Raw genomic sequence first — 72,089 nt, 5'->3', positions numbered from 1 at the left:
TCACAGAGTTAAGTAGCATAGATAAGTAAATAATAGGTAAACAGCAGCAAAAACAAAAACACAGGAACAGGCGAATGTTCAGAGTTTATGAGTCCATTCAGTATTTTAACAACAGTAGGGTAGAAACTGTTTTGAGACTGGCTGGTTTAATGAACCAAACGTGCTTTTTAAAAAATCAATGGCAGAATGGCCATCATCAGACTTTTAATTCCAGATGTTTTATTGAATTCAAATTCTACCACCTTTGATTGTGACATGGGAACCCAGGCTCCCGCTGTAATAGTTGGGTCTCTGGATTAACAGCATGATGACAATACCACGATGTTCCCTCCACATTGTGTATGGCAGATTATGAATATTTATTTTATGTTTTTGAAAACATTTTGATTTTTGGACTCAGACCTAAGCTCACCACTACCTTCTCAAGGGTGATTCAACATGAGGAATAAAAATCTGGCCCAGTCAACAATGTTGTGAATGAATAGAAGAATCTTAAATCTTAAAGCTTGGTTATGAAAGTCATTCGTTCCTGTCCATCATCTCCAAGGCACAAATCAGGAGTGTGATGGAATACTCCACACTTACCTGGATGGGGGCAGCTCCAACAGTACTCTAGAAGCTTGACACCATCCAGGACAAAGCAACCCACTTGATTGGCACCACATCCTCAAGCATCCACACCCTCCACCACCGACGCTCAATAACAGGCGAGTGTTTATCATCTACAAAATTTTACCAAAGATCCTCAGTCATCACCTTCCAAACCCCCAGCCATTTCCGTCTCGAAGGACAAGGCCAGCAGATACAGGACAACCTCAATTATCCAAACAACACGGGTAGGGAGTATTTTGTTTGGATAAGCAAATGTTTGGATAATCGAGTGTTTAGATAACACAGTTCACCCAAGCATCAGGATCTTGAGACCTTGTTTGGATAATCCAAAATTCGGATAATCGAGGTTAGGATAACTGAGGTTGTACTGTACATGGGAACACCACCCCCTGAAAGTTCTCCTCCAAGCCACTCACCATCCTGACTTGGAAATATGTCTCTGTTCCTTCAGTGTCACTGGGTCAAAATCCCTCCCTAAGGGCATTGTGGGTCTACCTACAGCACATGGACTGCAGTGGTTCTAGAAGACTATTGGTCCAGCCCTCAACAGCCAAGTCCCATGACTGAAAGATGATAGGATCCTGTAATGGGTGCGTGTGAGGGGAGTTGGATGCAGTACAAAAGCTGAATGCGTTTCTCTGGAGGGAGGCTGGAGGTAACATTGGCCCACAACCTGGAACAGGTCAGTAACAAAAGAGTCACTGCCTCCGGCAATTCCAATCTAAAGGAGTGCATCAAAAGAAAATCAACTCAAGTCTGAATTCTCTGGAGAATTTTCAATCACTTTTGATTTCTTTTGAGCTGAGACATTTACCTGACTTGTTTGATCCACTTTCTGATTGTGTCCTGAAACCCTTAACAGTGATTTGGAAAAGATTAGGAGGGTAAAGAAACATCTCCTGAGTGCAGAGTTGTAGAAATACAGTCTCATGTGAAAATACCGTGTAAATAATTATGCAGCGTGATTGTGTGAAAAGTAAGATGGATGCTAATTCCTAGCTTGCTTTACTTTTTCACCTATTTATAGATCCAATTGATTTTTAGCTCATTCATGGCACACTGCCTAAATCCTGTCACAGCTGTGGCTTCCGAGGTAACGACCCCACCTCTTGGCTTGGTGGTTAATGGTTCAAGTCACAGTCTGGGACCTTGAACATGGTCCGAGGCTAATACTCCCAATAAATCATTGAGGGTGTGTAATGCTGTCTTTCAGAGGGAGAGCTATAGCTGATACCCTGTCTGATCTTTTGAGTTGATGGACAAGGAATTTTGTGTCTCACGAACAAGACTTCACTTCTCGAATGACGATAGTTAGAACCTTGTGACATTGATTAGATTAGATTCCCTACAGCGTGGAATCAGGCCATTTTGCCCAACCAGTCCACACTGACCCTCCAAACAGTAACCCACCCAGACCCATTTCCCTCTGACTAATGCACCTAACACTATGGGCAGTTTAGCATGGCCAATTCACCTAACCTGCACGTCTTTGGACTGTGGGACGAAACCCACGCAGACGCAGGGAGAATGTGCAAATACCACACAATCACCCGAAGCAGGAATCGAACCCGGGTCCCTGGTGCTGTGAGGCAGCAGTGCTAACCACTGAGCCACCGTAATGCCCCATGACGCTTTGTTATTATCCTGATATAGGATGCAGGCTTTGTGGGTAAAGTCAGCATTTGTTTCCTAATCCTAGTTGCCCTTGAACTGAGTGACTTGCTCAGTATTTCAGAGGGTAGTCCCACATTGCTGTGGGTATGGAGTCACATGTAGACCAGACTGGGTAAGGGCCGTGGGTTTCCTTCCCTCAAGGACATTAGAGAACCAGGTGGATCATAAGAATCACGGGGGCTCAGTGGTTAGTGCTGCTGCCTCACAGCATCAGCAACCGAGGTTTCGACGTCACCTTCTGGCAATTGTCCGTGTGGAGGTTCTCCCCATTTCCTCCCACAGTCCAAAGACGTGTAGGTTCAGGTGGATGTTAAATTGCCTCATAGTGTCCAGGGATGAGCAGTGTAGCTGGATTAGCCATGGGAAATACAGGGGTGCAGGAATGGGTAGGGGGTGGATCTGGGTGGGAGTCAATGGGCCGAATGGCCTGCTTCCACACAGTAGGCATTCTATGATTCTCATAAAATGTATTGGATCAAAAGTAGGCCATTCAGCCCATCCAGTCTGCTTCACCATTCAATGAGGTCATGGTTGATCCGATAATCCTCAATACTGGATTAGTGGTGCTGGAAGGACTGCTGTGCTCTTCCAGCACCACTAATCCAGAATCTGGTTTCCAGCATCTGCAGTCATTGTTTTTACCCTGATAATCCTCAACTCTACCTTCCTGCCTTTTCCCCATTACCCACGATTCCCCTTCCTGATTAGAAACCTGTCTGCCCCAGCCTTAAACATACCTACTGCCCCAGCCTGGACAGTCCTCACTCCCCTCTGTGAGGACATTTCTCCTTAACTCAAATGGGCCTACCCCACATCCTGAGACTATGACCCCTGGTTCTGACCTCCCCAGCCATTGGTAACTTCCTTCCTATATTTATCTTACCTGGTCCTGTTAGAATTTTATAGGTTTCTCTGAGATTCTCCCTCATTCCTCTAAACACCGTAAGACCATAAGACATAGGAGCTGAAATGAGGCCATTCAGCCCATCAAGTTTGCTCTGCCATTGGTTCTTAATGTTATTCTCCCGCTTTCTCCCCGCAACTCTTGATCCCTTTGACAATCAAGAACCTACCTATCTCAGTCTTAAATACACTCCATGACCTGGCCTCCACAGCCTTCTGTGGCAATGAATTCCACAGGTTCCCCACTCTCTGGCTGAAGAAGTTTCACCTTATCCCTCTTCTTCAAGATCTTCCCTTTAATCTAAGGCTATTGGGTCCCTATTCTCTCCCAACTCCAGTGAATACAGTCCGAACTGATCCAACCTCTCTTCATAGGTCAGTCCTGCTGTGACTCAGACCTTCAAACTTACTCCACCATTCAATAAGATGAGGCTTGATCTGATGACTCTACGTTGTTGCCTACCCCTGACAGCATGTTAGTGTATAAGGGCAAGGAGGGCATGTTGAACTTGCACTAGACACTCGGCTGATGTAATGTGTATGCAAAGGAACCTCGATTATTCAGCATTCGATTATCCGAACATTGGATTATCTGGCAAGAATCGCAAGGTCCTGATGCTCAGCTAAACAATGTTATCCGGCATTCGATTATCCGGAATCCGATTAACCAAACAAAATACTCCCTGCCCGTGTCCTTCGGATAGTTGTAGGTGCCACATTTTGGGGACCTGTGAATGCATTGGAGAGAACACAGCAGCAGTTTACAAGAATGTTTCCAGGGATTAGAAACTTCAAGGGGATTGATCGAAGAAACTGGGACTGTCCTCTTTAGCGGGGAGAGGGCTAACAGGAGATTTAATAGCAATTTTCAAAATCATGAGGGAGCTGGAAGAGTAGATAGGAGAAACTGATCCTGGTTGTAAAGGGAGTAAGGGCGAAAGGGTGTAGATTTAAAATGAGGTGTCAATGAAGCAAGGGTGATGTGAGAAAATAAATTCCTCACCAGTGAGTAGTTAGGGTGTGGAATGCACTGCCTGGGAATGTGGGGGAGGCAGGTTCAACTGAGGCATTGAAGAGGGGCATTGGATGGGTATTTAGGTGAGCAGGGAGATGAGGGGACAAAGCAGGAGATTGGCACAAGGAAATGATGTTCATTTTAAGGATGAATGACCCCTCCTGCACTGTAACAATTCTATGATCTTGTGAATATTTCACCCCTTGCTTATCACAAATCTTTCACAAAATTATTCAGAAAAGCTCTGATTCCGCAGGACTCTATAAGAAAGATATGTTCCTCATTTTAAGGAGTAACAGTAAAAAGGACTATTACTTGAACGGCAAAAAGTTGCTGCATGCTGCTGTGCAGGGGGACCTGGGAGTCCTTGTGCATGAATCACAGACAAGTAATTAAGAATGCAAATGGAATTTTGTCCTTCATTGCGGAAGGGATTGAATTTAAAAGCAGGGAGGTTATGCTGCAGCTGTACAGGGTGCTGGTGAGACCACACCTGGAGTACTGTGTGCAATTTTGGTCTCCTTACTTGCGAAAGGATATACTGGCACTGGAGGGGGTGCAGAGAAGGTTCACCAGGTTGATTCCAGAGTTGAGGGGGTTGGTTTATGGGGAGAGACTGAGGATTATATTCATTGGGATTTAGAAGAATGAGAGGGCATTTTATAGAAACATATAAAATTATGAAGGGAATAGATAAAAAAGACATTGAGAGGATGTTTCCACTGGCAGGTGAGACTAGAAGGAGGGAGCATAGCCTCAAGACTAGAGGGAGCAGGCTTAGGGCTGAATTGAGAAGGAACTTCTTCACCCAGAGGGTTGTGAATCTGTGGAATTTCCCCACCCAGTGAAGAAGCTGAGGCTACTTCAGGAAATGTTTTTAAAGGTAAGGTAGATTTTTTTGAATAATGAAGGAATGAAAGAATATGGTCAGAGCACAGGTAAGTGGAGCTGCGTCCACAACAAGATCAGCCATGATTTTATTGAGTGGCAGAGCAGGTTTGAGGGGCTGGATCATAGAGTCATAGAGATGTACAGTACGGAAACAGACCCTTCGGTCCAACCTGTCCATGCCGACCGATATTCCCAACCCAATCTAGTCCCACCTGCCAGCACCCGGCCCATATCCCTCCAAACCCTTCCTATTCATACACCCATCCAAATGCCAAATGCAATTGTACCAGCCTCCACCACTTCCTCTGGCAGCTCATTCCATACACACACCACCCTCTGTGTGAAAAGTTGCCCCTTAGGTCCCTTTTATATCTTTCCCCTCTCACCCGAAACCTATACCCTCTAGTTCTGGACTCCCCGACCCCAGGGAAAAAACTTTGTCTATTTACCCTATCCATGCCCCTCATAATTTTGTAAACCTCTATAAGGTCACCCCTCAGCCTCCAACGCTCCAGGGAAAACAGCCCCAGCCTGTTCAGCCTTTCCCTATAGCTCAGATCCTCTAACCCTGGCAACATCCTTGTAAATCTTTTCTGAACCCTTTCAAGTTTTACAACATCTTTCCAATAGGAAGGAGACCAGGATTGCACACAATATTCCAACAGTGGCCTAACCAATGTCCTGTACAGCCACAACATGACCTCCCAACTCCTGTACTCAATACTCTGACCAATAAAGGAAAGCATACCAAACACCTTCTTCACTATCCTATCTACCTGCGACTCCACTTTCAAGGAGCTATGAACCTGCACTCCAAGGTCTCTTTGTTCAGCAACACTCCCTAGGACTTTACCATTAAGTGTATAAGTCCTGCTAAGATTTGCTTTCCCAAAATGCAGCACCTCACATTTATCTGAATTAAACTCCATCTGCCATTCCTCAGCCCACTGGCCCATCTGGTCAAGATCCTGTTGTAATCTGAGGTAATCTTCTTCGCTGTCCACTACATCTCCAATTTTGGCATCATCTGTAAGCTTACCAACTATACCTCCTGTGCTCACATCCAAATCATTTATGTAAATGACAAAAAGTAGAGGGCCCAGCACCGATCCTTGTGGCACTCCACTGGTCACAGGCCTCCAGTCTGAAAAACAACCCTCCACCACCACCCTCTGTCTTCTACCTTTGAGCCAGTTCTGTATCCAAATGGCTAGTTCTCCCTGCATTCCATGAGATCTAACCTTGCTAATCAGTCTCCCGTGGGGAACCTTGTTGAATTCCTTACTGAAGTCTTTATCGATCTGCCCTCGTCAATCCTCTTTGTTATTTCTTCAAAAAACTCAATCGAGTTTGTGAGACATGATTTCCCACATGCAAAGGCCATGTTGACTATCCCGAATCAGTCCTTGCCTTTTCAAATACATGTACATCCTGTCCCTCAGGATTCCCTCCAACAACTTTCCCACCACCAAAATCAAGCTCATCTGTCTAGTTCATCTGTCTATAGCTCCCTGGCTTGTGCTTACCACCCTTCTTAAACAGCGGCATCACGTTAGCCAACCTCCAGTCTTCTGGCACCTCACCTGTGACTATCGATGATACAAATAGCTCAAAAATGGAGCAGATGTTACAGCCACAGAATTTTCCCATCCTCCATCTTGGATTACCCTGATAGAAATGGCCGACTCCTGCTCCTAGTTCTTATGTTCTTATTGGAGATGCATTGTACACATTACACCCCTCTGGAGCACATCTGTCCAACCTTCACCAACCCTCCCCAGCCCTCTCCCATTGAGTTGACATCCAGGCACTCTCTCCTTCCTTCATTATGTGGTGGGTCTACCGACGCATCATGTGTGTTCAAGAAGGCAGCTCACCCCCATCTTCTCCAGGGCAACTAGGAAGGGGCAATGGCTACTGGTCCATGCAGCAACACACCTTTCATTGATGAATTTTAAAGCAAACTTCATAGGCAGCTCAATATTGAGGTTAGAGACTCTACAAAATGCAAAAGTTGATTGTTTGGCACACAGATGGTGTCCTACACCATCTCCACGTTGCATTTTATTTTCTGACTCACACTCGAATGAAATTGGCAAAGACGAAATTGTCACGCTTGTGCCTCATGGGAGTCTTTGCAATGTTATGTTAACATAATATGAGCAAACTGCAGTTTATCTCTCCCCTACTCACCCTGGAGATGAACACTGCTTGTTAAATCATTGCCACGTGATGCGAGAAAGCATCTCGAAAATGCACAGTCGTCAATGTTAGCATAATTAATCATCCCGGGGCTTATCAAAATCCAACACCTGCATGCATACAGGATGGGGGAGTCCTGCTTCCTGTGTTTCGCCACCTGTTTGCTGATACTGACATTCACTTCAGATGTAAATGAAAACTAATGCATCTTGTGAACAGCTCCTCACAGAAACCTGTCAATGTGATGTTGTTGATGGGGACAGAATAAGGATTACTTAGCGATGCAAATGAAAGACCATCACTTTACAACAATATCCTCTGTGACTGTTTACACCCCCTTCTCAAACTCCATGTCATCCAAAGTGTTGCTAGCTCTGTCCTTAGTGGCATCAGGATTTGTTCAACTCTCCACCCCAGCCTTGCTCTCCTGTATTGGCTCCCGACATCCTGACACCGTGATTTTCGCATTTTCACTTTGTTCTGATGTCTCCACATTGCCTCACCAGCTCCTATCGTGGTAATCGCTCCAGCTCTACAACTGTCCCTATGTCTGTAACCCCCTCCAGACCCTACACCCCTCCCTATCTCTGTCTCCCCCTCAAGCCCCTACCCCTCTCCCTGTTTCTGTAACCCTCTCCAGCCCCTACACCCCCTCCCTATCTCTGTAACCCCCTCCAGCCCCTACACACCTCCCTATCTCTGTAACCCCCTCCAGCTCCTACACCCCCTCCCTATCACTGTAAACCCCTCCAGCTCCTACACCCCCTCCCTATCTCTGTAACCCCCTCCAGCCCCTACACCCCTTCCCTATCTCTGTTACCCCCTCCAAACCCTACACACCTCCCTATCTCTGTCTCCCCCTCCAGCCCCTACACCCCCTCCCTATCTCTGTAACCTCCTCCAGCCCCTACACCCCCTCCCTATCTCTGTAACCCCGTCCAGCCCCTACACCTCTCCCTATCTCTGTAACCCCCTTCAGCTCCTACATCCCCTCCCTATCTCTGTAACCCCGTCCAGCCCCTACACCTCTCCCTATCTCTGTAACCCCCTTCAGCCCCTACATCCCCTCCCTATCTCTGTAACCCCGTCCAGCCCCTACACCTCTCCCTATCTCTGTAACCCCCTCAAGCCCCTACATCCCCTCCCTATCTCTGTAACCCCATCCAGCCCCTACACCTCTCCCTATCTCTGTAACCCCCTCAAGCCCCGACACCCCCTCCCTATCTCTGTAACCCCCTCCAGCCCCTACACACCCTCCCTATCTCTGTAACCCCCTCTAGCCCCTACACACCTCCCTATCTCTGTCTCCCCCTCAAGCCCCTACCCCTCTCCCTGTTTTTGTAACCCTCTCCAGCCCCTACATCCTGCCCTGTCTCTGTAATCCCCTCCAGCCCCTACACCCCCTCCCTTTCTCTATCCCTCCTCCAGCCCCTACATCCCCTCCCTATCTCTGTAACCCCCTCCAGACCCTACACCCCTCCCTATCTCTGTCTCCCCCTCAAGCCCCTACCCCTCTCCCTGTTTCTATAACCCTCTCCAGCCCCTACACCCCCTCCCTATCTCTGTAACCCCCTCTAGCCCCTACACACCTCCCTATCTCTGTAACCCCCTCCAGCTCCTACACCCCCTCCCTATCACTGTAACCCCCTCCAGCCCCTACATCCCCTCCCTATCTCTGTAACCCCCTCCAGCCCATACGCCCCCTCCCTATCTCTGTGAACCCCTCCAGCCCCTACATGCCCTCCCTATCTCTGTAAACCCCTCCAGACCATATACACCCTCGCTATCTCTGTAACCCCCTTCAGCCCCTACACCCCCTTCCTAACTCTGTAACCCACTCCAGCCCCTACACCCCCTCCCTATCTCTGAAACCCCCTCCAGCCCCTACACCCCTCCCTATGTCTGTCCCCACCTCCAGTCCCCAAACTCGTCCCTATCTCTGTCTCCTCCTCCAGTCCCTACACCCCTCCCTATTTCTGTCCCCATCTCCAGCCCCTGCACCCCTCCCTCTCTCTGTCCCCTCCTCTGGCTCTACAACCTCGAGCGTACAATTTACAATCATGACTCCGTTAGTGAGAGGTCTAAAGCTGGGATAGCAAAAACAACAGATGACACCTGCACAACTGGTACGATGGCATGAGGATGTTGAAGGTGGATGGAGATGGGTTGAGTGAGTGGACAGAAATTTGGCAGACAGAGTGGAACATAGAAAATAAATGAGAAGTTGTTCAATTGCCCAGAAGACTATAGAAGCAGAGTGTTATTTAAATGGAGAATGAATGCAGAGTTCTGCGGTGGAGAGGGATCACAGCATTTTAATGTATTAGCTACAGAGGATGAGTGTACAGCTACATCCAATCCGTAGGTTAGTGGAATGCTATTCTTTATTATGAGAGGAGTTGCACAGTAAAATTGAATATTTATGAGTATTTCCCCCCCCTGCTGATCACAAATGTTTCCACTTCTGCCTTTAAAATTTTCAAAAAAAACTCTGCTTCCACAGGACTCTGTGAGAAAGAAATGTTCCTGAAATCCTCGTCCTCTAACCAAAAAATAAAGTTGTGTGCATCGGTCGGTAAGGTGACAAGTATTTTCTTTCATGTTTCATTTTTTTTCAGCGGTTTATTTGGGAATTTGGAATAGTGGGAATGGAGGTTAGGGCAGTTGAACGATCCTCCTGCAGAATGTGGGAGGTAAGGGTCATCTCTAGTGTCCCTGCTGACTTCATTTGTGGGCAGTGCACTCAACTCCAGCTCCTCAAGAACAGTGTTAGGGAACTGGAGCTGCAGCTGGATGAACTTCAGATCATTCGGAAGGCAGAGGGGTTTATTGAGGGAGGAGGTTACTCCACACCCAAGTGAAGATGGGTTACCATCAGGGTTCGGAAAGGGAACCGGCAGGCAGCACAGGGATCTCCTTGGTGGTTTCCCTCAGCAACAAGTATACCATTTTGGATACTGTTAGGGAGTGAACGACTCACCAGTGGTAACCAATGGGGAACAGGTCTCTGGCGCAGAGTCTGTCCCTGTTGCTCAGAGGGGAAGGGGGAAAGAGGAGCAGAACTTTAGTCTTTGGGGACTCCATAGTTAGATGGTTTTGTGGCAACGAGAGAGACTCGCGATTGGTGTGTTGCCTCCCAGGTGCCAGGGTTTGTGATGTCTCAGATAGTGTTATCGGGATCCTTGAGGGGGAGCAGCCCCAAGTCGTGGTCCACATAGGCACCGACGACACAGGTAGGAAGAAAGGTGGGGATCTAAGGCAGAAATTCAGGGAGCTAGGATGGAAGCTTAGAGCTAGAAGAAACAGTTATCATCGAGGGTTTGTTGCCCGTGCCATGTGCTAGGAACAGGGAAAGAGTGGAGTGAACACGTTGCTGCAGGGATGGTGCAGGACAGGGGGTTTGGATTCTTGGATAATTGGAGCTCTTTCTGGGGAAGGCAGGATCTCTACAAACAGGATGGTCTTCACCTGAACCAGAGGGGTACCAATATTCTGGGCAGGGGGGTTTGCGAATGCTCTTCGGCAAGGGGCGTTGGGGGGTTAAACTAATGCAGCAGGGGGGTAACCTGAATTGTAGTTCCAGTTTACAGGAGGTTGAGGGTAGTGAGGTCAGGGATAGGTTTACAAGGTCGCGAGAGGTCACCAGCATCCAGGATATGGATTTGAAGTGTGTGTACTTCAACGCCAGGAGCATCCAGAATAAGGTGGGTGAACTCGCAGCACGGGTTGGTACCTGGGATTTTGATTTTGTGGCCATTTCAGAGACATGGCTAGAGGGGGGAATAGGAATCGTTGTTGCAGATTCTGGGATTTAGATGTTTCGGTAAGAGCAGAGAAGGTGGTAAGAGGCAAAGGTGGCAATGCACCAAGGATAACATTACAGCAGCGAGGTAACATTTGAGGACTCATTCACTGAGGTAGTTTGGGCTAAGGTTAGAAACAGGAAAGGAGTGGAGGGAGAGTAACAGGGTAGTTGTTATGGGGGACTTCGACTTTCCAAATATTGACTGGGAATGCTATATTCAAGTAGTTTAGATGGGTTGATTTTTGTTCAATGTGTGCAGGAGGGTTTTCTGACACAGTATGTAGACAGGCCAACAAGGGGAATGCCATATTGGATTTGGTGCTGGGGAATGAACCCAGCCAGGCATTGGATTTGGAGGTAGGTGAGCACTTTGGCGATAGTGACCGTAATTCACTTATGTTTACAATAGCAATGGGCAGGGATAGGTACATACCGCAGGGAAAGAGGTATAACTGGGGGAAAGGCAACTATGATGCAATAAGGCAAGATTTAAGATGCATAGAATGGGGAAGGAAACTGCAGGGGATAGACACAGTTGAAATGTGGAGCTTATTCAAGGAACAGCTACCGCGGGTCCTTGATAAATATATACCTATCAGGCAGGGAGGTAGTTGTCGAGGGAAGGTTTACGAAAGAAGTTGAAGCTAAGAAGAGCCAGGAGGGGACATGAGAAGTTGTTGGCTGATAGGATCAAGGAAAACCCTAAGGCCTTCTATAGGTATATCAGGAGAAAAAGAATGGCTGGAGTAAGATTAGGGCCAATCAAAGATAGTAGTGGGAAGTTGTGTGTGGAATGTGACGACAGAGGGGAAGCGTATAATTAATACTTTTCATCAATATTCACATTGGAAAAGGGCAATGTTAGTGAGAATACGGAGATACAGGCTACAAGATTAGATGGGATTGAGGTCGATAAAGAGGAGGTTTTAGCAATTTTGGAAGATCTGAAAATAGATAAGACCCCTGGGCCAGATGGGATTTATCCTCAGATTCTCTGGGAAGCCAGGGAGGAGATTGTAGAGGCTTTGGCTTCGATCTTTATGTCATCATTGTCGACAGGAGAAGTGCCAGAAGACTGGAGGATAACAAATGTTGTTCCTTTGTTTGAGAAGGGGAGTCAGGACAACCCTGGTAATTATAGGGCAGTGAGCCTTAGTTCGGTTGTGGTTAAAGTGCTGGAAAAGGTTATAAGAGATAGGATTTATAATCAACTAAAGAGGAATCATTTGATTAGAGATCGTCAACACTGTTTTGTGAAGGGTAGGTCGTGCCTCACTAACCTTATTGAGTTCTTCAAGAAGGTGACCAAACAGGTGAGTGGAGGTAAAACAGTTGATGTGGTGAACATGGACTTCAATAAGGGGTTTGATAAGGTTCCACACGGTAGGTTATTGCATAAAATATGGAGTTAGCAAATTGGATCAGAAATTGGCGAGCTAAAAGAAGGTGGGTGGTTGATGGGAAATGTTCATCCTAGAGCTCAGTTACCAGTGGTGTGCCACAAGGATCTGTTTTGGGGCCACTGCTGTTTGTCATTTTTATAAATGATCTGGATGTGGACGTAGAAGGATGGGTCAGTAAACTTGCGGATGACATTAAGGTAGGCAGAGTTGTGGATAGTACCAAAGGATGTTGTGGGTTACAGAGGGATGTAGATAAGATGCAGATCTGGGCTGAGAAGTGGCAAATGGAGTTTAATCCGGATAAGTGTGGGCTCGGTCACTTCGGAAGAAATAACAAGTATGCAGAGTACTGGGCTAATGATAAAATTCTTGGCGGTGTAGATGAACAGAGAGATCTTGGTTAAGATTAGAGTGGTGCTGGAAAAGCACAGCAGGTCAGGCAGTATCCAAGGAACAGGAAAATCAACGATTCAGGTAAAAGCCCTTCATTCCTGATGAAGGGCTTTTACCTGAATTGTTGATTTTCCTGTTCCTTGGATACTGCCTGACCTGCTGTGCTTTTCCAGCACCACTCTAATTTTGACTCTAATCTCCAGCATCTGCAGTACCCACCTCCGCCCAGAGAGATCTCAGTGTCCAGGTGCATAAATCCCTGAAGGTTGCCACTCAAATTGATAGAGTTTTTAAGAAGTCATATGGTGTGTCGACGTTTATTGGTAGAGGTATTGAGTTTCAGAGCCACGAGGTCATGGTTCAGCTGTACAAGAGACTGGTAAGTCTGCACCTGGAGTATAGCGTGTAGTTCTGGTCACTGCATTATAAGAAGGATGTGGAAGCTTTGGAAAGGGTTCAGAGCAGATTTACTAGGATACTGCCTGGTATGGAGGGAAGGTCTTACAAGGAATGGCTGAGGGTTCCGAGGCTGCTTTCATTGGAGAGAAGAAGGTTGAGAGGTGACTTAATCGAGATGTATAAGATAATCAGAGGGTTAGATAGGGTGGACAGTGAGAGGTTTATTCCTTGGATGGTGAAGGCTAACATGAGGGGACATAGCTTTAAATTGAAGGATGGTTCAGAGGAGGTTGATAAGCTTGATACCTGGAATGATTGTGGTGTCTTCAGTTGGACTTGTTCCCATTGGAGTTTAGAACAGTGCGGGGTCACGTGACTGAAGTGTATAAGATCCTGAATGATGTTGACAAGATGGACGTGGAAAAGATGTTTCCTCTCGTGGGAGAGTCCTGAACCAGGTGTCTCTGTTTCAAAATTAGGCGTTGACTTTTCAGGACAGACATTTGGAGATTTGTTTCCTCTGGTAAGGTTGCATGACTTTGTAACTCTGTCTCAGAAGGGGGCATAGGTTGGTCATGTCATTAAATAGTTTCAGGCAGAGATGGATAGATTCTTGCTAGGCAGGGGAATCAAAGGTCATTGGGCAGTTGATAGAATGATGGAGTTGAAACACAAACACATTGGCCTTGACCTTATTGAGTGACAGAGCAAATTTACCTTTGGTAAATATTTTACTAGAGGTAAAATAGTGATATTCATATCCTTGTATGAATCCAACAACACCGTTTTGCCCACTCACTCACCCTTCTCAAGTTCCCAATCCCATTGACAAACCTCACAGTGCCTAAACAAGGTGATACCTCTATCTCCAACTCTCTGTTCCTTCATCCAAGTCATTAATATGTATGGGGGCATGCTGAGGCTTCAGAACTGACCCCAGGGGAACACCACTTGTCACATCCTCCCAAATCAGAGAACGTTTTCATTACTCCTACTCCCTGTCCATTGTGTTTCAACCAATTACCAATTCATGTCAAACGGTTGCCTCCAATTCCAGTCAGTTTCATTTCTGCTAATAATCCACAAGCAGACCCTGATGAAGCATCTTTCGAGAATCTTTTCTCTCATGGACTCTTCAAAAACATTTCACTCGACTAGTCAGACTTGACTTATCTTTTGTGAATCCACAGTGATGTCCCTAGATCAGCTCATTCCAGTTTATTTTAACGTATATTGAATCTAATCAAAAACTGGTTATCAGCCGATTTATTCTCCTGCAGAATGATTGACTTATTCATCTGAGCACTGCTGTTCCACAGACTCCAAACAAGCAAACCTAACATTTAAGAAAAAGAAAACAAGAAGTATTGTTTCCATGCACCTTGCAGCTCTTCAAGAGAATCTGTACTATTAACAGATCCTCTGAGACACAGGAGCTGCACTGGAGAACAGAATTATAGCACTCCACACTTCCAAACCTGCTATTGTCACACATCAACAAGCAACAGCCCCAGGGGGTAAAACAGGAAATGAGCAGGCTCTTTTTAAACTGGGAAAATTGTATTGATATCAACACACCGTGGGAATACCATTCAGTATGGATGGAGGGCATTCTGCTTGGGAACACCATGACTCTGTGCATGAGTCACTTTTCTGATAACAATACAAAATTGAAAAGCTCATCTTGTGGTGGAGGTGTTTATGTGTGAAATCACTTTTGTCTCTGTAATCTCTTCCGGACCCAACGACTCTGCAAGATCTCGGCATTACTCCAGTTCAGCCATCTTAAGCATCCCCAAATTTAATCACTTCCCCCAGCTGACCTCACCAGTGGTGGCCGTGCCTTTAGCTGTCTGAGTCCCAGTCTCTGCAATTCCTTTCTGAAACCTATTCCCCTCCCAGCATCACATTTCTCCTTCGGGAAACTCCTTTTAAACAAACAGGAATCTTCTGCAAATCTCTTGACTTCTCTCCGCGTGCCCTAAATGGGCCAGCTGTCAAATTTTGTTCAAAAACTCGCTTACGATGCACATGGGGATGTTTTGCTATGTTAATGTGACTACATGAATGCAAGTGCTTAATGCTTAGATTTTTGGAAAGATCATTTCCCTAATACAGTCAGCTCTGTTACAATGCAATAGTTCCCTTCTTGTACAATCCTGTGTTATGAGAAAATTATGTAGTAGCAGCACCATTTAAACTAGTGGGGCTGGAATCGTGCTATAACCAATGTATACCTTAAAACTTCATGCTTCAGAAACAGTGTCCCCAATTCATCAATCGTGTTACAGTGAATGAAACACACGTTATAGCAGAACAACCTGTACGTTAGTATTTGGTGTGTACCTGGAGAATGGTTCCTTTCGGGGACTGTTCCAACTGTAAGCAGCTTCCATCTTTGCCAAAACACGTTTTTTTTTAGGATTCTAAAACGTGAAACGTTTAGGATTCTAAAACGTGGTGAAAATGTGAGGCCAATTTTTTCAGGAGTGAAATAAGAAAAAGCTTTTTCCACAAAAGCTGTCAGATATTTGCGATCCTCTTTCAAAATTAGCAATGGATTCTTGATCAATCCTGGATATTAAATCTCAGAGTGATAGATTCATGTTTGAAAAAAGGGTTCAAGCAAGAGAGGGCAATGATGGAGTTAAAAGAGAACAAAAGGGAAGTACATACAAGGAACAGGCCAGTCGGCCCTCCAAGCCTATACCGATCCTCATGCCTTAACTAAACTGAAAAATAAACCTTCTGCCCTTATTCAGTCCGTATCCCTCTACCCTCTCTGTTCCTGTCACCATTCAGATGCCTCTTATATGTCCCCAGTGTACCTGCTTCCACCCCTCTCTTCCGACAGTGTGTTCCAGGCTCCTACCCCTCCCTGTGTGAAAAGCTTCTCTGGCATATCTCCTTTAAACTTTCCCTCACTGGCCTTGAACCTGTGCCCCCTTGTAATTGAAACTTCAACCCTGGGAAAAAGCCTCTACCTACCCACCCTGTTTATGCCTCTCATTGTTGTGTAGCCCTCTATCAGGTCTCCTCTCAGCCACTGTCTTTCCAGTGAAAACAATCCTAGTCTCTTTAACCTTTCCTCTTAGCCAATGCCCTCGACAACATCCTGGTGAACCTTGTCTGCACTCTCTCCAAAGCTTCCACGTCCTTCTGGACGTGTGGCAATCTGAACTACACGTAGTATTTGAAATACGGCCTAACGAGGGTTTTATATTGCTGTAACATGGTTTGTCAACCCTTGTCCTCCATGTCCCAGCTGATGAAGCCAAGCATGTCATATGCCTTCTTCATCACCTTGGCCACCTGTGTTGCCATTTTTAGGGAATTGTGGACCTGTACACCTAGATCTATCTGTGTGTTAATGTCCCTAAAGGTTCTGCCGTTTGCAGTATAATTCGCACCTAAATGTGATCCTCCAAAATGCAACACCTTCCATGTGTCTGGATTAAATTCCATCTGCCATTTCTGTGCCCAAGTCATCAATCTACACACCCCGTTGTATCCTTTCACACTCATTAGTACTATCTGCAAGTCCATCAATCTTCATGTCCTCTGCAAAATTACTCATCAGACCAACCACATTTTCCTCCAGATCATTTATACATACTTCAAGAGTTAGGGCATAGATCAGTCTTACTCTCACTGAATGTCCTCCAAACAGCTTCCTTCTATTCCTACGATCCAATGTTCCAAAAACTCTCTTTCTCTCTCTTCACAATTTAATGATGCTCATCGGGGAAGGAAATCTGCATGTTTACCTGGTCTGGTTTACTGTGAGTCCAGACCCAGAGTAGGTCTACAGTCAGGTATAAAGGCAAAGACTAATGCTGGACCATTGTACATTACTGCCTGTGTCTTAGATCAACAAGTTCAATTCTGGGCATCATGTTTTAGGAAGAAAATGTGGTTGGCTCCAAATTGCCTGCTGAAATGGCCAAGTAAGCCGAGGGCAATTAAGGTCTGGGCCAACAAATGCTGGGATTATCAGTAACACCCACAATCCATGAAAGCATTCATAGCAATGTCACCTGACCTCTCTTTTTTTATTCATTCATTCACGAGATGTGAGCATCACTGACCAGATTAGTGTTTATTGCCCATCCCTAATTACCCGGAGGGAAGTTCAGAATCAACCACAATGCCGTGGATCTGGAGTCACATGTAGGCCAGACCAGGTAAGGATGGCCAGGTAAGTTTCCTTCCCTAAAGGACATTAGTGACCCAGATGGGTTTTTGTTTCCTGATGATCAGCGATGGTTTCGTGATCACCATTAGGTTCTTAATTCTAGATTTTGGTTGAATTCAAATTCCATCATCTGCCGTGATAGGATTCTAACTTGTCTGCTGAGAGTGGTCAATCCTGCCTGAGGTAAATAGCTTCCTCAACAGTCAAAGCTTGGGGAAAAAAAACACTAATCTAAATATAGGCATTGTATTTAATTTGTTGCTGTTTTTGTGGGTGACAGACTTGTCATATTTCTGTCTCCAGCTTGATTGATTGACTGACAACCACATTCTTTCATGAAGGAAATTGAAAAAAAAAGCAACTTCAGTACATTCACTCTTGTGTGTCTGTACAGACAGAAGACCATTGTGGATAACATTTTCATTTATAAGCAGCATGGGCAGAGGTTAAGAAACCCACACCTGTCTTTGCAATCTCATTTAATAACCTTGTGACTACGATGCTACAAGTGATTATTTTATACGAATGGGCAGAATGGAATGATAAATTACATTACTTTCCTCAATGCTGTAGGAGTGCGCAACGGAGGGAATTTATTAAAATATAACGTCAGCTCAGCACAGTTACAATGTGGACTGTGGACCATCACTGAAAAGACCAGTGTTGAAGGAAGAGAGGTCATGAGTTCAGGGGATCCAGGCAGCTGAAGGTGCTCCCACTTATCTCTCCACCCCAGAGGCTCCCAGCCTCATTCCTGATGAAGGGCTTTTGCCCAAAATGTCGATTTTCCTGCTCCCCCGATATTGCCTGACCTGCTGTGCTTTTCCAGCACCACTCTAATCTTGACTCCTACCTCCAGCATCTGCAGTCGTCACTTTTGCCTAGCTGAAGGTACAGCCACTGATGAGAGGACAATCAAAATCCAGGGATACTCACATGGCCAATATTAGTGAACACAGAATGATGGGTTTGTGGTTCCAGAAGGCAATACAAAATCATGTGGGGTAAGAGCTCACACTGTACATCTGCACTTACATAGAACCCAGAATTGCACAGCACAGGAATGGGCTCTTCAGTCCATGATCAAGATCAGAGTGGGTGCTGGAAAAGCACAGCAGGTCAGGCAGCATCCGAGGAGCAGGAAAAACGATGGTTCGGGTATTCGGATGCTGCCTGACCTGCTGTGATTTTCCAGCACCACTCTGATCTTGACTCTGATCTTCAGCATCTGCAGTCCTCACTTTTGCCTTCAGTCTTTGATGTCATGTCAAACACAACACCAAATTAAACTAATTCCTTCTGCTTACTAATCAGTTTGTCCATATTCCAGAATTCCTGATATATACATTTCCTTAGCTCAAAGTCCCATAAATGCCCTTGTTGTATTTGCCTCCACCACCACCACCGCGGGCAGTGGGTTCCAGGCTCCTTTTATTAATCCATTTATTTCATTTTACATCTAATACCTTCGACTTTACTCCTTCAGCCACCGAGGTTCGGTAGCAGCAGTGTGTACTATCGACAAGATGCACTGCAGAAATTCATCAAAGCCCCTCAGACAGCACCTTCCAAACCCACGACCATGTCCATCCAAAAAGACAAGGGCAGCGTCACCTCCTGCAAGTTCCCCTTCAAATTACTTGGGAATGCATCACTATTTCTTCACTACAAGTGAGTTCGTATTCCAGAACTCTGTTTTTCATTCATTCGCAGGATGTGGGCATCACTGGCTAGGGCAGCATTTATTGCCCATCCCTAATTGCCCAGAGGGCAGTTAAGAGTCAACTCCATTGCTGTGGGTCTGGAGTCACATATGGGCCAGACTGGGTAAATTAACAGGTTTCCCTCGCTAAAGGACATCAGTGAATTGGATGGGCTTTTTTCAACAATTGACAATGGTTAATCAACAACAGACAATTGATAATTGTTGCCATTTGACTGTTTTTTTTATTCTAGATTTTTACTGAGTTCAAATTTCATCATCCTACCAGAGTGAGATTTGAACCCATTTCCTCCAATCATTGACAAGCGTGGAGAATGCTGGAGAAACTCAGCAGGGCTGGCAGAATCCATGGAGAGAGAGACAGAGCTAATGTATCGAATCCAACATGACTCTTCTTCTGGAATCTCCCTTCATTTCTTCCCTTGATTCCCACGCCAAATCTCTCAGCAGTGTGTTCTGTTAATATTTCCTCTCTCTTTTTTTAAGTAACTTTGTTAAAAAATGATATACTTCCCTTTCTTTCTAACATAATAAAGCTTGATTAAAGTGATTCCATTTAAAGAATATTTTTATGTGATCTGTGGGCAAGGTATTCACAAGGGAGAAGATCCTTATTCTATCAACTGAGGAAGGTGAGTGAAGAAGGGGGGGGGGGGGGGGGCAGTTCACTCCTAATCACTCAGGGGGATTGCTTAGTGCTGTGACAACTTGTGGGAATCTTGTCCATTTAGGCAATGGAAACCTCTCCTTTCGTCAGGCCCTTTGCATGGGTTTGGTTAGCTCAGTTGCCTGGATGGCTGGTTTGTGGTGCTCATGGGTTCGATTCCTGCACTGCTGAAGTTATCATGAAGGAACCTCCTTCTCAACCTTTTCCCCTTGCCTTGTGGTGACCCTCAGGTTAGACCACCAGGGGCTATCTCTCTCTCGCTCTCTCTCTCTCTCTCTCTCTCTCTCTCTCTAGTATTTCCAAATAAACCTGTTTGACTGTTGGCGTTGTGTGATTTTTAACTTTGTCCACCCCAGTCCAACACTGGTACCTTCACAACACCTCTCTCCAGTAAGAGTCTTGTAAGACTTTACATTTGCATGGCAATATCATCTGAAAATGCACCAGTTTTTGGTGTATCTCGTAACAGCAATTTCTGTCACCTCCCCTCCCCCATCTCTCGCAACCTCCGCCCCCCCCCACCCCCTGCTAATTGTCAAATTGTTTACCCAACATCTAGTACTGGATGTGCAGAAATTTCCTTCAACTCAATATTTTGCAAACCAGAACTATTGGCTTTGACTGCCCATGTTAATCCCTCTCCATGATGATCGTCTAAGAATAAACCAGTCAGTGTTGAACATTATATCATACTGTGTTGGATCATCTTTTTTTAAGGTATTTTAGGTGTTGGAGGTGACTACCTCGAATTCCAGTAGCAGCAATTCCTGTTTTATATGCTGTTGTATTGTTTTGGAACTTTGGGAAAAAAAAGTCAAAACAACAGCAGTTTAAAAGGGAGAAGAGCAGACAAAGGGAGCACATGGTGAAGACAGTGCAGGAGAGAGAGAGAGAGAGAGAGAGACAGAGAAACTGACACCACAGTGAACCTGCACAGTTACTACCTTTGCTGTTTGAATTCATGTATCGCTGGACATCAGAGTGCGTCTGGGAAAATTAACAAACAGTGAAATTCACAACTGATAAAGATATAAAAGAGACCTAAGGGGCAACGTTTTCACACAGAAGGTGGTACATGTATGGAATGAGCTGCCAGAGGAAGTGGTGGAGGCTGGTACAATTGCAACATTTAAGAGGCATTCGGATGGGTATATGAATAGGAAGGGTTTGGAGGGATATGGGCCGGGTGCTGGCAGGTGGGACTAGATTGGGTTGGGATATCTGGTCGGCGTGGACGGGTTGGACTGAAGGGTCGGTTTCCATGCTGTACAACTCTATGACTCTATTTGTGTTTTATTTTTCAATTACTGTTGATAAACATAGCCCCGCTGCGCTGTTCTGAGAAGGAAGGGACACTGGACCCAAAATGATAACGCTGATTTCTCTTCACAAATGCTGCTAGACCTGCTGAGCTTTTTCAGCAACCTCTGTTTGTGTTTCTGTTAGAGAGAAACGCTGCCTGTCCTAAGTTAGTTTGGTGTTTGTGAAAAGGTGATTAAATACATTCATGAGAATAGTTCAGTTGACACTGTTTACGTGGACTTCAGTCAGGCCTTTGACAGAATCCCACATGGAAGGCTGGTCCAAAAGGTAAGAGCCCATTGGATCCAAGACAGTTAGTAACCTGGATCCATAATTGGCATAAAATAGGCCAAGGGTGATGGTGGAGGGTCATTTCAGTGATTGGAAGCCTGTGACCAGTGGTGTACCACAGGGATAGCTGCTGGGACCCATTGCTGTTTGCAATTTACATTAACAATTTGGATTTGAATGGAGAAGATATACTTAGTAAGTTTGCAGATGACACAAACATTGCTGATGTTGTTGATAGTAAGGCTGTAATCTGATATTGATCAGCCAGTAAAAGGGGGCAGGGTCAGGCAGATAGAATTAAACAAACAAAGAACAAAGTAAATTACAGCACAGGCCCTTCGGCCCTCCAAGCCTGCGCCAATCCAGATCCTCCATCTCCAATTACTGGGATAAAGTGAGGCCAGCAGATGCAGGAGATCAGAGTCGAGAGCGTGGTGCTGGAAAAGCAGGCAGCATCCGAGGAGCAGGAGAGTCGGCATTTCGGGCATAAGCCCTTCATCAGGAGTGACCTGATGGAATTTAATCCTGATAAGTGATGCATTTTGGGAGGTCTTAAAAAGGGAAGGATTTACACAATGTATGGGAGGTCCCTAGGGAGTACTGAGGAACAAAGGGGCCTTGGTATTCAAGTCCATAGATCTCCGAAGGTGTCAGCACAGATAGACATGGTGGGGAAACGAGTATATGGGATGTTTGCCTTTAGAACATTCGAGCAAGGAAGTCTTGTCAAACTTTATAAAACATTGGCTCATCCACAGCTGGAATACTGTGTGCCACATGAGCAGAAGGACGTGATTACACTGCAGAGAGTGCACACGAGAGTCATCAAGAAATTGCCTGGGAAGAAAAGCCTCAGTTATGAGGAGAGATTGGATAGGCTGGGATTGGTTTTGGTTGGAGCAGAGGATGCTGAGAGGAGATCTGGTTGGGGTATACAACATTGTGAGAGGCACAAAGTAGATCTTGCAAATCTTTTCCCCTTGGTAGATGTGTCTAAGACCAGAGGTGCAAGTTTAAGGCGAGGGGTAAGTGGTTTGGGGGAAATCTGAACAAACATTTTCTTTTCATCTAGATGGTGGTAGGAATATGGAACATGCTGCCTGAGAGGGTGGGGGAGGTGGATACTTGTGTAACATTTAAGAATCACCTGGCTGAGCGCTTAAAATGTCAGGACAGAGTAAGTTACAGCAGAAGCACAGGTAAATTAGTGTAGATTGGTGTTTGTTAGTGGGTCGAAGGGACTGTTTCTATTCTCTCTGACTCTATGACTATTAATCTAGAAAGCTAGGTATCATTCTGGGGCGTGAATGGATGACAGATGATAGAATTTGAATTCAATAAACATCTGGAATTAAGAGCCTAATGATGATTATGAATATATTGTTGATTGTTGGAAATACCCATTTGGTTCATTAATGTCCTTTAGGGAAGACAATCACACAGGCACAAAACATACCAGATATTCAAACACACCAGTGCACATGCCATATACCCTCTCAAAGGCATATTCTCTCTCACTCTCTCACATAAACACAAACACGCATGCACGCAGACACAGACATATACACTGACACTCATAAACACCTACACACACACAGACACACACATACACAGACACACACAGACACACACACACACACACAGAGACACACACACACATACACACAGACATACACACACACACACAGACATACACACACACACAGACATACACACACACAGAGACACACACACACACAGACATACACACACACACACAGACATACACACACACACACACACACACACACAGGAATCTGAACAGACGCTATGGGTCTGAGTGGTGTGAGGCAGCTAATTAAAGGAGAAATCAAAGTCCCACAGCTTTCTTCTCTCCAGCTGTGTTTTTTCACTCCATCTCTCTGCTTGAGCTGCCTTTCATTTAAGGAATTTGTTCTAGCCACTTTCCCATCCCCCAGCTTGCAGACATATTTCTATTCAGTGATGGCTGAGGTACCACTTCAAAACAGATCCCCTCCATTTCAGAGGGAGCATCAGATCTGTCATCATTCCTTCAACATTCAACACCTCAGCTGTGCGCTGAGCGGAAACGTATCATTAATGATTCTACCATGGGAGACAAAAGGCCGACATTTATATAGTACCTTTTATAACTTTAAGGTGTCCCATTGCACATTGCCAGCAATTATTTGTTTTATTCAAGTGTCATTGCTGATGTCACTTAGGAAACATAGCAACCAATTGATGCAACAGGATGGGTTTGGGAGCTATATAATAGAGAGAAAGAAATTGCACCATCAAACTCTTCTGTAAGACTGTTGCTATTCAGGTCAAGATGTCTGGAATCATTGAATGTCCACAGTGTGCAAATAGGCCATTCAACCTACACTGACCCTCCGAACAGTATTCCACCCAGACCATCCCCCTATCCTACATCCTTGCATTTCCCATGGTCAATCCGCCTAACCTGCACATCTTTAGACTGTGGGAGGAAACCCAAGCAGACACAGACAGAATGTACAAACTCCACACAGACAGTCGCCCAAGGGTGGAATCAAACCCAGGTCCCTGGTGTTGTGAGGCAGCACTGTTAGCCACTGAGCCACCGTGCGGCCCCAAAGATAGTGAGAATGTAAGGTTATTGAGCCTTCAGAACTGGGTTTGGTGGGTTTTTCTTGGTTTAAGATATTTGTTGTTCTTGCACATAAATGGAACAGAAGAGAGACCAACTGTGATCAACAGCTGGACACCAGGATCAGGAGCTTTCTGCTGGTGGGCATACCTGCCCCATCACACAAAGGTGTGTTAATGTCCAGCAGAGGGTAACGTGGCTGAGGGAGGGTGAGACGCTGCGACCATCTTGGGGGGGGGAGCACCCACCTTTAGAGGGATCAAGGGGCAATCGGCGACTCCATTGTCTCAGCAGCGCCAACTCGGTGTGGTGGATGCTGCTGGGACTGCAGCCCATCCCTGAAGATGAAGAGCAGCTCAAGCAAGTCCAGAGTATTGGCCGGGTCAGTGTGCAAAGTGGGTTCGGGTTGGCGGGCGAGGGAGGATGGATGCCATGTTTGAGACGATTAAAGAGAAAGAAATGGCCTTGCGAGCGGTTGTGTTATGTCTGAAACATAGATGCAGGAGTAGGCCATTCTGCCCTTCGAACTTGCTCCACCATTCAATATCATCATAGCAATCTCACTATTCCATTCCCACTCTCTCTCCGTACCCTTTGATCCCTTTAGCCCCAAGGGTCACGCCCAGCTCCCTCTTGAATCTATCTAACAAACCAGCCCCAACAGCTTCCTGTGGGGGAGAATTCCACAGGTTCACAGCTCCCTAGGTGAAGAAATTCTTCCTCATTGCAGTCCTGAATGGCTTACCCTTATTCTTAAACTACATGACCCCCTAGTTCTGGACTTCCCCAACATTGGGAGAATGTAACTTTTAAAAGATTTGCGATTTACAAATGAAAGAACTGAAACCAATATGCTCATTCTAAAGGATGAGAGAATTAACAACAATCCAGGTCTTTTTCAATATATAACTTCAGTTACATCACTCTGTAAACTTTTGCTATAAATTCTGTGTCTTACAATCTCATACTCCACAACCACCTGATGAAGGAGCGTCGCTCCGAAAGCTAGTGCTTCCAAATAAACCTGTTGGACTATAACCTGGTGTTGTGGGATTTTTAACTTGACCACCCCAGTCCAACACCGACATCTTCAAATCAAAGGTGAAGTCACCATAGTCTTATCAGATCTGGCTGCTGAAGGGTATCGCTCCCCTGCTGAGGAATGAAGTTAGGAAGGACAGTCATAGAGTCATAGAGATGTACAGCATGGATACAGACCCTTTGGTCCAACTCGTCCACACTGACCAGATATCCCAACCCAATCTAGTCCCACTTGCCAGTCCTTCATGGTAACCTCACCTGATGTCAGGATTGAGCCAACACTATTGGCATCACCCTTCATTGCAAACCATTGGCCCACCAACTGAGCTAACTGACCCACAAGGGAACATATCCTTAATGGACATGTGTAAGAACGGTGTCTATTTATTTCTGAGTCTTCAAAAACTGAGACTGCAAGTTAAAATGAGCTTTTTTTACAAAAATGGTGGAATTTGTCACGATGGATGTATCATTTGATATCACGGTGGCTCAGTGGTTAGCACGGCTGCCTCACAGCACCAGGGAACCGGGTTCAATTCCACTCTTCGGTGACTGTCTGTGTGGAGTTTGCACATCTCCCCATGTCTGCGTGGGATGCTCTTCAGAGAGTTGGTGGGACTTGTTGGGCTGAATGGCCTGTTTCCACACTGTAGGGATTCAGTGAAGGAATTTGATATCTATTGTGAACTCTGTATATTGTGGCTATGAGCTCTTGCAATGTTTAGAGAATCAGTAATTGGTTATGAGTGAGTTCCATGCTAACCGAGCAGGTTGGAACTGAAAGTAAGTCATAGAGACGCAGAGAGAGAGAGAGAGAGAGAGAGAGCGAGAGCAGAGAAGACACAAATGAAGCAGTGGAAGCAGACTGTTCTCTGCAATTACAAAAGACTCTGTTTAAACTTGAAGAGAACTAGCTATCTTTCCTGCATCAGTTGGTGTGACACTTGAATTGATGAATCAAGAACATTTTCCAGGTAAAACAGCATTTCTGTACTTCTGTTAAATCAGTGGAAGTTTGAACATCAAGTAGTGTTAGAGAGCTGTGGTTGGTATGTGTTTATCTGTGGCTATAACCTAATTACTTAAAATAAATTATTCTTCATGTTCAGCACAGAAGCCAGGTTTGTGCTGTTTCACAAACTTGGTCTGAAAGTCGGGTAAAATGGGGTATTGTACATATCTTAAAAAAACTTTAACATTTTGTCCATCTCCTGGAATAGAGGGATTCGATTTATGCTGTGCTCCCCAGTAGGTCATAACACATACTCATGATGTCATGTGATCTAGTTGTACAAAGGCCTCGATCTCCATCTTACTAAGCTCAGTCCCCATGAAGCATAACATGCTGAGGTAAAAGTGAGGACTGCAGGTGCTGGAAATCAGAGTCGAGAGTGTGGTGCTGGAAAAGCACAGCAGTTCAGGCAGCATCCGAGGAGCAGGAGAGTCGACGTTTCGGGCACAAGCCCTTCCCGATGAGGGGTTATGCCAAAATGCTGACTCCCCTACTCCTCAGGTGCTGCCTGACCAGCTGTGCTTTTCCAGCCCCACGCTATTCGAACATGACATGTTGAGGGAAGTGTACTATTTACCTCCACATTGTTTAAACTTGAGCCCAGATGCTTTTGTGCCTGTGATTGTAACGTACATCAGTAAATATCACGAGCTGTGATAGTACATTGAATTCTTCAGTATCATGTGACCTTATGCTCTGGGAGTTAATCGAAATCACACAATATGATACTGGTGGAACATCAGTACGTACGCCTTGCTACTTTAGGTCAGGAACAGTGTCTCCAATCGACAGAGGGAATGCTCCATCTCAATGAAGGGAACTTTCTGCTACATTCCTTCCCCTTTCACCCTTGCTTGATGCCAACCCCCTCACAGCTAATTCTGCCAGGCCACCCTCTTTTGATGTGGGCTGCCTGCTTTCAGGGGTGGTGAAGGTAAAATAGTAGGAGGGGGCGGGGGGGGGGGGGTACAGGAAAGGGCCCTTAGGTGACCAGTAATTGGCCCAAGGGTCTTAACCAGCTAGAGAGCGGGCAGTGATTGAGGGGAGGGATTGGCAACCTCCTGTGAAATGGGAGGTGGGTCTATTGGGCAGGTGGAATTTGTGAGATCCCCACAAACACCTTCCAACCCACTGGTGGGTGATAGTGAAATGTTGTCTCACAAAGGAGGAGGGTAGAGGGACAGGATGGAGTGCAAATCCCCAATGGTAGGAGGAAAGGTTGACAAGGACATGGTCATTAAGGTGGATGATGGGGCATGTGGAGCAGGAGTAGGCCATTCAGCCCTTCCAGCCTGCTCTCCCACTCAATATGACAACGGCTGATCATCCAACTCAGTCCCCTCTTCCCATTTTCTCCCCCAGACCCTTTGATTCCCTTCAGCCCTAAGAACTGTATCTAACTCCTTCTTGAAAACACACAATGTTGTGGCCTCATCTGCTTCCTGTGGTAGAGACTCCCACAGGCTCCCCACTCTCTGGGTGAAGACATTTCTCCTCATCTCAGCCCGAAGTGGCCCACCCCATATTCTTGGATTATGACTCCATTGTGATAGGGAACATCTGTGTTTACCCTGTTGGAAGTTTTTATGGGAATCCCCATCATGCTTCTGAACTCCTGTGGGTCCAGTCTTAAGATAAACCATTCTCTCTTTGTAACATTTACCCCCGATGTTTCGGCACTGAAGCTACTGTCATTTCACCTCATTCCCTCTCATATACTGACATTTCTGCCTCCTCCCCACCCTGCTACTTTTACACACTTGTCTAGCTGCCGTGCTGCGGTCTTCAGTAGGAAAGGGGCCTCTGACGAAGTCTCGTTTCGCTGCTTTAATGAAGAAAGTCAGACTATTCCCCTGGTGAGTTCAAAACGTTTCAGGTGCTGAGATTAATCACCCTCACATCTAGTTAGCTCCCAAAGGGTTTCAATTATGGAAATGGAAAATAATGAATGCCCCCAATAATAAAAATTGCAGTTATCAATAATTCATCAACAGATTGGGAAATGAAAACCCCGTGGTGTTCTGCAAATATTTAACAATTGCTCCTCCTGTGGCCAGGTTAATAAAATAATTGTTCCAGCAAGACCCAGCAATTCATTGTTTATGACAGCGATTTTCACTTTAATTTAAATATAAATTATGATCCATGCAATGTATGTCACTTTAGAATTTGCAAGGCAATAAGGTCAAGTCAATAACTTGTATTAAATGTTTAGGTTTGGCCTATACAATGAAAATCTTGAATCCCCACTGTAGGAGGGATGCGATAGCGCTGGGAGGGGATGCAGAGGGAGATTTACCAGGATGCTGCCTGGGCTGGAGAGTCTCAGTGATGAAGAGAGATTGGGTTGTTTTTCCTTAGGACAGGACTTCCCCACTGCCTCAGGAAAGCAATCAACAAAGACATTAAGGAACACTCCAACCCACTTCTACTCCCTCCCACACTCTTCCATCGAGCAGAAGATACAAAGGTTTAAATATATATGAACAGATTCATGAACAGCTTCTTCCCCGCTGGTTATCAGACCTTTGAACAGAACTCACAAATGTTAATTCTGATTTCTCTCTCTCTCTGCACCTTCTCTGCGGCTGTAACACTATGTTCACACTCTCTTCTGCTACCCTGATGCATTTGTATGGTGCCTATACAGCATCCAAAACAACACTTTTCACTGTATCTCAGTACATGTGACAACAATAAACCAATCAATCAATCAATCCATCACATGGCTGAGATGCTTTAAATAATGAGGGGCATAGATAGGGCAAGACAGGAAGAAACTTTTCCCCTTGAAGGAGAGGTCAATGGTTGGGGGCACAGATTTAAGGGAAGGGGCTGGCGGTTTAGAGGGGGCGTAGGGAAAACATTTTTACCCAGAGGCTGGTGGGGGATCTGGAACTCAGTGCCTGTAAATGTGGGAGGAGTTAAAAACCTGCATCACATTGAAGAAGCATTTTGATATGCACTGATGATGCCAGGGTTGTTGGCCAAGAAATGGGTTTGGAGTGGTTAGGTGGCTGTTTTTGGCTAGCATGTACACAATGGGCTGAAGGGCCTTCATCTATGCTGGAGATTGTTCTGACTCTCATACCTTCTGACACTTCTTAGAGAAATGTAGCTGGATGTTGCAAGTTTAAAAATATTAAACACAATTTCATAATTGGCTTTAATTCCTGATTTGGAGCAGAGAAAGTTGGAGGGGATCTGATAGAGGGGTATAAAATTATGAGGGGCTTGGACTGGGTGATAGAAATCAGCTAGTCCCCACAATTGAAGGGTCAATAATAAGGGGGCATAATTTTAAGGTGAAAGGTTTAGAGGGATTTTGAGGAAAAAGATTTCCACCCAGAGGGTGGTGAGGGTCAGGAATGCACTGCCTGGGAGGGGGTATGAGGCAGGAAATCTCACAAACTTTAAAAAATACTTGGATGGGCACTTAAAATGTCATAATATTCCAGGTTATGGGCTGAGTGCAGGAAAGTGGGACAAGTGTAGGTATTAGTTTCTTTTGGACATTACAGACTTGATGGGCTGAAGAACCATTTTTGTTTGTCATTTATAGAAATTATTTACTTGAGAATGTAGAGGGCATGGTTAGTACGCTTGTGGATGACACCAAGATTGGTGGTGTAGTGGACAGTGAAGAAGGTTATCTAAGATTACAAAGAGATCTGGATCAAATGGGTCAGTGGGCTGAAAAATGACAGATGGAGTTTAATTTGAATAAATGTGAGGTACTGCATTTTGGGAAAACAAAGACAAGACTCATACAATTAAAAGTAGGGTCTTGGGCAATGATGTAGAACAGAGAGACCTAAGAGACCTTAGTATTCAGAATTCTTTGAAGTTTCCATCACGTATAGATACGATGGTGAAGAAGGCGTTGAGCACACACCTTAATTGTTCAGACTTTTGAGTATAGGAGTTGGGACATTATTTACCAGGACGTTGCTGGGTATGGAGGGTTTGTGTTTCAGGAGAGACTGGATAGGCTGAGACATTTTTCACTGGAGCGCTGGAGGTTGAGAGGTGACCTTACAGAGGTTTCTAAAATCATGAGGGGCGTGGATAAGATGAATGGCGGGTGTTTTCTCCCGAGGGTAGGGATTTCAGACTAGGGAGTATATTTTTAATGTGAGAAGAGGGAGATTTAGAAAGGATATCAGGAGCAATTTCTTTACGCAGAGAGTGGTTCGTGTTTGGTATGAGCTTCCAGAGAAACTGGTGGATGTGCAATTACAATGTTTAAAAGATATTTAGATAGGTACAGTACATGTATAATTAAGGTTCAGAGGGAATATGAGCCACGTTCAGGTAGATGGGGCTAGTCTAGTTTAGGAGTATGACTGGCATGGACTGGCTGAACCAAAGGGTCTGTTTCCATGCTGTATTACTCGATGACTCTTTGACATCTTTTGAACTGTATGATTATATAATTAATATTTGAATAGATAGTTGTACAATAGACCTGAGTACCTGAGGGTCTGTGACTGCAATTTGGTTTAATTTAAGGACCATTGAGGTGTTCTTATACCAGGGTGTGTCTTAGGATACGAGGTCAGCCATTTCGGCTGCACCAAGCAAAAATACCGGAAAGTACGAGAGAATCTCAGCAGGCCTGGCAGCATTTGTGCAGAGAGAAACAGAGTTATCATTTCAAAACTGGTGACCCTTCCTCAAAAAATGAACATCAGGCCATGCCTTTGGCAATTCATTCATTCAGTTAGAAATGCAAAAGGATAAAACAAAGTCCTTTGCTGAGTACAGAACATTCAGTATTAGAGAATGGAAGGTGAGAAGGGATAGTAAAGGAGTATTAGGGCTGTAGTGTCTTCACTCAGGACTGAAAATCTTGGGTACATCTACCTCAAAGAACTATTGATGCTCAGTTCTTGAGTGCATTGAAGACTGAGATCTAGAGGAACCAATGGAGAAGACAGATGCATTGTCAAAGCTTTGTATTCAGGAGATAGTGAGGACTGCGGACGTTGGAGAGTCAGAGTCGATAGAGTGTGGCAGGCAGGCAGCATCTGAGGGGCAGGAGAGTCGATGTTTCGGACATAAGCCCTTCATCAGTACTGGGGAGGAGGATGGGGGCGGAGAAATAAATAAGCGTGGTGGGGGTGGGGAAAGGCAGGTGGGAAGGTGATAAGCGGATACAGATGGGAGGTGATAGGTCGGAGAGGAAGGTGGAGCGGATAGGTGGGAAGCAAGATGGACAAGTAGGACAGGTCAATAGGGTGGTGCTGAGTTGGAGGGTTGGATCTGGGATGAGTTGGGGGGAGGTGAGATTTGGGAACTGGTGAATTCAATGTTGAGGATCTAGGGTTGTTGGCTCGCGAGGAGGAAGATGAATTGTTTCTCCTCCAGTTCGGAGTTTGCAGTGAGGTTCTGTAAAAGCAACAGTGAATGGGAAAATAGAATGGAAAACTGCGATCAAGTTAGTACCAAGAGCTGCTTGGGTGGTGGAGAAGTTTGGACAAACTGAATGGTATATGCCTGACCTTAAATGTCTGATATATTATGCAGAGTCAAGAGTGTGGTGCTGAGAAAGTACAACCAAGAAGCAGGGGGATCGATGTTTCGAGCGCAAGCCCTTCATCAAGGAAATCTATTATGCAGCAATACAAGCTTTCCTCTGCATCGCTTAACTGGGAGTCACTTTAACTGAGCTCAGACTCTTCCTTGTACATCATCAGCAACTGATAATGGCTAAGTAAATATTTCCCACCAAATGTGCCACCCTTTGCAAACACAGCACTGGGTTTCAATGTTGCAACAATAACACGAAAAGCACAGAAGTTATATTCATCTTCAAACATCTTCTGCAGTCAGTAACGCACCTCCTGACTCCTCAAAGCCTGTCCCACCATCTAGAAGGCAAAAGTCGAGAGGGTGATGGAATACTCCGCACTTGTCTGGATGGGTGCAACGCCAACAACACTCAAGAAGTTCGACACCATCCAGGAGAAGATGAAAGGAGGACTGCAGATGGTGGAGATTAGAGTCGAGAGTGAGGTGCTGGAAAAGCGCGGCAGGAAAAGGCTTTTGCCCGAAACATCAATTTTCCTGCTCCTGGGATGACCTGCTGCACTTTTCCAACACCACACTCTCGATGCCATCCAGGAGAAAGCAACCCACTTGACACAAATTTGGGGGATAATGGCCGAGTGGTATTAGCGCAGGACTGTTAATCCAGAGAGCCGGGTAATGTTCTGGGGATCCGAGTTTGAATCCTGCCATGGCAGATGGTGGAATTTGAATTCAATTTTTAAAAATCTGAAATTAAGAATTTAATGTTAACTATGAATTTATTGCTGACTGTCAGGAAAAAAACCATCTGGTTTGCTAAAATCGTTTAGGGAAGGAACCTGCAGTCCTTACCTGGTCTGACTCCAGACCCACAGCAATGTTGGTGACTCTTAACTGCCCTCTGGGTGATTAGGGATGGCCAGTTTTGAGAAGATTTGTAGCTCAGGTTGAGGTTCTGGATGTAGGTTTGCTCGCTGAGCTGGACGGTTCATTTTCAAACATTTCATTACCCTACTAGGTAACATCTGCAGTGGGCCTCAGGCGAAGCAATCCTGAAAATTTCTGCTTTCTATTTATATGCTTGGGTTATTTTGGGTTGGTGATGTCATTTCCTGTGGTGATGTCATTGCCTGTGGTGAAGTCACTTTCTGTTCTTTTTCTCAGGGGCTGGTAGATGGGGTCTAACTTGATGTGTTTGTTAATAGAGTTCCAATTGGAATGCCATACTCCTAGGACAAGCCAAACAAAGACACACATGAGAATTCCTAGAAGCATGGCATTCCAATTGGAACTCTATCAACAAACACATCGAGTTAGACCCCATCTACCACCCCCTGAGAAAAAGAACAGGAAGTGACTTCACCACAGGAAATGACATCACCAACCCAAAGAAACCCAAACATATAAATAGAAAGCAGAAATTTTCAGCATTGCTTAGCCTGAGGCCTACTGAAGATGTTACCTAGTAGGGTAATGAAACATCTGGAGATGAACCTTCCAGCTCAGCAAGCAAACCTACATCCATGGGCAGTAAATGTTGGGCTAGACAGCGACGCCCTCATCGTGTGAACGAGTAAAGAAAACAATATCCAAGCCGACATTCCAGTACTGGGGAGTGCTGCACTGTCAGAAGTGCCACTTTTTGGAAGCAACATTAAACAGTAACTGCCATCCCAAATGGCCATCAAAGGTTCCTATCAGATGGAGCACAAGAAAGAAAGTTCTCCTCAGTATCTGGGCCCTTAGTGACCTCACCAGGAAAACCCAGTTGGCTTTTGTCAGACTATTATTTGTGGAGACAGGACAGGGCAGAGTTTAACCTGTCAAGCTTGTCCATCTGTGTTGAAAATGTGTTGCTGGAAAAGCGCAGCAGGTCAGGCAGCATCCAAGGAGCAAGAGAATCGACGTTTCAGGCATCAGCCCTTCTTCAGGATGCCCGAAACGTCGATTCTCTTGCTCCTTGGATGCTGCCTGACCTGCTGCGCTTTTCCAGCAACACATTTTCAGCTCAGATCTCCAGCATCTGCAGTCCTCACTTCCTCCTCGAAGCTTGTTCATCTGTCCAGTTGGATCATGGAATCATCCAGAGTAGAAACAACCCATTTGACCTTTTATGTCGGTGACTCTCAAAAGTGAACCAAATTCTAGCTCTTTGTAGGTTTAAGTGTGCATCCAAGTAGTCTTTAATTGCAAAACAAGGTTCTGTCTGCCCTTCAGACAGTGGCTTTTAAACACCCTCCACCCCCCCAACCCCCAAACTCTATGTGTGAGCATATCACTCCTCGTCTTCCAACTAATCCTCTGAGTCTCAACCACTCGTCTCGTGGAAGTAACCACTTTGTCGAGGATCCTTCAGAATGCGATGGACTTCAATCAAAACTCCCCTCAGCCTCTTCTGAAAGAAAACACCACTAAAATTCCCCATTCTCTCCTCTTAAACCCCAACCTCTGAAATCAGTGTGATATGATCCTTCCTGCAATGTGTGATTGGTGAACGCATCCAAACAGTCTGACAATGTGGCTGAGAATAAGGCAGTAAAGGAGAAAGAGGGTAATAAAACTTATGCAACACTGAATAAAGTCATTGCAGGAAATAGAATTAAAGGTAAATGAAAGAGTCTTTATCCGAATATACAAAACATGTGCAATAGGATAAATTAATCAGTGCCACAATTGCAGATTATGATGTATGGTGTGTGATTTATAAATATGTTAATATTATTTAGTTTAGACTTTGAATTTTGAATTCGTGACATGAAAGTTTTGGTCTATGTGCATGAGGTGGTTTAATAATTAACTTGTCAGTATATCTGGTAGCAAGTTTTGAGAGTATTTGTAGCTCAGGTTGAGGTCTGGATGTAGATATGCTCGCTGAGCTGGAAGGTTCATTTTCAGACATTTCGTCACCATACTAGGTAACATCCTCAGTGAGCCTCCAGATGAAGCACTGCTGATGATTCCTGCTTTCTATTTATATGTTTGGGTTTCCTGAGGTTGGTGATGTAATTTCCTGTGGTGATGTGGCAAACAGAGACTTTACGAGAATTCCTAGAAGCATGGCATTCCAACTGAAATTCTATCAACAAACACATTGACTTGGACCCGATTTACCACTCCCTGAGAAAAAGTACAGGAAATGACATCACCATAGGAGATTACATCACCACAAGAAATGACATCACCAACCCAAGGAAACCCAAACACATAAATAGAAAGCAGGAATCATCAGCAGTGCTTTGTCTGGAGGTTCACTGAAGATGTTGGGGTCTGGATTAGAGTGGTGCTGGAAAAGCACAGCAGGTCAGGCAGCATCCGAGGAGCAGGAAAATTGATGTTTCAGGCAAAAGCCCTTCATCAGGACACATCGGACCTGCTATGCTTTTCCAGCACCACTTTCATCTAGACTCTGATTTCCAGCATCTACAGTCCTCACTTTTACCTCACTGAAGATGTTACCTAGTATGGTGATGAAATGTCTGAAAATGAACCTTCCAGCTCAGCGATCAAACCTACATCCAGTATATCTGGTGCCATACTATTTTAAACCAGTATAGCAGAGGGAGTTCACTGGTGTGATAAGGGAATTTGTTTGCAGTGTGACAGATTTACAGTTGGATACATGAACATTGAAAAACATCATTTTGGTTTCAGTTCAGAAGAATCAAGATGTGATGTTTTCTGCTTCAGGGAGAAAAAGCCCACAACTTGGAAAGTTTTAGGTTTTCAGTTTGAAGATGTTCTGGTTCAAGTTAAATGTAAGGAACAGATTCCCTGGAACAAGGAGTTAGTTCAGAAAAGTTAGGAAATAGGATTACCTCATTGTAAGTTGACAGTTCCAGAGCAGAAGTGTTTGGTTACAACCCTGAAGTGATTATTTGAAGTTGTGTGACTAATCAAGACAAAGGCTATCAAACTCTCGATACCAGAAATTGAATGAAACAGATAAGTCAAACCTATAAATATGATAGAGAAAGGAACTCTCTCTAGTGCTGGAGTACTGCAAATAAATGGAGTCGGGATGAATGGGATTGCATTTCTGTTTTCCAAAACCTTTTCAAGTTGTGTTGTACATAACTAGCTTGGTTTATTCTACCAAAGTTCATTTTTTACAGAATACATGTCTGTTTAATGTTTAAAACCCGATCTACACCATTGTGTGCTTGTGAAAGACTACCTCATGAAATAAAAGCAAAACAAAATATGATCTTGTCCAGTTATAACATCAGCCAGGATCATCACTATATGCTGCAGATTTAATCACAATCACAGAGATGGAATTTTAAAGTGATTAAGTTTAGAAAATAAATATTCCAGAGTACATCACATTTTGGGAGCAGAAAGCACAATAACAAAGGAAGACTAAATGCGCTGATTGTAACGGCTGTATAAGGCCGTCAATGAGCTAACATCTGGCATCAGAAGATCATGAAATAAAGTCCATATGGTTGGAAATTAGCAACAATAAGAGTTAAAAAATGTTGGTGGGAATCGTTGGTGGGAACCCCCTAACAGTAATTAAGCAAATAATTGGTCATAACTGGACTCCCGAACAGCAAGGGACACAGCATTCAACAAACCAGTATAGGAGGTTGTAAAAAACAAGTCAATGTAATAACTGTGGGGACCTTTATATTTAAAATAGACTGTGGCAATGAAGTCAACAAGGGTGGTCTGAAATGAGATTGTAGAATGATTTTGTAGCAGTTTCTTTGACCGGTATATTATGGAACTGGCGAGGATAAGACTATCTTAGATCTAGCATTAGGCAATGATGCAGGATCAGTGAATAATGATATACTAATCAATCCCACTGAGAAATAGCAATCATAATATCATTGGATTCCATGTTACATCTGATAGTAACAAATTCCCATCACAAACAAGGATCTTAAAATCAAATAGAGCCAATGATATCGTGAGTCGAAAAGTGTGGTGCTGGAAAAGCACAGCAGGTTAGGCAGCATCCGAGGAGCAGGAGAGTCACCATTTCGGACATTAGCCCCTTCATTCAAAGAGACCACTGCTGAAGAGGAGTAAAAAGGTTTGTGGTAAGCACAGATCATTGAAAGAAACAAGGCAAAATCTTCAGATGAACCAGATGAAGTGAGTGTTATAGAGTCATAGAGATGTACAGCATGGATTCAGACCTTTGGGTCCAACCCGTCCATGCTGACCGGATATCCGAAATTAATCTAGTCCCATTTGCCAGCACTTGACCCATATCCCGCCAAACCCTTCCTATTCATATACCCATCCAGATGCCTTTTAAACGCTGTAATTGTACTAGCCTCCACCACTCCCTCTGGTAGCTCATTAACACATGCACCACCCTCTGCATGAAAAGGTTGCCCCTTAGGTCCCTTTTAAAGCTTTCCCCTCTCATGTTAAACTTATGGCCTCGAGTTCTGGACACCCCTGTCCTGGGGACAAGACCTTGTCTATTCACTGTCCTGGGGACAAGACCTTGTCTATTCACAATATCCATGCCCCTTAAGATTTTATAAACCTCTATAAGGTCATCTTGCAGCCTCCAACGCTCCAGAGAAAACGGCCCCAGCCTATCCAGCCTCTCCCTGTAGCTCAAATCCTCCAACCCTGGCAACATCTTTGTACATCTTTTCTGAATACGTTCAAGTTTCACAACATCTTTCTAGACTAGCATTGCATGCAATATTCCAAAAGTGGCCTAACTAATGTCCTGTACAGCCACAACATGACCTCCTAACTCCAATACACAATGAACTGAATGGATGAATGGAAAATGGCAGTGGGAGTATAGTATAGGCAAGTGTAAAGTTCATTGTCAGAATAGAAAAAACAGACTTTTTTTCTGTGTTGTGAAACTTGTAAATGATAACATTCGATGAGATATTTAGTTTTGGTAATATAAAAAATGCAGAAAGTAAGCAGACAGGTACAGACAGCAGTTGGGAAGGCAAATGAGACAAATCTATTGCAAACCGTTCTCTGGTCAGCTCCAGAAAATGATGCTCAAAGGAATTATCTCAAAAATCATTCGACAACCTCCTCATCCAGGCTACTGTTTATCACCTGATTTCTCCCGTTTATATGTAACTTATCACTGATGATCATTGCCATTGTCACAAACAGTCAATATTTCTCGATGTGTGTTTTGTCTTAAATTTCCAAAGGAACTTAGTAATGTAGTCAGATGGAGAAAGGGTAGGTTAAAATGTGAGACATACCTGGTACATTTATTGCCTGTTTTCAATTGCTCTCTGAACTGAGAGGCTCTCCAGGGGTATTGTGAGTTAACCACATTGCCGCGTGTCTAGAGTCATACGTAGATGAGACTGGGTAAGAATGGCAGATTTCCTTTCATGAAGCACCAGGAGGAAACAAGATTTTTTTAAAATCACAAACAATAGCATTTGCCATTCAACTAGCTTTTATTGAATTCAAATTGATTATCATACCCAGGAGGCATTCAAACCCAGTCTGTGGATAATTAACCTACAACTACTGATTCAATGACATTACCATAATGCCACCAATTCCCCTTATACTTGTATAAAGAACACAACAGGTTAACAGGCAGCTACAGCAAGCAATGAGGACAGCAAATGGCATGTGAGTCTTTGTTCTAAGGGGACTGGAATAAAGAAGCCCTGTACAAGGTTTTTGGTGAGACCATACTGGCATACTGTGTGCAATTTTCTTTAATTCATCCACCAAACATGCTTGTCGCTGGCTGGACCAGTACTTATTGCCCGTCCCTAGTTGCTCCTTGAGAAGGTGGTGGTGAACTGCCTTCTTGAACCGCTGCAGTCCATGTGCTGTAAGTCCCTAAATAAGACCATAACATGTAAGAGTAGAAGTAGGCCGTTCAGCCCATTGAGTCTGTTCTACCACTCAATGAGATTATGGCTAATCTGACAATCCTCAATCCCCTTTTCTGCTTTTTCCCCATCACCCTCGATTCCTTTTGCTGATTAATAATCTGTCTGTCTCAGCCTTGAATATATTCAATGCCCCAGCCTTGACAGCTCTCTATAGTAAAGAATTCCACAGATTCACTCCCCTCTGAGAGAAGAAATTCCTCTTCATCTCTGTCTTAAATTGGCGATCCTTCTTTTTGATATGATGCCTTAACTGGCCTATAAAAACTTTCTGCCAGCACTATTATTTGAAGTATATTATTTGGCAGATGTGAGTGTGTTATCAGCATTCTACATTAATACTACTTCCTCTGTGCATGTTCTGTGTGATTCATTATTAGGACTAGAGAAGAACATAAGTATGTAAGTTAGCTCACTGCGCTTGAAGGTTTGTTTTCAGATGTTTCGTCACCATGACTCGGTAACATCAGTGAGAGTCTTCGGTGAAGCACCGATGGTATGTCCCGCCTCTCTATTTATAGGTCTTGGTTTGTTAATGTGGATGATGTCATTTCTAGTTCTTTTTTTTCAAGGGAAGGTAGATGAGATCGAAATCAATGTGTTTATTGATGGAGTTCTGGTTAAAATGCCATGCCTCTAAGAATTCTCGTGCGTGTCTTTGTTTTGTCTGTCCCAGGATATGTGTTGTCCCAGTCAAAGTGGTGTCCTCCTTTGTCTGCATGTATAGAAACCAGTGAGAGTGGGTCGTGTCTTTTGGTGGCCAGTTAGTATTCATGCATCCTGGTGGCAAGTTTCCTGCTAGTTTGCCCGATGTAGTGTTTTATAGAGAGCTTGCATGGTATATTGTAAATGATGTTAGTTTTGCTGGTGGTATCTAATGAATCCTTTAGGTTCATTAGTGGCTGTTTAAGTGTGTTGGTAGGTTTGCAGGCTACCGTGATGCCAAGGGGTCTGAGTAGTCTGGAAGTTATTTCTGATCTATCTTTGATGTAAGGTAATGTGGTATAGTTTTTGGTTGTGTTGTGTCTGCTTGTTTGGGTTTGTTTCTGAGGAATCAGTGGATTATTGGGTACCCATTTTTCTTGAAAACGTTGTATAGATATCATTCTTCTGCTGTTTGTAGTTCTTGGGTGTTGCAGTATGATGTAGCTTGTCGAGATAATGTCTTGACGCAGCTCCGTTTATGGGTGTTGGGATGATTGCTTCTGAAGTTAAGTTTTCTGACTCTATCGTGGCACGTTTACACTGGCCTCTGACACATTGAATCACACTCAGTATTCCTTTTGGGAATGGGAGACTGTTGAATTTAACAAGATGATGGATGAGGAATGAAATATTCCTTGGACTTTCATGACTGTCAGTTCTGTCTAGACACTTGCCTTGCTTGGTCTGCTTCCCTGTCTGGCTTGCCGTTGCAATAAGCAGAAAAATACCACAACACAACTCCAGCACACACAAGACAATGATGATAAAAGGTTTTTGATAAAGTAGATACCGGGGAATTCTTTTTATGTTTATTTTAAACAGGACCTGCAACTCAGAAAACAGTTTTATTAATAACAAGTGGAAACAATTGGGAACGGTCAGTCTCTTAGGACTGAGTTTTGGAGATTTTTTTTCCCTCTTACAAGGCTGTGATATTTTGCATATCTCTTCCTCAGGAAGCAATGGAGGCAGGGTCATTGAATATTTTAAAGATGGCCATTGTTATAGGGAGGATATTGTGAAACTGGAGAGATTCAGGAAAGATTTACCAGGAGGTTGTCAGAAATGGAGGATTGAGATACAGACAGAGGCTGGATAGGCTGGGACAATTGGAGCACAGGAGTTTGAGGGGTGACCTTGTTGAGTTGTATAAAACCATGAGGTTCTGGATTAGTGGTGCTGGAAGAGCACAGCAGTTCAGGCAGCATCCAAGGAGCTTTGAAATCGACGTTTCGGGCAAAAGCCCTTCGTCAGGAATAAACGCAGTGAGCCTGGAGCGTGGAGAGAGGGGCCATTAGATAAGGTGAACAGCAAACGTCTTTTCCCTAGGGTGAGGGAGTTCAAAAGTTGGGGGGCATATTTTTGAGGGGAGAGGAGAAAGCTTGAACAAAGACACAAGGAGCAACCTTTTCAGACAGCCAGCAGTTTGTGTGAGGAATGAACTGCCAGAGAAAGTGGCGGATGCAGGTAAAGTTACAATGTCATTTGGATGAGTACATGAAGAGTAAAGGTTTGGAGGGATATGGGCCAAGCGCAGGCAGATTGGACTAGTTTAGTTTGGGAACATGGTCGGCATGGACTGATTGGACCTAAGGGTCTGTTTCCGTGCTGTATAACTCAATGACTCTATGACATACAAACAAGGAATTGGTGTTGGCCACTCAGTCCCTCAAGCCTGCTGCATGACTCAATAACATCATGGCTGATTTGATTGTAATCTCACCATGTACATTCCTGCCCTGATAAATTTTACCCAGAAACCATCTACTCCTCCCTTAAAAGTATTCTAACTTCCACCTCGTCTTCAGGAAAATCCAAAGATTCACAACCCTCAGAGAAACGTAATTCTCTTTTCCTCTCTGGATGACCCTGATTTTTCAACTCCGACCCCTAGTTCTATATATCCCCACATTCCTTCTGCGCTCTTTCCACAAACATTCTGTCGAATCTCCTCAGGATTTTATGCATTGACTCAGCTCTTACTATTCTGAACTCCAGCAGTTACAGGCCTAACCTGTCCAGATTTTCCACATAAAACAACCCACTCATTCCAGTATTAAACTATTACAAGGAAAGATTGGAACGGTTGTTCTTGTTTTCAGTAGGATTGAAGCTTATAACATCTTGAATAGTCTTGAGAAGGTTCACAAAGGAAAGATGTTTTCTCTCTTGTTTTAAACAGAATCCCTACAGTGTGTAAAAAAGAGCCAACAAGTCCACACTGACCCTCCAAAGAGCACCCCACCCATATCACTACCCAATAACTCTACATTTACCCCTGATTAATGCACCTAACCTACACATTCCTGAACACTACGGCCAATCCACCCTAACCTGCGCATCTTTGGATTGCAGATGAAACTGGAACACCTGGAGGGAACCCAGGCAGATATAGGCAGAATGTGTAAACTCTACACAGACAGTCACCTGAAGCTGGAATCGAACCCAGGGCCCGGGCACTGTGAGGCAGCAGGGCTAACCACTGAGCCACCGTGCCACCCCGATCTGTGGGACTCCATTTTAAAATTATGGGTCACCCCTTCAGGACAAAGCTGAGGAGAAATATTTTTTGTCAGATGGGTAAGGCAACTTTGGACTGTCTCTGCCTCAAAAGACGTTGGAGAAGGACTGATTAAATATTTTTGAGGATAGATTCGTGAGCTACAATGGAATGGAAGGTGATCAGATCTAGGTGGGAATGTGGAATGCAAAATACATCCAGGTCAACTCTGCTCTTACAGAGCGGCAGAACAGGCCTGAGAGGCTGAAAGGCCGACCACTGTTCCTAATCGGAATGTCTGCATGACCGGGTGGGTTGAGGTTGGGTGGGTTGGGTGTGGGGGCTGAGGGGGAGGTGGTGATTGTTGAGCTGGGGGAGTAAGGAGGAACTGACCTCCTGGAGTGCAGGATAGAAATCAGGAGTCACTTTGGGGAGTTGGGGTTAGTGATTGCTGGAGCTGAAAAATGTGTTGTTGGAAAAGCGCAGCAGGTCAGGTAGCATCCAAGGAACAGGAGAATCAACGTTTCGGGTATAACCCCTTCTTCAGGAAGGGCTTATGACCGAAACGTTGATTCTCCTGCTCCTTGGATGCTGCCTGACCTGCTGTGCTTTTTCAGCAACACATTTTTCAGCTCTGATCTCCAGCATCTACAGTCCTCACTATCTCCTTAGTGATTGCTGGAGGCAGGCTCACAGTGATGTAAACACTTTAATTAGAGTCATAGAGTCATAGAGATGTACAGCACGGAAACAGACAATTCGGTCCAACCCATCCATGCCAACCAGATATCCCAACCCAATCTAGTCCCACCTGCCAGCACCCGGCCCGTATCCCTTCAAACCATTCCTTCATATACCCATCCAAATGCCTCTTAAATGTTGTAATTGTACCAGCCTCCACCACTTCCTCTGGCAGCTCATTCCATACACGTATCACCCTCTGCGTGAAAAAGATGCCCCTTAGGTCTCTTTTATATCTTCCCCCTCTCACCCTAAATCTGTGCCCTCTAGTTCTGGACTCCCCGACCCCAGGGAAAAGACTTTGTCTATTTATCCTATCTATGCCCCATATAATTTTGTAAACCTCTATAAGGTCACCCCTCAGCCTCCGACGCTCCAGGGAAAACAGCCCCAGCCTGTTCAGCCTCTCCCAATAGCTCAAATCCTCCAACCCTGGCAACATCCTTGTAAATCTTTTCTGAATCCTTTCAAGTTTCGCAACATTCTTCTGATAGGAAGGAGACCAGAATTGCACGCAATATTCCAACAGTGGCCTAACCAATGTCCTGTACAGCCGCAACATGACCTTCCAACTCCTGTACTCAATACTCTGACCAATAAAGGAAAGCATACCAAACGCCTTCTTCACTATCCTATCTACCTACGACTCCACTTTCAAGGAGCTATGCACTCCAAGGTCTCTTTGTTCAGCAACACTACCTAGGACCTTACCATTAAGTGCATAAGTCCTGCTAAGATTTGCTTTCCCAAAATGCAGCACCTCGCATTTATCTGAATTAAACTCCATCTGCCACTTCTCAGCCCATTGACGAAGGGCTGAAGGAAAGCAACTGTCATCCTCTGGACCAGAAGCCGAGCTGGGAAAGCACTTTATCCTACGTCAGCACCCATCCCCCCTTAGCTGTTGCTGCTTTATTGACTGAGGTATGCTGAGGTATTGACTCATAACTGCCCTTTGCTGTGAATTTAGCAATACTGGAATTTAAATCTGATTGATAAATGGTGGCATGGTGGCTCAGTGGTTAGCACTGCTGCCTCACAGCGTCAAGGACCCAGGTTCGATTCCAGCCTCGGACAACTGTCTGTGCGGAGTTTGCACATTCTCCCCGTTTCTGTGTGGGTTTCCTCCAACAGTCCAAATGTGTGCAGGTTTGGTGAATTGTTCATGCTAAATTGCCCACAGTGTTCATAGATGTGTAGGTTAGGTGCATTAGTCAGGAGAAATGTAAGGTAGCAGTGGAATGGGTCTGGGTGGGTTATGCTTCAGGGGGTCAGTGTGGACCTGTTGGGTCAAATGGCCTGTTTCCACACTGTAGGGATTCAATGATCAAGAATACAAAGCTCATCTCAGTCATTGATTGTTGAAGAACCCATCTGCTTCTCTAGCACACTTTAGGGAAGGAAATCTGTCATTCTCATCTGGTCTGACCTACATGTGACTCCAGACCCATGGCAATGTGTTTAACTCTTAACTACCCCCTGGAATGGCTGAGCTAGACACTCAGTTCAAGGAGAACGGCCCGGCCAGCAACATCCAAATCCCACCGGAACAGATGAATCTGATTTTGTTTTTAATCCTTTGGGGGAGGTAAGTGTTGCAGATTTATCGCCCAGACTTCTGCCAATCCAAGATCAGATTTTCATCAATCAGGGGAGAGAGGTGAAACAGTGTCAGAATTGTCCTCAGCAGTAACCACCCCCACATTACCAGCTACGGCAACGCATCTTCACTGCATGGAATGTTTCCTCCAATTTACAGCCTTGTGTTGTTCAATCATCCACTTCAATTTTCTGCAATGGAATTATCACGATGGAAAACTGTTTGCAGATATCATTTGAAAACAGCAATTATGCACATTAGGAATGGGCAGATCTGATTAACATCAACCCCACTCTTCTCTTTGGCCAATTTCGGATGCATCACATCAACTGGAAGTTTTAAATCAAACTTGCTCAGAGACTGAACTTGATATTGCTGTTGGATGTCCCTTTGTGAGTTATCAGAGACTGGGAATTCTGAGGTAAGAAACTTTTTTGGTACATGTATGGAATGGGCTGCCAGGGGAAGTGGTGGAGGCTGGTACAATTGCAACATTTAAAAGGTATCTGGGTGGGTATATGAATTGGAAGGGTTTGGAGGGATATTGTCTAGGTGCTGGCAGGTGGGACTAGATTGGGTTGGGATATCTGGTCGGCCTGGGCGAGTTGGACCCAATGGTCTTTTGCCATGTTATACATCTCTATGCCTCTATGGCTCTATGACAACTTCCATCTAGAAGGACAAGGGCAGCTGATACATGGGAACACCACCCTCTGCAGGTTCCCCTCCAAGCCCCTCACCATCCTGACTTGGAAATATATCACCGTTCCTTCAGTGTCGCTGGGTCAAAATCCTGGAATTCCCTCCCTAAGGGCATTGTGGGTCTACCTACAGCACATGGACTGCAGTGGGTCAAGAAGGCAGCTCACCCCCACCTTCTCAAAGGGCAACTAGGGACAGGTAATAAATACTGGGCCCGGCCAGTGGGGTCCATGTGCTGTGGACAAATAAAATAAAATGCCTGGAGGAATTCACAAGCTCAAACAGTTTACATCTGTTACTACTCACCTATTGGTGTGGTGTCGATTAGCACACGCATTGTAGTTCCTTTGAGCTGTATTATGTTTCATTTTTAACATATTTGGAAAAAACAAGCTATAAAAGCCAGGACTTGGGATGATCAAAAGCAGGTGTGTGCTTATGTGCAGTGATGATGTTGGAAAAACAGCCGCTTGCAAAAACAACAGCAAACGGTTCAGTTTCCACACAATACGCTCTGGCTATTAAAGTGTTAAATGCACACTTTGCACCCAGTTAGCTGAGGAGCTACTAACATTCCATCTCTGCATAATTCACCCACTGTTGAAGGATAGGCTAAATCACACATCGTGAGGCACGCTATTTTAACGCAGCAAATGGGCATCAGATTGTTCAATGCGAGCAGAATAATTGTTACCATCGTCTACCTGCCAGGCCTCTTCTTTGAAAACCCTCTGATGTTGTCGGCATGTAGCTCATTCTGCAAATAAAACGTAAAATTTTAGCTCTTTAAAAATATCAGGCCTTCGTTTAATCCAAATAAGGTGAATTTTTGTTGACCTGCTGTGCTAATGTGCTGCACATGTGGAATGGAATTCAGCACAGCTTATCAAACATCTTCCTTGTGCACAAAAAAATTCAAACAGGTCCAGTAACGTGGAGTGCTCAGTGAAAGTCCTGTAGCAGTTCGCTGTTGGCAAACTACTCTTATTGAAACCTTTGCTTAACACTCTCAACTGTAATTATGTGGAAAACCAGTTTGCAACATCAGTGTGTTCAAGTTCCCATTTCTGAATTCACTTAACCTATGCAATATGGTTAGTGAGGCAGTGGTGATTAATCTGGATTAGTCACCAAGAACACCTGAGCTAAGGCACTGGGGTTAAACAACGAACTGCAGGATGCTAGAGATCGATCATTGAGTCATAGAGATGTACAGCACGGAAACAGACCCTTCAGTCCAACTCGTCCATGCTGATTAGATATCCCAACCTAATCTAATCCCATTTGCCAGCATTTGGCCCATATCCTTCTAAACTCTTCCAATTCATATACCCATCCAGGTGCCTTTTAAATGCTGTAATTGTACCAGCCCCCACCATTTCCTCTGGCAGCTCATTCCATACACGTACCACCCTCTGTGTGAAAAAGTTACCCCTTTGATCCCTTTTAAAGCTTTCCCCTCTCACCTTAAATCAATTGTTCTCAACTCCCCCAACCTAGAGGAAAAGACCTCATCTATTTATCCTATCCATGCCCTTCATGATTTTATAAACCTCTATAAGGTCACCCCTCAGCCTCCGATGCTCCAGGGAAAACAGCCGCAGCCCATTCAGCCTCTCCCTATAGCTCATATCCTCCAACTCTGGCAACATCCTTGTAAATCTTTACTGAACTCTTTCAAGTTTCACAACATTCGTCCAATAGCAGAGAGATCAGAATTGCGTGCAATATTCCAAAAGTGGTCTAATGTCCTGTACAGCCACATATACTCATTATACTCTTATACTCAATGCACCGACCAATAAAGGAAAGCATACCAAACACCTTCTTCACTATCCTATCTACCTGCGACTCTACATGCATGGAGCTATGAACCTGCACTCCAAGGCCTCTTTGTTCAGCAACACTCCCTAGGACCTTACTATTAAGTGCATAAGTCCAGCCATGACTTGCCTTTCCAAAATGCAGCATCTCACATTTATCTGAATTAAACTCCACCTGCCACTTCTCCACCCATTGGCCCATCTAGTCCAGATCCTGTTGTAATCTGAGGTAACCCTCTTCACTGTTCACTACACCTCCAATTTTGGTGTCATCTGCAAACTTACTAACTATACCTCTTATGCTCGCATCCAAATCATTTATGTATATGACAAAATGTAGAGGGCCCAGCACCGATCCTTGTGGCACTCCACTGGTCACAGGCCTCCAGTCTGAAAAACAACCCTCCACCACCACCCTCTGTCTTCTACCTTTGAGTCAGTTCTGTATCCAAATGACTAGATCTTCCAGTATTCCATGTGGTTTAAACTTACTAATCAGTCTCCCATGGGGAACCTTGTCAAATGCCTTACTGAAGTCCACATAGATCACATCTCCTGCTCTGTCCCCATCAGTCCTCTTTGTTACTTGTTCAAAAACTCAATCAAGTTTGTGAGACATGATTTCCCACACACAAAGCCATGTTGACTATCCCTAATCAGTCCTTGCCTTTCGAAATATGCGTACACCCTGTCCCTCAGGATTCCCTCCAACAACTTACCCACCACCGACATCTGGCTCACTGGTCTATAGTTCCCTGGCTTTTCCTTATCACCTTTCTTAAATAGTGGCACTACATTAGCCAACCTCCAGTCTTTAGACACCTCAGTTCTGCAGAAGGATCCCTGGATTCAAAACATTAACTCATTTGTAGATCATGGTGCACAATGCATTGTTTGCTGTTTGCAAATTTGTTGTTTATGAGGTTTTCCGAGAAAGCGTATCCACAGGGCAGTGGGATTTTGTTGTATGTTTTCTTAATTCTTCTCTCAGGCTGAGCTGCACTGGTAAGTCCCGACTTCTGTGGGATAGAATTCATAATAATCACCACCCTCTGAGTGAAGAGGTTCTTCTTTATCTCAGTCCTAAGTGCCTTCTCTTTTATTCCGATACTGTCTCCTGACCTTTGGAGCTAAATACTGTAGATGCTGGAATCTGTACTGAAAACGTCAAATACTGGAGATCACAGTGGGTCAGGCAGCATCCATGCAGAGAGAGAGCAAGCTAACGTTTCAAGTCTAGATGATGCTTCATCGTGAATGTTGTCCCCTGCAACACTTCACTTCAGCTCTGATGAAGAGTCATCTGGACACGAAACATTAGCTTGTCTTCTGCCCTCGTGCTAGACCCCAGAGCCAGAGGAAGTATCCTTCCTACCTCTACTCTGCCTGTCCCTTTAAGACTTTTGTACGTTTCTATGTGATCTCCTCTCATTTGTCTCCAGAGAATAGGGGCCCAGACTCCTCAATCTCACGTCAACCCAGGGGTCAGTCAGTCTGGTGAACCATTGATGCAATTTCTCTGGCAATATATAAAATTGCCCCATAGTGTTAGGTAAGGGGTAAATGTAGGGGTATGGGTGGGTTACGCTTCGGCGGGTCGGTGTGGACTTGTTGGGCCGAAGGGCCTGTTTCCACACTGTAATGTAATGTAATCTAATCTAAAAAAACATCCTTCCTTTGGCAAGGCACTGGAACTGTGCACGATACTGCAGGTGTACTCTCAGCAGTGTTCTATACAATTGAAGAAAGACTTCTTTGCTCCTGTACTTAAATCCCTTTGCAATAAAGTCCAATGCAGTATTTACTTTCTGAGTTGCTGTGAACAAGGTCATCTAGGTACCATACTTTCAATTCTCTCACTGGTCAAGAGACACTCTGCACCACCTCCATTCTTCCTACCAAAGTGTATAACCTTACATTTCTTCCAGATTACCTTCCATTTGTCCCTCGCAGAATCCCCCGAAACCTGTTTTGCATTCTCCTCACAGTGTCACCTTTCATCTGTAAACCTGGATATGTTATATTTTTTTCTGTGTTATGGACCAGACCAACCACCCTAAAAATATATTCAGAAGATCATTCAGACTCTAACCCTTTCCATTTTTAAAGGTAAGTGCCAGGTATTACATTCAAGATTAGAGAGGTGCTGGGAAAGCACAGCAGGTCAGGCAGCATCCAAGGAGCAGGAGAATCGATGTTGCGGGCAAAAACCCTTCATTAGGGCTTTCTGATGAAGGGCTGTTGCCCTGAAATATTGATTCTCCTGCTCCTCGGATGCTGCCTGACCTGCTGTGCTTTTCCAGCACCACACTCTCGACACCTTTGGCAAAGGCAAATTCAGTAAAGTAGGTGATCTCACAGGTAATTCTCCAGACCAGGAGGAAAAACATCAAGAGGAAACTCAGAGACAGTGAGCGAGTAGCAGCGGGAGATATACCTGTAGCTTCCCAATCCCAGCTTCAAGACCCAAGCAACTGCTACTAAAAAGCTAAAACTAAAAATCCTGGTTTTGTGGGAACTTGACCCCACCCATTCAGGCTGCTTCTATTGTTCTAACTTTAAAAAACAACCTAAGGCCTCTCAAGGTATTCACTTTATTAGATTCAAATAGACAGTTCTTAACGTCTGTCTTAAAGACTCTCTTAAAAAAAACCCAGGACCAAAACACCTCTTAAAGCCATAATAACATCATAAAGAGGGGAATGTGATGTAATGGCATTGTTGGTGGACTGTTAATCCAGAGACCCAGGTAATGTTCTGGGGACCTGGTTCGAATCCCATCACAATAGCCAATGAAAGTTTAATTCAATGTTTAGAAATCTGGAATTAAGAGTCAAATACTGACCATGAATCCATTGTGGATTGTTGGGAAAACCCGTCGGGTTCACTCATGTCCTTTAGGGAAGGAACCTGCCATCCTTACCTGGTCTGGTCTACACATGACTCTAGACCCACAGCAATGGGATTGAAACTTAACTGCCCTTTGGGTAATTAGTGATGGAGAATAAGGGCTGTCCTCGCCAATGATACCCTCATCCTGTGAATGAATAAAGAAAAAAGGAATTCCTCATCTCTTGCTTATGAACAACCCAGGGCTTTACAGACCCCCACTGGTTTCAAACTGTGAATGATCCACTTATTAATATCCACTGTTTCCTTCTATTGTTTATATTTCTCCATCCCTAATTACCCTGGAACAGATTGGTTTTCTCAGCCATTTCATGCTAAGGTATTGGAGTCACTTGTAGGCCGGATGAAATAAAAACGGCAGATTTCCCTCCTGAAAGAGTACTAGTGAACCAGGTGGATTTTCAATCATAGTGGTTACCTGATATCTAGCTTTAGATTCTTTTAAAAATTGAATTCAAATGTCACCATCTACCAGAGCAGGATTTGAGCCCATAGACCAGGGAGATTACTATTATAACACACCTTTTCCCCATTAGCCTACCTGTAAACCGGCCTGATATATTACTTTCAATCACATGTAAAGTAATTTTATTCACCAACCTTCTTTGGATTTTTTTAAAAGCCTTCTGAAAATCCAAATACATCACATTCATTGATTTCCATCTTATTGACTCTGTTAATAACAGCTTCAGAAAGCACTATCAGGTTTGTCAAACATGATTTCCCATTTATGAATCCATGTTGACTTTGTCCAATTGTACAATTATTTCCTAATATCTAGTAACCAGATCCTTTATAATAGATTCCAGCTTCTTCCTTCCTATTGAGATCATTTGTGGATGTGGTGCCAATCTAGCGAACTGCTTTGTCCTGAATGGAGTTGAGCTTCTTGAGTGTTTTTGGAGCTGCCCCCATCCAGGCAAGTGGGGAGTATTCCATCACACTCCTGACTTGTGCCTTGCAGATGATGGACAGGCTTTGGGGAGGTAGGAGGTGAGTTACTTGCTGCAAATTTCTGAACTTCTGACCACGATATCTGTATGGCTGGCCCAGTCTGTTTTGGGTCAATGGTAACTCTCAGGATGTTGAAAGTGTGGTAGAATTCAGCAATGGTAATGCTATTGAGTGTTACAGAATCATAGAGTCCCTACAGTTTGGAAAGAGGCCAATCAGCCCATCAAGTCTGCACTGACCCTCCGAAGACTATCCCACCCAGATCCTATCCCTATAACCCTGCAACTCCTCATCTCAGACCAAAATGGCGGGGCCCATTTATCCCTAGTTATATTGTAAACCAAAGAGGTCAGGACCTTAAGACATAGAGAGAATGTTTCCCCTTGCAAGGTACTCTGGAATGAGAGGGCATTGTTTTAGGCTGTGTTGGTGGAGGGGAGCAGATTTAAAACAGAGATGAGAAGGAAGTATTTCTCGCAAAGGTTAGTGAGTCTATGGGATTCACTCCCCCAGAGTGTGGTGGATGCTGGCACATTGAGTAAATTGAATGAGGAGATAGATTTTTAATTAGTAGCAGTTAAAGAGTTATGGGGAGCGAGCAGAAAAGGGAAATTGAGGCTGAGGTAAGATCAGCCATGATTGTAAAGAACAAAGAAAATTTACTGCCTAGGAACAGGCTCTTCGGCCCTCCAAGTCTGAGCCAATCCAAATCCACTGTCTAAACCTGTCGCCCAATTCCAAAGCATCTGTATCCCCCTGCTCCCCACCTACTCCATGCATCTGTCCAGGTGCATCTTAAATGAATCCACCGTGCCTGCCTCTACCACCTCTGCTGGCAACGCGTTCCAGGCACCTGTATTAAATGGCGGAGCAGGTTCGAGGGGCTGAATGGCCTTCTGCTGCTCCTAGTTCTGACGTTTCCTTCCCTGAAGGACAGGAATGTAGCAGATGGGTTCCTCTAACAATCGATGATGGTTCCGTGATCACTGAGGTGAGCTTACAACTCCAGCCCACATTCCTGACAGGGGCAACAGCCTCTCAGCATCATCGTATTGATATTTTCTGCAAAGATCCAAAATAGTTGAGAGGAAAAGGCGATGTATTGAAAGTGATGAGACAGAGACTGATTGAGCTGGGGAAAGGCAGGGGCAGAGAAAACGACATTCCCAGGCTGAAGAAAATAGTGTTAGAGTAGTCATGGAAACTAAGAACTGAGAGGAATTAAAATCGCCCGTTAAGGTGAAAGAAAGACTTTAAATTCACAGACATCAGGAGAGATTGAGAGAGGAGGCAGCAAAATCAGCCGTTGATGCAAGACAATACTCTTTGATCAGATAAATCAGGTAGCAGCTGCCAAACTCTTTCTGAGGAAAATTCAAACAAGATGTCTTGCGATGAAACCTTTTGAAGGTAGATTCTCTAACGGCGTGCAGCTAGGGGTCCACCCTCCTAACGTGTGCAGTCTTACCTCGGACTGACAACGTCTGCTGAGCAGATGTGAACAAATAACACCGCACCAGTCAATTCGCCAGAGAGTGATTACTCATCGAAGCTCTGCCATTCCCTTATATGCTGAAAAAAAACCCTTCTTTCTTTTTTCAAACTGTTTTTCCAAACACTTATAAAATTGTACTGTGCAGTGTTGAAGTGTGTGGTTGGTGATCCTGTGCTTTGGTTAGCCGGAATATATAACCTCACAGTGAATCACAATGCACCTGCTCCAATGATCCCTGCCTACATTTCAAGGAGCTGAAGAACCACTTAAACTGCCGCGAATGCTGAAGCATTTAATAAGCTTATGAAGAGCACAGCTGTTGGAGAATATAGAGACAAAAATGTGGCTTGAATTTGGATTGCTGTGCACAACTCAGCTCTCTGATAAAAGTGACAAATTAAAGATTTACAAGGCTGTGTTTAATTTTGTTTCACACTATGTGAGCTTCAATGGCTGGACCCGATATTTATTGCCCGTCCCTAGTTGCCCCTTGAGAAGGTGGGGGTGAGCTGCCTTCTTGAACCGCTGCAGTCCAGGTGCTGTAGGTAGACCCACAATGCCCTTAGGGAGGGAATTCCAGGATTCTGACCCAGTGACACTGAAGGAACACTGTTTCCATGTTGGGATGATGAGGGGAACTTGCAGTGTGGGGGGGAAACTTGCAGGGGAGGGAATCTTGCAGGGGGTGGTGTTCCAGTGTATCTGCTGCCCTTGTCCTTCCAGATGGAAGTGGTCATGGGTTTGGAAGGTGCTGTCGGCGGACCTTTGGCGGATTTCTGCCCTGTATCATGTAGATGGTACAAAAACAGTGTTGCTGGAAAAGCTCAGCAGGTCTGGCGCCATCTGTACAGAGAAATCAGAGTTAACGTTTTGGGTCTGGTGACTCTTCCTCTGAACTGGGCCTGAAACGTCAACCTGATTTCTCTTCACAGATGGCACCAGACCTGCTGAGCTTTTCCAGCAACCTCTGTTTTTGAATCTTATTTACAGCAGTCACTGTTCTTTCAGGTTTTTTTTGTAGGTAGTGCACACTACTGCTACTGAGTGTCAGTGGTTGAAGGAGTGGATGTTTGTGGATGTGGTGCCAATCAAGTGGCTGCTTTGTCCTGGATGGTGTCATGTTTCTTGAGTTTTGTTGGAGCTGCCCCCATCCAGGTAAGTGGAGAGTATTCCACTCCTAGCTTGTGCTTTGTAGATGGTGGGCAGTCTTTGGGGATTCAGGAGGTGAGTAACTCACTGCACTATTCCTAGTCTTTGACCTGCTCCTGGAGCCACTGTATTTATCTGGTGAGTCCAGTTTAGTTTCTGGTCAGTGTTGCTAGCGGGAGATTCAGTGACGGTAAGACCATTGAATGTCAAGGGTTAATGATCAGATTCTTGGCAGAGATGGTCATTGCCTGGCAGTCAGTTGACATGAATGTTACTTGCCACTTGTCAGCCCAAACCTGGATATTGTCCAGCTGTTGTTGCATTTGGACGCAGATCACTCTAGTACCTGAGGAGTCGCGAATGGTGCTGAACATTGTGCAATCATTGGTGAACAGTCCCCACTTCTGACCTGATGATGGAGGGAAGGTCATTGATGAAGCAGCTGAAGATGGTTGGGCCTGGGACACTACCCTGAGGAACTCCTGCAGATTCGTCCGGAGCTGAGATGACTGATCTCTAACTACCATGACCATCTTCCTGTGACCAAGGTATGACTCCAACCAACGAAGAATTCTCCCCCTGATTCCCACTGACTCCTGCTTTGCCCCTGCCCCTTGAAGCCACATGTGGTCAAATGCACCCTTGATATCAAGGGCTGTTGCTGTCACCTCACCTCTGGAATTCAGCTCCTTTGTCCATGTTTGCAGACATTAATGATATCCATCACATTTATATTAGGGACCATAAAAGTATGACCTTGACCACAAGGTGTGAGATTACAGAGCTAATCGTTGGTGTATTTATCACAAGAGGGAACAAGGTTTGAGAATTTGATTGGTTTGTATAACTTAGCCTGTTTTTTCTTTCACTCAGTGTAACAGAACACTTGTTAAATCATTGCTATGGTCCATCAAAACCAAGCAGTTAACACTCAGTCACTTTCATGTTGAAAAATTATATTCATGGAGGATTTTATCCAAACCTGTCTGTTCCTTTTATTAATCAAAGTCACGGTGATGTTTTAAGGCAGTTTCGATCCATCACAAGGAATGCTCAAAACAAACACAGGAAGAAGATGAGACCGTTCAGATCCATGAACCTGTTTCGGGGTTCATGGCGACTCTCAGATCAAGATGGTCGTGTAATCATACAATCATAGCCCACTGAGTCTGCCCTGACCCATCTACACCAGTTCCACTTGAATGTTATGACACATCGAGTGCCCCTCCAGGGACTTTTTAAAGGTTGTGAGGTTTCCCACCTCACCTACCCTCCCAGACCGCACATTCCAGACCCCACCACCCTCTGGGTGAAATTTCTTTTCCCCAAATCTCCTCTAAACCTCTTGCCTTCCTCCTTAAAATAATACATTGTGACTAATCCTTCAACTAAGGGGGGCAGCTGCTTTCTATCCCCACCCTGTCCATGCCCCTCATAATCTTACACTCCTCTATCAGGTACCCCACCCCTCCATGTTTGTGCTCCAAATGAAAACAGCCCAAGCTTATCCAGCCTCTCTCTCTCTACCGCTGAGATGCTCCGTCCCAGACACCATCCTGGGGATTCTCTTCTGACCCCTCCTACCCCTGTAATCACATCCTTCCTTTATAGAGACCCACATAGCTGCGGCTGAACTACCGATCTCTGGAATTCCAGAATGATCTCCCTGCTATAGCATGCTGGAGAATTTATGTATTTGTATCAACGTGGATCTTTAATGTCCTTTCATTTTTCAAACAGGGTTTGGCCCATTACGATGGATAGAACCATGAAACCTCACCGATGCTAACCTTGGAATCCTTTATACAATCCCAGTGTTGTTGGTTGTGCTAATTAAATCCTATACAGGTTCCAGTCAGTCAGTGGATGTAAAGCAGACACTTGTATGGAGTGAAATGAAAAGGATTCTTCAGTACGTAAACACCAGGTTAATACCTCTCGACCTACCAGTTCTGAAAGAGGCATTGTATGGGGTATTTATCCCCAGTTGAAAGAAGGAATTACCATCTCGCATTAACGGGACAGCACGGTGACCAGCACTGCCGTCTCACAGCACCAGGGGCCTCGATTCGATTCCACCCTCGGGCGACTGTCTGTGTGGAGTATGCACGTTCTCCCCGTGTCTGCGTGGGTTTCCTCCGGGTGCTCCGGTTTCCTCTCACAGTCCAAAGATGTGCAGGTTAGGGTGGGATTCGCAATGTTAAATGACCCATAGTGTTCAGGGATGTGTAGGTTAGGTGCATTCGTCAGGGAAATGTACAATAATATGGTAGGGGAATGGGTCAGGATGGGTTACTCTTCGGAGGGTTGGTGTGGACTGGTTGGGCCAAAGGGCCTGTTTCCACACTGTCGGGAATCTATGATCTCATCTGAAAATTGACACCTTTCACAACCCGATACTGCCTTCGTACTGTCGGGTCATCCGAGATTTTCTATGTTTCTAGAGTGGCACTTGAAGCAGCAAACCTGTGATTCAGAAGCAAGAGCACTGCCACCATGATAACACTTCCCATTGTCAACTCAAGGCTTCTAACATTGACCCATAGTCACTAATGTTGCCCTCAGGCTTGTTTCCAAGAAGGGGCTAGATAGAATTCTTGGGGCTAAGGGATTCAAAGAATATGGGGAGAAAGCAGAGGCTGGGTACTGGGTTGAAGGATCAGCCACAATCATATTAAATGGTGGAGCAGGCTCGATGGGCCGAATGGCTGACTCCTGTTTCTATCTTTCTACATTTCTATTTAAGCTCCATGACTGGGCACATGATATGCCAGTCGAGGTGGGGGCATATTGACTGTTCCAGATGTCGTTGCTGAACACAGACCTTAGAGGACCACACAGCCAAGGGAATAGCTGGAAAGAATGTGGATTATCACTGAATCAAAATCCCCCAAACCCCCTTCCTAATGGCGCTGTCAATCCCAAGCTCCCTCACAAATTGCTGCCTTTCAAGATGGCAGCTCCACAACACCAGAGCATTTCAGGGTAAGCTGGCTTTCTTGGAGTAGGTTAACTCAGTTGTCAGGATGGGTTGGTTCGTGATATTAACAATGTGGGTTCAAGTCCTGCATCATCTGAGCTTACCATGACTAATGCATTCAATTCTTATCTCCCTGCTGTATGAAAGATGTCGCTAAACTTGAAAGGGTTCAGAAAAGATTTACAAGGATGTTGCCAGGGTTGGAGGATCTGAGCTACAGGGGGAGGCTGAACAGGCTGGGGCTGTTTTCCCTGGAGTGCAGAGGCTGAGGGGTGACCTTATAGAGGTGTATAAAATCATGAGGGGCGTGGATAGGATAAATAGACAAAGTCTTTTTTCCCTGGGCTGGGGGAGTTCAAAACCAAAGGCCATAGGTTTAGGGTGTGAGGGGAAAGATACAAAAGGAGAAAGGGAGGTCTGCAGGTGCTGGAGATCAGAGTCGAGAGAGTGTTGCTGGAAAAGCACAGCAGGTCAGGCAGCATCCGAGGAGCAGGAGAATCGACGTTTCGAACAAAGGCCCTTCATCAGGAATGATTTGAAAGGAACCTAAAGAGCAACCTTTTCACCCAGAGGGTGGTACGTGTATGGAATGAGCTGCCAGTGGAGGCTGGTACAATTACAGCATTTAAAAGGCATCTGAATGGGTATATGAATAGGAAGGATTTAGAGGGATATGGGCCAATGCTGGAAAATGGGGCTAGACTAATTTAGGGTATCTGATCGGCCTGGATGGGTTGGGCTGAAGGGTCTGTTCCTGTGCTGTACATCTCTATGATTCTATGACAGTCCTTCTCCACGTCCCCTTTCACCTGACCTGTGGTGACCCTCAGGTTAAACCACAACCCTCCATCTCTCGCTCATGAGTGAGTGGGACTATGACTACTCAACTTTTTAACCATTTGGGATGGGTAACGACATTCTGACCCAACCAGTGACACCGACTGCACTTCAACAAACAAACAAGCAAACACTTCACCTGACGAAGGAGCAGCGGTCCGAAAGTGTGTGATGTCAAATGAACCTGTTGGACCGTAGCCTGGTGTTGTGTGAGTTCTGACCTTGTCCACCCCAGTCCAACACCTGCACCTCCACATCGAACAAAACAATAGGACGATCTCCAACACAGCCCTGTTAGCGCGAAGCTCTGCCTGCTGACAGTATATACTGAAAACTTGCCCACGCAGTTGGCACGATTTCTGAAACAAAATTGGCAGGAGAAACGAGCTCATGTGGACAGGAGCACAAACTCTGACAAATGGAACTCCCCCACCCCCCCCAGCTTCATCAATTGAAAGCGGGTCTTGAGCTGAATGTTTTGAATTGTTCTGGGCTTGGAGATTTTGTCATTCAACATGATGTGATGAGAGAATGCAGCAAGTGGTCAGCAAACTTGTGTGTAAACCGACCTGTCACACTGCATCTGCTGTTAAACTCGGTGAAGTCGAATTAATTTATTCGTACAAGCAGGGAGTTTCTTTAATCAAACCCATCTGCTTCAGTGTGTGCCGTTATAATAGCAATTCCCAGAGTGTCACTTTTAAACAAGAGCTACGCCTTGTTACAGGGAGCATATTCACAGAGACACAAAAGGATTAAACACAGAAAGAAGCTACAATTATGTTCAACATTTATTGTCCTTTTCAATTCTTTGCACTTGATGAAGTCAAGATAATACAAATGTCACCCAATGACTCTCCTGCATCATATCTAACTGCTCACATATTGTGTTACTTGCTTGTTTCTGCAGTGAAGCTGTGAGGCATTTCGAGATACCAAAGAGACACAGAATAATTACCAATCCTGTCTCAGAATTGTGCAGGCAGAAGGTAGCCGCTGGATGAGAGAGGATTGTGTGTGTTTCTGGAACTTACATTATCAGAGGGATGTGATAACACTGGTGAGGGTGTAGAGGGGATTTACCAGACTGGGCTGGCGAGCTTTTTAAAACTCATTCGCAGGATACCAGGGCGGTCACTGGCTGGTCCAGCATTTATTGCCCCATCCCTAATTGCCCAGAGGGCAGTTAAGTGTCAACCATGTTGCTGTGGGACAGGGGTCACACGTGGGCCAGACCGGGGGGGGGAGAGAGAGAGAGATTAAGCCCAGTGCGGGGGGGGAGAGAGAGAGATCGAGCCCAGTGTGGGGGGAGAAGATAGAGAGAGATCGAGCCCAGTGTGGGGGGAGAAGAGAGAGAGAGATCAAGCCCAATGTGGTGGGGGACAGCGAGAGAGATCAAGCCCAGTTCGGCGGGGGGGGAGAGAGAGAGTGAGAGATCAAGCCCAGTGTGGGGGGAAAGAGAGAGAGATCAAGCCCAGTGCAGGAGAGACAGAGATCGAGCCCAGTGTGGGGCAGAGAGAGAGATCGAGCCCAGAGCGGGGAGAGACAGAGATCGAGCCCAGTGCGGGGAGAGAGAGAGATCGAGCCCAGTGCGGGGAGAGAGAGAGATTGAGCCCAGTGTGGGGAGAGAGAGAGATTGAGCCCAGTGCGGGTAGACAGATCGAGCCCAGTGTGGGAAGGGAGACAGATTGAGCCCAGTGTGAGGGGAAAGAGAGATAGATCGAGCCCAGTTTGTGCAGAGTGAGAGAGATCGAGCCCAGTGTGAGGGAAAAGAGAGATAGATCGAGCCCAGTTTGTGCAGAGTGAGAGAGATCGAGCCCAGTGTGGTGGAGTGGGAGAGAGATCGAGCCAAGTGCGGGGAGAGGGAGAGAGATCGAGCCCAGTGTGGGAGAGAGAGACAGATCGGGCCCAGTGTGGGGGAGAGAGACAGATCGGGCCCAGTGTGGGGGAAAAGAGCGATCAGGCCCAGTGTGGGGGAGAGAGAGAGATTGGGCCCAGTGTGGGGGGAGAGCGCGATCGGGCCCAGTGTTGGGGAGAGACAGATCAGGCCCAGTGTGGGGGGGAAGAGAGAGAGATCGAGCCCAATGCGGGGAGAGGGAGAGAGATCGAGCCCAGTGTGGGGAGAGAGAGAGAGAGAGAGATCGAGCCCAGTGTGGGGGGAAAGAGAGAGAGATCGAGCCCAGTGTGGGGCAGAGAGAGAGATCGAGCCCAGAGCGGGGAGAGACAGAGATCGAGCCCAGTGCGGGGAGAGAGAGAGATCGAGCCCAGTGCGGGTAGACAGATCGAGCCCAGTGTGGGGAGGGAGACAGATCGAGCCCAGTGTGAGGGGAAAGAGAGATAGATCGAGCCCAGTTTGTGCAGAGTGAGAGAGATCGAGCCCAGTGTGAGGGGAAAGAGAGAGAGATTGAGCCCAGTTTGTAGAGAGTGAGAGAGATCTTCCCCAGTGCGGGGAGAGAGAGAGATCGAGCCCAGTGTGAGAGGAAAGAGAGAGAGATCGAGCCCAGTTTGTAGAGAGTGAGAGAGATCGAGCCCAATGCAGGGGAGAGAGAGAGATCGAGCCCAGTATGGGGGAGAGAGAGAGATCGAGAACCAGTGTGGGGAGAGAGAGAGAGAGATTGAGCCCAGTGTGAGGGGAAAGAGAGAGATTGAGCCCAGTGTGTGGAGAGTGAGAGAGAGTGAGAGACCAGTGTGGGGAGGGAGATCGAGCCCAGTATGGGGGAGAGAGAGATCAAGCCCAGCGTGGGGGAGAGAGAGAGAGGTCACGCCCAGTGCAGGGAGAGAGAGAGATCGGGCCCAGTGTGGGGGGAGAGTGAGATCGAGCCCAGTGTGGGGGAGAGAGAGATCGGGCCAAGTGCAGGGGAGAGAGAGAGTGATTGAGCCCAGTGTAAGGGGAAAGAGAGAGAGATCGAGCCCAGTGCGGGGAGAGACAGAGATCGAGCCCAGTGTGGGGGGAAAGAGAGATAGATCGAGTCCTGTTTGTGGAGAGTGAGAGAGATCGAGCCCAGTGTGAAGGGAGAGAGAGAGATCGAGCCCAGTGTGGGGGGAGAGAGAGATTGAGCCGAGTGTGAGGGGAGAGAGAGAGAGAGAGAGAGTCATCGAGCCCAGTGTAGGGGGAAAGAGAGTGAGATCAAGCCCAGTGCAGGGAGAGACAGAGAGATCGATCCCAGTGCGGGGAGAGACAGAGATCGAGCCCAGTGTGGGGGGAAAGAGAGATAGATCGAGTCCTGTTTGTGGAGAGTGAGAGAGATCGAGCCCAGTGTGAAGGGAGAGAGAGAGATCGAGCCCAGTGTGGGGGGAGAGAGAGATTGAGCCGAGTGTGAGGGGAGAGAGAGAGAGTCATCGAGCCCAGTGTAGGGGGAAAGAGAGTGAGATCAAGCCCAGTGCAGGGAGAGACAGAGAGATCGATCCCAGTGCGGGGAGAGATAGAGATCGAGCCCAGTGTGAGGGGAAAGAGAGAGATCGAGTCCAGTGTGAGGGGAAAGAGAGAGATCGAGCCCAGTGTGAGAGGAAAGAGAGAGATCGAGCCCAGTGCGGGGAGAGAGAGATCGAGCCCAGTGTGGGGAGAGAGAGAGATTATGCCCAGAGTGGGGAGAGAAGGAGAGATCAAGGCCAGTGTGAGGGGAAAGAGAGAGACATTGATCCCAGTGTGGGGGGAGAGAGAGATTGAGTCCAGTTTGTGGGGGGAGAGAGAGATCGAGCCCAGTGCAGGGAGAGAGAGGTCGACCCCAGTGCAGGGGAAAGAGAGAGAGATCGAGCCCAGTGTGGGGGGAGAGAGAGAGATCGAGCCCAGTGTGGGGGGAGAGAGAGAGATCGAGCCCAGTGTGGGGGGAGAGATAGATCGAGTCCAGCTTGTGGGGGGAGAGAGAGAGATCGAGCCGAGTGCGGGGAAGGGGGGAAGAGAGAGATCGAGGGAAGGGGAAGCGAAATTATGATGCTGTAAGACAGGATTTGAGGAGCATACGTTGGGAGCATAGGCTGTCAGGGAAGGATGTGGTGGAAATGTGGAACTTTTTCAAAGAGCAGATACGACGTGTCCTTGATATGTATGTACCGATCAGGCAGGAAAGAAATGGTCGTGTGAGGGAGCCTTGGTTGACGAGGGAGGTTGAATGTCTAGTAAAGAGGAAGAAGGAGGCTTACATAAGGTTGAGGAAACAAGGTTCAGACAGAGCAGTGGAGGGATACAGGATAGCCAGAAGGGACCTGAAGAAAGGGATTAGGAGAGCTAAGAGAGGGCATGAAAAATCCCTGGCGGATAGGATCAAGGATAACCCCAAGGCATTTTATGCGTATGTGAGAAACCTGAGAATGATGAGAACGAGGGTAGGTCCGATCAAGGACAGTAGTGGGAGACTGTGTATTGAGTCGGAAGAGATAAGAGAGGTCTTGAAAATGTACTTCTCTTCAGTATTTACGAACGAGAGGGACCGTATTGTTGAAGAGGAGAGTGTGAAACGGACTGTTAAGCTAGAAGAGATACCTGTTAGGAAGGAAGATGTGTTGGACATTTTGAACAACTTGAGGATAGACAAGTCCCCCGGGCCTGACGGGATATATCCTAGGATTATGTGGGAAGCAAGAGAGGAAATTGCAGTACCGTTGGCAATGATCTTCTCGTCTTCACTGTCAACGGGGGTGGTACCAGGGGACTGGAGAGTAGCGAATGTTGTGCCCCTGTTCAAAAAAGGGAATAGGGATAACCCCGGGAATTACAGGCCAGTTAGTCTTACTTCTGTGGTAGGCAAAGTCATGTAAAGGGTACTGAGGGATAGGATTTATGAGTATCTGGAAAGACACTGCTTGATTAGGGACAGCCAGCACGGATTTGTGAGGGGTAGGTCTTGCCTTACAAGTCTTATTGAATTCTTTGAGGAGGTGACCAAGCATGTGGATGAGGGTAGAGCAGTGGATGCAGTGTACATGGATTTTAGTAAGGCATTTGATAAGGTTCCCCATGGTAGGCTTATGCGGAAAGTCAGGAGGCATGGGATGGAGGGAAATTTGGCCAATTGGATAGAAAACTGGCTAACCGGTCGAAGGCAGAGAGTGGTGGTAGATGGTAAATATTTAACCTGGAGCCCAGTTACAAGTGGAGTTCCGCAGGGATCAGTTCTGGGTCCTCTGCTGTTTGTAATTTTTATTAATGACTTAGATGAGGGAGTCGAAGGGTGGGTCAGTAAATCTGCAGATGATATGAAGATAGGTGGAGTTGTGGACAGTGAGGAGTGCTGTTGTCAGCTGCAAAGGGACTTAGATATGATGCAGAGCTGGGCTGAGGAGTGGCAGATGGAGTTCAACCCTGTCAAGTGTGAGGTTGTCCATTTTGGAAGGACAAATAAGAATGCGGAATACGGGGTTAATGGTAGGGTTCTTAGTAAGGTGGAGGAGCAGAGGGATCTTGGGGTCTATGTTCATAGATCTTTGAAAGTTGCCACTCAGGTGGATAGAGTTTGTAAGAAGGCCTATGGAGTATTATCGTTCATTAGCAGAGGGATTGAATTCAAGAGTCGTGAAGTGATGTTGCAGCTGTACAGGACTTTGGTTAGGCCACATTTGGAGTACTGTGTGCAGTTCTGGTCGCCTCACTTTAGGAAAGATGTGGAAGCTTTAGAGAGGGTGCAGAGAAGATTTACCAGGATGTTGCCTGGAATGGAGAATAGGTCGTACGAGGATAGGTTGAGAGTTCTCGGCCTTTTCTCGTTGGAATGGCGAAGGATGAGGGGTGACTTGATAGAGGTTTATAAGATGATCAGAGGAATAGATAGAGTAGACAGTCAGAAACTTTTTCCCCAGGTACAACAGAGTGTTACAAGGGGACATAAATTTAAGGTGAAGGGTGGAAGGTATAGGGGAGATGTCAGGGGTGGGTTCTTTACCCAGAGAGTGGTGGGGGCATGGAATGCGCTGCCCGTGGGAATGGTAGAGTCAGAATCATTGGCGACCTTTAAGCGGCATTTGGATAGGTACATGGATGGGTGGTTAATCTAGGTTAGAAGTTCGGCACAACATCGTGGGCCGAAGGGCCTGTTCTGTGCTGTATTGTTCTATGTTCTATGTTCCATGTTCTATTGTGAGGGAGAGAGAGAGAGATCGAGTCCAGTATTCGGGGGGGGAGAGAGAGAGAGAGGTCTAGCCCAATGTGGGGAGAGGGAGAGATCGAGCCCAGTGTGGGGGAGAGAGAGAGAGAGAGAGAGATCGAGCCCAGTGTGGGGGAGAGAGAGAGAGAGAGATCAAGCCCAGTGTGGGAGAGAGTGAGAGAGATTGAGTCCAGTGTGGGGGGAGACAGAGAGATTGAGCCAAGTGTGGGGCGAAAGAGAGAGATTGTGCCCAGTGTGGGGGGAGAGAGAGATCGAGTCCAGTTTGTGGGGGGAGAGAGAGAGATCGAGCCTAGTGCGGGGGAGGGGGAAAAGAGAGAGATCGAGCCCATTGTGGGGGAGAGAGAGAGAGAGATTGAGTCCAGTATGGGGGGGCGGGGGGACAGAGAGAGGTCGAGCCCAGTGTTGGGAGAGGGAGAGATCGAGCCCAGTGTGGGGGAGAGAGAGAGAGAGATCAAGCCCAGTGTGGGAGAGAGTGAGAGAGATTGAGTCCAGTGTAGGGGTAGAGAGAGAGATTGAGCCCAGTGAGGGGAGAGAGAGAGAGATCGAGACCAGTGTGGGGAGAGGGAGTGATCAAGCCCAGTGTGAGGGGAGAGAGAGAGAGAGAGAGAGAGAGAGAGAGAGACATCGAGCCCAGTGTGGGGGGAAAGAGAGAGAGAGATCAAGCCCAGTGTGGGGAGAGAGAGAGATCGAGCCCAGTTTGTGGAGAGTGAGAGAGATCGAGCCCAGTGCAGGGGAGAGAGAGATCGAGCTCAGTGCGGGGAGACAGAGAGAGATCGAGCTCAGTGTGGGGAGAGAGAGAGATCGAGCCCAGTGTGTGGGGAAAGAGAGAGAGAGATTGAGCCCAGTGTGTGAGAGAGAGAGAGAGAGAGAGAGAGAGAGAGCGAGATCAAGCCAAGCATGGGGGAAAGAGAGAGAGATCGAGCCCAATGTAGAAGAGAGAGAGAGAGAGAGAGAGGTCGAGCCCAGTGTGGGGGAGAGTGAGAGAGATCGAGTCCAGTGTTGGGGGGGGGAGCGAGAGAGAGAGAGATTGAGCCCAGTGTGAGAGAAAGAGAGAGAGAGAGAGAGATATCGAGCCCAGTGCGGGGGAGAGAGTGTTCAAGTTATCTTGAGGAATGCCCAACAAGGAGCATCTGAAGGTATGCAGCTAAAAAGATAGAGTGTGATGCTGAACTGTTAACTTTATTTCTTCATTTTTCTACTCTGTAACTGAGATTTTGCCCCTAGGTATCTTTGTACCTGAGATTGTGCGGGAATGGTGATGTTGTACACTTTACACCATACTCCTGTCTCCCTGTATTTGAGCACACGTTACAATGAAACCCAATGTTAATTCTAAATACAGAGGAACCTCGGTTACCTGGCACTCAATTATCCAAATTTTGGATTATCTGAACAAGATCGCAAGGTCCCGATGCTTGGCTAACTATGTTACCCGCCACTCGATTAGCCAAATATCCAATTATCCAAACAAAATACTCTCCGCCCATGCCCTTCAGATAATCGAAGTTCCTCTGTATATCGCCGTTTCTTCAGTGTGGCTGGGTCAGAATCCTGGAATTCCCTCCCTCAGGACATTGTGGGTCTACCTACAGCACATGGACTGCAGCGGTTCCAGAAGGCAGCTCACCCCCACCTTCTCAAGGGGCAACTAGGGACGGGCAATAAATGCTGGGCCCGGCCAGCGACACCCACGCCCCACAAATGAATAAAAACCAAACTGGTCAATGTAAAACTAAACATTACTGTGAAGGATCTTTACTGGCAAATGGAGCTGGCTGGAAGTGGATGTTTTATAACTTGCTTCTGAATGCCTTTTGAGAGAGATGGAAGGTTTGTGCACGCTGCTGGGGATTTGCACAGCTGCTGATGAGTATCATTGCCTTCAGCACAGGATAGTCAGGGAATAGGAAGCGACTGTGAGTGATCTGCTAGTCAATGGATGTGGAGAAAGGAGCCCCCATCCCAGAATGGATGGAGACTGGGAGAGAAAGCTCCCCAGCCATATCTGATGCCGAACAAGAAAAAGATTTAGCTGACAAAGCCTGAACTCAATAACATGGGTCATGTACTGACAGCAAAAGGATTTGCTCTGATCTCGATAAGGTGAGAGCTGTAATAGAGTTGCAGAAACTGACAGATATAACATCCATGGAATGATTTGGCGGATTTATGAACCAACTCACAAAATCCTTGCTTAATTTGTTATCGGAGAGTGGACCTTAACACAATCTCAGTGCAAAGGACACACTGTGGTATCCGACAAACAAAGGTGCTTTCACTAGAATCAAACTCCGAGCAGCAAGAAGCTAGTTTAGAAGATGACTTTGTTAAAACATATAAACCCAGAGGGAACCTGACCAGGTGGAGGAGGGGGAAAGAATGTTTCCTTTTGTGGGGGAATGTGAGACTGGGGGGAGTGGGGGTGGTCACTGTTTAAAAATAAAGGGCTTCCTGTTTAAAACCGAGATAAGGAAACATTGTTTTTCAAGATATTGGAGATATATGAATTAAGGTTAAATTCAGATTTGCCGTGGTGCTATTAATTGGTAGAACAGGCTTAAAGGTCCGAATGGCCTGCTTTGTGCCTAGTTTGTACGTATGACACTGAGGGACTATGTTGTCAACAACACAATCACCATCTCTCTCTCTGTCTCTCTCTCTCTCCATCTCTCGCTCTCTCTCAATATCGGCAAAAATGAAAGAACTGGGCATTGACTTCAGGAAGAAAGTGATGAACACACCCCCATCAACATCAACAGAGATGAGGTGGAGAGGATACTGGAAAGGATTAGGGTATATTTCTGATCAATTTTATCTCCAGTACATGGCGTGGCACGGTGGCTCAGTGGTTAGCACTGCTACCCAGGTTCGATTCTAGCCTCGGGTGACTGTCTGTGTGGAATCTGCACATTCTCCCTGTGTCTGTGTGGGTTTCCTCTGGGTGCTCCGGTTTCCTCCCACAGTCCAAAGATGTGGAGGTCAGGTGAATTGGCTATAGTGTTAGGTGCTTTAGTCAGGGGGAAATGGGTCTGGGTGGGTTTCTCTTCGGAGGGTCACTTGTAGGGCTGAAGGGCCTGTTTCCACACTGTAGGGAATCTAATCTACTTGCTGTAAACTGGGCCACAGTGAGAGATCCAACTGCATGTACAAGCTCATCAATCAATCTCTCTCTCCCAGCTGAAATATGTAAAGCACTGTCATATTTAATTGAATTATCCTTTGAAGTAAGCAGTCATAATTGTTTCATTTAATGCACTACACCACAGAGTTTGACACATTTTGACTTCAGGGTGGTTTTCCGCCAGAGCCCATCTCCAAATAGAGCAACAAATTCATGCTCCGCGATGATGCACACAAAACCCAAGCTGAGCTGAGGTTAAAGAGTGGACAGCAGCACATTTGACAAACTCCCAAAGGACAAGACTATAAGAGAGAGGGTGGAGAGTGGGAATGGGGTAGAGAGTCCCCGTGGACAACAAAGTGGGCTGGGAGATGGATGGAGCCAGATGGCAAGGGATAGGGGAATGAGAGAGGGTGGGGTTGGATTGGGAGGGAGCAGGGGCAGGAGTGTTCTCTCCCAGTCGGATAACACTTCAGCAGTCCGGGACGTTCAGCTTCAGACTTTCGGGTGACCATCCTCCAAGGCAGACTTCAGGAGAGGCAGCAGCGAAAAATAGCCAAGCAGAGGCTGATAGTCAAGTTCCGTACCCATAGGGACCTTGGGTTCATGGCACATTACAGGTGACCCCATTGCACTACACACACATACACACACACACACACACACACACACATGGGGTGAATTTGTACTTGCAGAATTGTGTCATTTTGCTCAAAAGCTGCATGTAAAATTCTGTAAATCCCTTTTTTAGATGAGAACCAGTCTGAACATTGGGTCACAGACAGCCTCACACAGGGCACCTCACACCATCAATGCATTATCTGGGCCGACATGGCACCTATTGTTAAAGTTCACTTGAGAATGTAGGTTTAAAAAAATGTTCTGGGATTTATGTATGAAAGGACTGAAACCAACATGGTCATTCTAAAAAGATTTAACAAACAACCAAGGTATTTTTCAATACATAATTTCAGTTACATCACTCTGTAAACTTTTGCTGTAAATTCTGTGTCCTACAATCTTATACTCCCCAACCACCTGATGAAGGGACAGCGCTCCGAAAGCTAGTGCTTCCAAATAAACCTGTTGGACCTGTTGGATTCCCTCCTGCTCCTACTTCCTCGGGTTTCTGATATTCTTAGAGTTCATACGGGGCAAAAGTGGTTGCAAACCTGAGCGCACAGGACAGCATGTATCAAATCACATTGTTGTTTCCCTTCACTCAGAAGGTAAGTAACAGTGTGTGGAGAACAACAGCAGCACAGGTCTAATGAAGCGTTGCAAGCAAATCTAAATTGGTCCCATTGGGAATTTCCTCACTTCTGGCTACTTTCTCAAAAGTACTGCAAAACTCTTGGTTCTTCTTCTTGACAGCATCGAAATTTAATTGGTACAGCCTTTAATTTGACTGCCTCGAAATCCTCCACTATTTGGAAATTGTTCAGGCTGTGTGCTTGAGGGTATGATGGAGTTTTTAGGCAAAGGTTAAACCTGGAATTGAAGGTGAGTCTTGGTGATGGTGAAACTGTCACTGATTGTCATGAAAATTTTATCTGTTTCACTTATGTCCCTGAGGGAAGGAAATCTGCCGCCCTTTTGGTCTATTTGTAACTCCAGACCCACAGTGGTTGATTCTCAAATGCCCTCTGAAATACCTTTCGGTTCGACAATAATTCTGGCCTGACCCATATCCCAAAAAGAAAATATCAGCTACATACATCTCTATGATAGACAGGCAGGAGGCTGGAAGAGCACGGCAAGCCAGGCAGCATCAGGAGGTGGAGAAGTCAACGTTTCGGGTGTAACCCTTCCTCAGGATTGGAGGTGGGTGCAGGGGGGAGCTGCAGGTAAAGGGGATGACAGGGGCAGGATGGTGAAGTGGGGATAGGTGAAGATGGGTAGAGGGTATGACCTGGTTGGTCAATGGGAGGGATGAATCCGGTTGGTGGTAGGGAGCAGTGGAAGGGAGGGGGAGGGGCTGGGAAGGGAGTTGGGGGATGGGAAGATAGATTATTTGAAATTGGGGAACTCTATGCTGAGTCCTCTGGGCTGTAGGCTGCCCAGGTGGAACATGAGGTGTTGTTCCTCCAATTTGCGGTTTGGTTTATTGTGGCAATGGAGGAGGCCGAGGATGGTCATGTTGGAAAGGGAGTGTTTGGGGGAATGAAATGAGCAGTGACACTCTTCACCTCTCCCCACTTCACCACTTAGACCTCGCCACCCTCTTTATCTGCAGCGCCCCTTACACCCACCCCCAGTCCTGAAGAAGGGTTACACCTGAAACGTTGACCTCCTGATGCTGCCTGGCTTGCTGTGTTCCTCCAGTTTTCTTGTCTCTAACCACATACATCGCTATTGTCAACCCTACTCCAGCACCTCTTCTCATACTACAGTTAACCTTTTATCAAATTTGCTTTCGTGTGCTTCAGTCCTGATCAATGCAGGAATAAAACGTTTTGAATTCATGTTTGTTTTAATATTTTTAATAATTGCCAGGATATTTAATTTAATTCAGTCTCTTTTGAATTGCAAAAAAAACATTTTTCCGTAGCTTTTCACCTTGAATTCAACAGGACCCTTGCAAAAATGCCATTGTAAAAGGGAACAACTTTTTATACTGTAAGAGGAGACAGTGCAGATTGGTTAGCAAATGGACTCCGATGAGTAAAAGCATTGCTATCAAGAAAGCATCAATCTCTTCACGTAAGTCTTGCTTCTGGATTTTATTGCAATTTACTCAAAGTCCCAGTAGCACAGCCAAGATATGGAGGATTGAAATAGTAGCATAGGAGAGGCAAAGAGTAGGCCATTCAGCCTATTTTGCTCCAATACTTCAACAGATCATGGCTGATCATTATTCCCAATTATTCCCACATCTCTTGACGCCATTACTGAGCAACATGGTCAATGACGGAACTTCCACATCTCACGGGGGGGTAGAGAGTTCCAAAAAATTCATCGCCATCTCATGTGGTTCTTCCTCGTGTCTGGCTGTAAGTGGAGATGGTGACCGCTGCTTCTCACCTGCCTGGCCATGGAAATGTCATGCTGAATCCGGTAAGGTCCTGATTGACATAGACTACGGTGAAAAATCTCAGGGAGTTGTGAGAGAAGTAGGGGAAGACCTTTCTCAACATCGACAGCAACAAGTCACATCCAGAGTTCTGGATGTCGAGATGTGATTCTCGATGGGGAGCAGTTAGAGACCTATTTTTAATTTTTTTTTTACGTTCATTCATGGGGTCAACATAACGCTGGCTGGGCCCAGGAATTAGATGAATTTTGCTCGAAACGTCGATTTTCCTGCTCCTCAGATACTGCCTGACCTGCTGTGCTTTTCCAGCACCACTCTAATCTTGACTCTGATCTCCAGCATCTGCAGTCCTCACTTTCACCCAAGATTTAGTGCCCATTGAGAGGGTGGGCGTGAGCTGCCTTCTTGAATCACTGCACTCCATTGTGCAGCCTTTACTGTCATGTGTACTGCAATACTCCAGTATAGGAGTACAGTGAAAAGTTTTTACAATGGCTGCCTCTAATGGCACCATCTTAGGTCCAAGTACCTCGGTACAAACCTTGAACACAAAACAAAGGAAAAGGAGTGGCATCACTTACAGTGTCCCAAAGAAATCAGTTGGAAATAAGTTAGTGAAAATGTAGTTAAAGGATTGATATTTCAGACGGTAAAGAATTCCAAATAGACATCACATTGAGCAGCTCAGTGAGCACATGGTCTGAGCTCACCCACTAAGCCCCAGTCTAACAACTGGGCCTCTACTCCAAGCCTCCAATCAGCTCCACACTGGCACTCAGCTACACCAAGAGAAATCGCTCTGCACTGGGACTCGGGATTCCTCCTTGCTCTGTTCCGGGACTTGGGATCCCACTCTCCCTGCCCCGGGACTCAGGATTCCACCTCTCCCTACCCCGGGACTCGGGGATTCCCCAATTCCCTGCTCCGGGACTCGTGATTCCCCCCTCCCTGCTCCAGGACTCGGGATTCCACCTCTCCCTGCTCCAGGACTCGGGGATTCCCCAATTCCCTGCTCCGGGACTCGTGATTCCCCCCACCCTGCTCCAGGACTCGGGATTCCCCCACACACAGCCCTGGGAGTCGGGATTCCCCCTCTGCCTGCTCTGGGACTCCACCCTCTCCATGCTCCGGGACTCGGGATCCTCTCTCTCCCTGCCCTGGGGCTTGGGATCCCCCCAGTCCCTGCTCCGGGACTCGGGATTCCTCCTCTCCCTGCTCCATGACTCGGGACTCCCCCTCTCCCTGCTCTGGGACTCAGGATTTCCCCTCTCCCTGCTCTGGGACTCAGGACTCCCCCTCTCCCTGCTCCAGGACTCGGGATTCCCCCCTCTCCGTGCCCCAGGACTCGGGATCTCCACCTCTCCCTACCCCGGGACTCGGGGATTCCCCAATTCCCTGCTCCGGGACTCGTGATTCCCCCCTCCCTGCTCCAGGACTCGGGATTCCACCTCTCCCTGCTCCAGGACTCGGGGATTCCCCAATTCCCTGCTCCGGGACTCGTGATTCCCCCCACCCTGCTCCAGGACTCGGGATTCCCCCACACACAGCCCTGGGAGTCGGGATTCCCCCTCTGCCTGCTCTGGGACTCCACCCTCTCCATGCTCCGGGACTCGGGATCCTCTCTCTCCCTGCCCTGGGGCTTGGGATCCCCCCAGTCCCTGCTCCGGGACTCGGGATTCCTCCTCTCCCTGCTCCATGACTCGGGACTCCCCCTCTCCCTGCTCTGGGACTCAGGATTTCCCCTCTCCCTGCTCTGGGACTCAGGACTCCCCCTCTCCCTGCTCCAGGACTCGGGATTCCCCCCTCTCCGTGCCCCAGGACTCGGGATCTCCACTCTCCCTGCCCCGGGACTCGGGATTCCCCCTTTCCCTGCTCCGGGACTTGGGATTCGCCCTCACTCTGCTCCAGGACTCGGGATCTTCCCTCTCCTTGCCCCGGTACTCGGGATTCCCCATCTACCTGCTCCGGGACTCGGTATTCCCCCTCGCTCTGTGCCGGGACTTGGGATTCCCCCTCTCCCTGTTCCGGGACTCGGGATCCTCTCTCTCCCTGCCCCGGGACACGGGATTCCCTCTCGTTCTGCCCCGGGACTTGGGATTTCTCCTCTCCCTGCTCCGGGACTCGGGATTCCACCTTTCCCTGCTCCGGGAATCGGGATTCGCCCTCGCTCTGCTCAGGGACTCGGGATCCCCCTTTCCCTCCTACAGGACTCGGGATTCCCACTCTCACTGCTCCGGGACTCGGGATTCCCCCTTCCCCTCCTCTGGGACTTGGGATTCCTCCTTGCTCTGCTCCGGTACTCAGGATTCCCCCTTCCCTGCTCCAGGACTCAGGATTCTCCTGCGCTCTGCTCCGGGATTTGGGATTCCCCTTCGCTCTGCTCCGGGACTCGGGATCCTCTCTCTCCATGCCCCGGGACTTGGGATTCGCCCTCTCCCTGCTCCGGGACTCGTGATTCCCCCTCTCCCTGCCTCAGGACTTGGGATGCCCCTTCTCCCTGTCCTGGGACTCGGAATTCCCCCTCTCCCTGCTCCGGGACTCAGGATTCCCTCTCGCTCTGCTCTGGGACTTGGGATTCCCCCTCTCCCTGCTCCGGGACTCGGGATGCCCCCCTCCCTGCTCTGGGACTCAGGATTCTCCCTCGCTCTGCTCCGGGATTTGGGATTCCCCTTCGCTCTGCTCCGGGACTCGGGATCCTCTCTCTCCATGCCCCGGGACTTGGGATTCGCCCTCTCCCTGCTCCGGGACTCGTGATTCCCCCTCTCCCTGCTTCAGGACTTGGGATCGCCCCCCCCCCAGCCCCGGGACTCGTATTCCCGCTCTCCCTGCCCCGAGACTCGGGATTCACACACTCCCTGCTCTGGGGCTCCCCCTCTCCCTGCCCCAGG

At 46.2% G+C, this 72,089-nt stretch overlaps 1 long non-coding RNA gene across 1 annotated transcript; it reads right to left on the bottom strand.

Moving 5' to 3' along the window:
* Positions 1–38,442: 38,442 nt before the first annotated feature.
* LOC140476860 (uncharacterized) lies at positions 38,443–57,308 on the bottom strand. Its single transcript, XR_011960615.1, has 3 exons — positions 57,088–57,308; positions 45,505–45,557; positions 38,443–38,499 (listed from the first exon to the last, which is right to left on the bottom strand). It is a non-coding gene; the product is annotated as an uncharacterized lncRNA (long non-coding RNA).
* Positions 57,309–72,089: the final 14,781 nt, after the last annotated feature.

This window comes from Chiloscyllium punctatum, chromosome 5 (genome assembly GCF_047496795.1).
Source record: "Chiloscyllium punctatum isolate Juve2018m chromosome 5, sChiPun1.3, whole genome shotgun sequence".
NCBI lineage: Eukaryota > Metazoa > Chordata > Chondrichthyes > Orectolobiformes > Hemiscylliidae > Chiloscyllium > Chiloscyllium punctatum.
This window is presented reverse-complemented; position numbering and strand designations above follow the sequence as displayed.